The sequence below is a fragment of the Amblyomma maculatum genome, chromosome 10 (genome assembly GCF_055883805.1).
Source record: "Amblyomma maculatum isolate TAMU_Amacu chromosome 10, ASM5588380v1, whole genome shotgun sequence".
In the NCBI taxonomy this organism is placed as follows: Eukaryota; Metazoa; Arthropoda; class Arachnida; order Ixodida; family Ixodidae; genus Amblyomma; species Amblyomma maculatum.
In genome coordinates this window covers 84,962,667-85,034,755 of record NC_139353.1, presented here as the reverse complement: position 1 = coordinate 85,034,755, position 72,089 = coordinate 84,962,667, and the positions used below count along the sequence as shown (strand labels likewise).

General features: G+C 45.1%; 2 protein-coding genes across 2 annotated transcripts; one reads left to right on the top strand and one right to left on the bottom strand.

Moving 5' to 3' along the window:
- The first annotated feature begins 27,471 nt into the window (after positions 1-27,471).
- LOC146176932 (uncharacterized) lies at positions 27,472-31,484 on the top strand. The gene is made up of 3 exons (XM_084581426.1): positions 27,472-27,541; positions 30,233-30,859; positions 31,270-31,484. Exons 1-3 carry the CDS (start codon positions 27,472-27,474, stop codon positions 31,482-31,484), a joined length of 912 nt encoding a protein of 303 aa, XP_084437552.1.
- Positions 31,485-32,257: 773 nt separating this feature from the next.
- Positions 32,258-41,631, bottom strand: LOC146176931 (uncharacterized). The gene is made up of 9 exons (XM_084581425.1): positions 41,314-41,631; positions 41,181-41,245; positions 39,837-39,893; positions 38,666-38,725; positions 38,092-38,151; positions 37,775-37,834; positions 37,468-37,527; positions 32,641-33,017; positions 32,258-32,484 (listed from the first exon to the last, which is right to left on the bottom strand). The coding sequence occupies exons 1-9, from the start codon at positions 41,629-41,631 to the stop codon at positions 32,258-32,260; spliced, it is 1,284 nt and encodes a 427-aa protein (XP_084437551.1).
- Positions 41,632-72,089: the final 30,458 nt, after the last annotated feature.

Genomic DNA, 72,089 nt, shown 5'->3' with positions numbered 1-72,089 from the left:
TCAGAGAAAAGAGCTTCGATCTCACAGGTTTGACCGGCGCCCAATAATAATGATGTGCACTGAGTGTTCGGCTGTACGCTTCATATTGACGATTTCTCACGAAATTTTCGCAAATCGCCGAACAGTTGACGCATCTTACAAAGAATGACGTATATTTTAAATGGAAAGCGCATCAAGCGGAAGCCTTCGCCGAATTTAAGCGCCGCCTACAGTCCCCTCCTGTTCTGGGCCATTTTGAAGAAAACGACCAGACCGAAATTTACACCGACACAAGCACGATGGGCCTAGGCGCTGTTCTCGGACATAAGAGTACCCGAAACGAGAAAGATATCGTCAACGCTGTCAGGTCGCTCTCAAAAGGTTGAAGCCAATTACGCAATGATAGAGGAGTGCCTGGCTATAATCTGGGCCACTTCAACGGTCCGACCTAACCTATACGTTTGACCATTCAAGATAATAAGTGGACACCACGCGCTTTGCTGGCAGGTATACTTAAAGACCTCTCCGGCAGCCTTGTCCGATGGAGCCTCCATCTTCAATAATATAGTGTGACTGTCGCCTACAAGTCTGGCTGCAAATTTCTGACGCAGGCTGCTTATCCTGAGTTCTCGTCCACACTCTCCAGAAATAAGTAGACAGTCACGCCTTTTTAGACTGGCAACCGCCAGCAGTTTCGCGAACATTAGTGATCAGATTCTGAGTTGAATGACCTAGCCGATTATCTAGAAGAAAAGGCAAGAAGTTCGCGCCGAACAGGACCGCGCAGCTTGGTGTGTGTCGAAGTCGCGGGCTATAAAGTCTTCATTCGTTGCACGATGAGCCTACAGAAGGGCATCTGGGCTTTTTATACGCGTTCGAGTGAATCCAGCAGAAGTATTACGGGCCGCTATTGCCTGCCTGCGTTGCCATGAAGTGAAAATGTTGTCGTCAGTGTCATCTAAGCAAAACACCACCGATCAGAGCAGACAGGATACTGAACGCGAAAGCTACTATTTACCATGCACTTTCAGCAGATTGGTATAAATCTACTTTCCAAACTTATCTGTGGGTTACAATTGGATCATCATGGACACTGACTACCTTACCCGCTACTGACTGGTGGTACCGCGGCAGAAGACGCAATGTTTTTGTCAAACACATTAACCTGTGACACGGCCTCCGCGAAGTGCTTATCACGGACAAGGGAACATTATTTACGGTGGAGGTCACGTCGGCCATCTTCACCTATAGCCATAATAGCCGCCAATGGGCCTCAGCGTACCATCAGCAGACCAATGAATTTACGGAACACTTTAATCAAGCTATTGCGGGCATGATTTCTGTGCACGTCAACACCGAACACGCGACCTTGGACGGCATCCTGCCATGCGTGATCGCGTATAACCCAACCGTCCAGGAGACAACGATAGCAACCCCCTTCAAGCTTGTGTAAGGCACGGAGCCCATGACAGCGCTCGACGCAATGTTTGCCACGTAACCGATGAGGAGAACCTGGACATCGCCGCCTATCCACGTGGATACGACGACCAACAACTCAGGCTGCGCATTAAATAGCAGCACACCGATGTCCGAAGATACAACTTCCTATGACGCGACTGAGTACAGGCCTGGATAAAATGTGTGGGTTTGGAAACCAATACGCCTCCGCCGACTTAGTGAAATTCTCTTGCAACTGTACCTCGGCCCTTGCAGCCTCCTTGGATACATCGGACATCTTGACTACTAGGTCATCCCCGACGGCACGACCACATCTCAGCTGTGTCGGGCATGGCCAGAAATCGTGCGTGTTACGTTTGAAACAATATTACACGTGTTAAATATACGTGGTATATAAACGAATCTAATGATTATGTTTACCTTTCTGTGTTTATTTTAGAACATCAAGGTGATGTTTCTTAAAGTGGGAGTAATGCCGCGAACCATTCACATCCCTATTTGGCGTTTTTTAATCGCTTTCCGGTATGCGGCCTTAGTGGTGTGATTGTAGCGCACGGATCGATTATATGCTTTCAGTTGTTCATGGTCGGTGTCGCTACACGCGCTTTTATCATATCGTTTGTTGCAGAAAATGCTTTGATATAAATATCCAAAGCTTCCACCAGTGCACGTGCGCTTTTACAGCGGTGAGCAGCTTTGTCTAGAGCGCTCCGACGGCGCTGGATGGATGGATGTAATATAGGAGCGTCCCCTTTGAACCGAGCTGGTAGCAGTTGCTATCATGCTCATTTTCCCCCGATATCTTAATTATTGTTTTAGATTGGTCAACTATACCATCATTTTGTTATTGAGCTGTGCGGAGTAAGTCAGCGACATCTAACGTTAGGCTCTGGGTTTGAATTATGCGTCCAGTGCTCATCCGCAGCAAATCAAAAGGATGCCTGCTAACAGCTTCCTTCTCCGGCCACTCTCTTGCGATTACCTTTTGTGCCGCTAGGGTCGCACTGCCTGCCTTTGTGAGGCTGTAACGGTCGCCAGCGCGTCGCGATGCCGCAGTGTTCCTCGAGTGTACAAAAAGGGCCAGATAAGCAAGCGCCAACCATAACCGATTGACGCACGTTTCTGCATATGCAGCGCTTGCCGCCCCGGTGATTTCCCCTTGTAGGATGTAAAGTTCCTAGATGGGTACGGATGTCAAATGCGGTGTCCCATGTAGCTGATAGACCAACGCAAAAAGGGGATAAAACATTACACCTGCAACGCATTAAACAACCAACTAGGGTAAATTCTTGAACTCTAAGTCTGGTGCGTGTCTGAAACGCACGATCATGCGTTATCAGTTGCACTTACTTACCCAGCCGCTTCATCATTGGCGCGGAACGCCTTGGTTTTCCCACCACTGTTACATATCAAGCGCGTGTTGACGGCATGATGCAATAGCACTGAGCGGAAATGAGGCCGTTAACACGCAAGCAGGCACCGTTTTATTTTGGCCATGCATGCGCACAGGACACATAAATCAAATCCAGGGCCTAACGTTACATGTTGCTGACCTGCTCCGCGGAGCACCGTCTGCGCGCTCTAGACAAGGCTGCTCACCACAGTACAATGTTCCAGGGTATGCTAGTCACCTTCGCGGTTTTATGTAGATCTTACTTCGCCGCCTCTAAACTGAGAACTGCCGAGTGAAACTGGCAGTCGTAGACCGAAGACAGCCATGTGTGCATGTTGCTATCGCCGCCGTCAGTGGCCTAGTTTTTTTGCTGGCACAAATTAGGCCAATAAAGAGTTATTTCTAGCGAATTTCCACCCTCCTCATTTGTTGCCAGCGGCTTCGTCACCAATACGTGGCAATTGCTTCCCTTGGTTCTACAAACTTCTATAGTACTCTGGCTCATAGCGCAGTATTTGCTATTCTCTTCCGTCAATATTTAGTTCAGTTTATTGTGTTAACGTCAGAAAGTGAATATGGCTATAAGAAACGCTGTTGTGGAGGGCTCCGGAAAGTTTGACAACTTAGGGTTCTTTGACGAGCGCTGACATCGCACAGCACATGGCGACTTGTTTTTCACCTTCATCTAAAAGTGGCCGCTGAGGCCTGCATTTGATGCCGCACTCTTGCGCACAGAAGTCGAGCACCCTAACAACTTGGCCCCCACTCAGAGATGACTTTCATCTATATTTGTTTATTTGTTTAGCTACATATACAGCAGCTTCGTCAGGGCCTATTTTAGAAGGAGGGAAAGAGCGCAGCATAATTAACTCTCAACGGCAATCGCTGCCGTGTAATTATTCAGCAGAAGAGTTTAGGATGAGCAGCAATGAAAGGATCAACATCTAAAATAGCTAAGATCGCGTAGTATTACAAATAAACAACGAAATCAGGAATAGCCAACGTTAAAAAGCGCCACACTGGCAACAAGCGTATATCATCGGCAGAGAATTCGAGCGCTCAATGATACTAGGCAAGATTAAGGTAAATTTAAAACCGTCTGTGTATGCTCAAATGGGCGACACAATCAAATAATGATAGCTTTTTGTGGACGAAGATTTTGAAAGTTGCAGGTTTTTATTCAATAGGGTAAATGCGATGACTGAACTTTATCAATAGATAATTTTAGGCACTCATTGTCGCGACGAGGCGGAAGTTTGGTAGAGCAGATGATGAAAGTGCTATCAAACTTTGACATATAAGTAGAAAAGATTTCCGTTGACCCAACTAGAGTTTACTGACATCACTGTGCTTGTGGGGGTTCCAAATAATAATGCATAGGCTCAAAATGAATAGATGAGTTCTTAAGTGTCCAATTTAGTTTCCTGGAAGCAACAGAAAAAGACCGTTTCAGATACGCTGGTCTCTGCAACGGAATGTTCAATATGTTGTTATTGTGTTTGATCACAAGAAATTGGTAGAAACCAGAGCACTTAATATTTGCATTCAGAGATCTGTTTTAAATATTCATTATTAAATCAATAACAGCAAAAATATTGGTGTGCGCGGTCACGGAATAGCATGAAAACCTAAATAAAAAATGTTTTTGCATTCGCGTCGTTTCATACCATGAGCACAAGGATAAAAGTAAGCAGTCGTCGCAATTCAAGAGTATTTGAGAACAAAATACCTTGAGGGTAATTATTGATGTATAATAGGAATAGCAGTGGCCCCAACATGAACCCTTGGGGAACACTGGATCGGAGATGACCAGAAGTTGAAAAAAAAACAGTGTTCGAGATACACTTGATATGGAATTCACTACGGACGTGATTGAGTATTGCATTTAGCTTACAAAGTAATTTAGTGTGACGAACTGTCTCGGAAGCCTTAGACCGATCAATAAAAATTATGTACTCAAAGGCAGATTAACTAAGGAAATAGCAAAATAATGTGTGAAATGAGCGAGCTGGAAATGGCATTAAATCCTCGCCGAGTGTTACGCTAACATCTTGCCAGATTCAAAACATTCTGCAATGTGCTTGCGAAAAATATGTTCTCGCAATTTCAATAACTTGAACGAAAATAAGTTGGGCTATATTTGCAGACAGCTGGAACCTTCAGAATTAAAGAAGGTAAAACGTTTTGCAAGTTTCCAGAATGCGTATGGTGAATGGTACGAATTTCTGAAAGATGATAGCCAGATAGCGACAAGACCAAATCGAGTAAGGATGTAAAACTTCTTAGGATGTAATCCGGGCCGCTGTACATTTCCTTATTTAGGTTCAGTATGAAGTTCACCCGTCATCTATGAAACATTGTGTTGCGTGCGAAATTATTCACTCCTAAATAATCATTTGAATATGCACACTGAAATCATGTTTAGGATTCTGTTGCTACGACTAATGGATCAAAAACAGGCTAAACCTCCTCAATGAATTCATTGTCACGAGGCAGTCACAAAGGTATAGACAACGATTGAATAGGCCTCAAGTTTACCGAATATACACTCCTGATTGGGATGCCTCGTGCCCTAAAAATACGTAAGCTACTTGGTGACTTCAATAGACGATATTGTGTTCTGTGGGCGTCGGTTTAGGAATGCTCATCGCTCCCCTAAAAGCTCAACTTGAAGGCGGCAAAGAAAGCGCTCGCTAAAGGAGGAAACGAGCACTAGAATAACCTGGAACACTATTGAAACACGCATGAGCGTCTGTAATCATTCGAGATAGATCTCAGCGCATCTTACGACCAAAATATTAACGCTGTGTCTAGCGACAGCGATTATGAACAAGCAGAGAGTACAGTTTTTATCCGTACGCTACAATCCTAATAAAAACGGCCACCTGCCGGTGGCTGTTGAAAAGAAAAATGAAGATTTGAATGTTTCTCAGCATTACTTCACACTTAATAAGGCATCGCCTCGATTCTTGCAAAGTAAACTCTCCTGGTTTGCACTCTGCGTCGCGTTGTCGCAAGTTGTATCGTCGGGAGTCGGGCGCTGCTGGTCTTTAAAGCAAAGCCGGGTGAGTCGTCACGCTTCCGCTGCACACTGCAGGTATGCGGCGAGGTTGATGTTGTCTTCTTCTGTCAGGTGCAGCAGCTTTGCCTCAAGCGCTGTCGTTGGCTATCGGCCTACACAAGCTCTAATGGGGTTCCTCTGCTTGACCCCTGGAAGACCGTATTATACGAGACCACGTACGGCGGGATGGCGTCCCAGGTCTTATGTTCGGCATCAACGTACACGGCGAGGATGCCTGCGATATCTGAAATCAAATGCTCTGTAATCTATTTGACAGCGAATGGTAGTCGGTCGTCATCCGGTGGCTTGTCTAGCTGTGGTTCAAAATGGCTTGAATGAGCTCCACTGCGAACATTGTTTCCCTGTCTGTGAGGATCACTTCGAGGCCCCGTACCGCAAGGGATTGCGCTCAGCGAAACACTTGGCTACTTCTTTTGTCTTGCCAATAGCAGTGGTTGTGTTTCGGCGTAACGTGTAAGTTAATCGGTGGCCACGAAGACCCACTCGTAAGTCGTTGATGAAGTGGGTTTATCGGACAGAGACCAAGGAGGTCTATTCCAAATTGGTGAAACGGCTTGCCTGGGTGGTATGGTGTTCACTAGCACCGCAGCTCTGAAGGGATATCTCGTGCGTCGCAGGTCTTCACACCACATTATCACGTAATGTGTATTGTCGGAAGGTAGATAACTACTGCCAATATAACTTCTCATTGACTCGGTGCATCGTATATGTCACCCCGAGAAATCCTGCTAGTGGCTCGTCATGTGAAGTGCGCTAACCGTTCCTTTCGTAGTTGCTTTTGCACGACAAAAACGTATGTGGTTCCGTTGGATGCGAAGTTCTTTGTCCACGAGGACCTCATGTGCAGTGAAAAGGACAGCAATCGATGCCTGAACGCGAAAGGAAGAGAAAGGGTCTTGCCTTCTATAAGCTCCTTATGTCTCAACGCAGCATCGAAGCGCTGCTATTGCGCAAGACTGCTGGCGCCTGCCGGTCCCAAGAAGGCGCCGTCGTCGTCTCCTTTCAGATCAGCTTCAATACGGGCTTTAAATAAGCAGTTTGCATTGGAATGCTTGCAGCCAGACTTGTAGACTACAAAAACGTCAAATTGTTTTAGTCGTAAGCTATATTGCGCAAGGCGGCCGAAGGGGTCTTTCAAAGCGGCCACCCAGCAGACCGCGTAGCGATCACATACCACTGAATGGTCGACCGAACCGGTATTGATGGAGCATCTAAATGGCTCAAACGATCATGAGGCACTCCTTCTCGGTCACCAAATAATTGGCTTCGGCTAATAAAGGGCTCCTGCTAGCACATGCAAAAGCTTTCTCCTGTACTGGACTCTTCTGAACCAGGACGGTGCCTAGGTCCACACAGTTTGCGGTTGTGTGAATTTCTCTTTGTGTTTTCATCAAAGTGGTCTGTGGCAGGAGGCGACTGTAGGCGGCGCTTAAGCTCGTGGAAGGATTCTTCCGGAAGCACCCTTCATTTAAAAAGTACGTTAGCCGTTTTGAGCTAAGTCAAAAGTCCGGCAATGCGCTACAAGTTCCCCACAAATACCGGTAGTACTAGCACAGCCCAAACAATCTGCACAGCTTTCTTGTCCCCTGGCCGCGGAGACTGCGCTGTTTATACGGGCCCGCGTAAGCTTCGTCCTAGCGTACGACGTGGCCAGGGAACAACAGATACTCATAAACGAAGTAGCACTTATCTGCATCGAACGTTAGCTCTAATTACTTGATTGCCTACAGCACTATGCGAAGCGTTTTCAATTGGTCTGTAATCTTCTCCCAGAAGACAACGATGTCGTCGAAATAGCCAGACAGGTCTGCTACTACAGGCCTTCCAGTACTTTATCTATTACTCACTGTAGAGGCAGCCTGATAGGATGAAGGGGGTCTTCTCGCAATCGCTATCTTTGTCTAAAAATGAACGCGGTAATCTCACGATTTTTATTGTCGACTTCAATGAACCAATACCGCTCTCCAAGTCCAGTACCTTGCATTGCATAGCCAGTGCATTGTGTCGTCGACGCGAAAGAAAGGGCAAACATCCTTTTGCATTTTGCTGTTGAATCAGCGGTAAACGAAGAATATTCGAAGTATACCAGCTTTCTTCACTAGAACGACTGGTGCAATCGAGGAAGTATAAAATAGCTGGATGATGCCATCACTAAGCAATTCCTCCAATGAGTCCGTGATGCCGTCGTTTTCTCGTGGCTATACACGGTATAGTCACAAAGAGATCGAGCATGCTCGTCAGTAATAATGCGATGCTTGTCCAACCGAGTTTGACTCCCCTTCAATGCCGAAAAAACGCGCTGTAGTGTCTAGGAAGTGGGGGTATCTGGTATGGTCTGCTTCGGGAAAGTGCTGGTTTGATGTTGAACGTGGGACGCTGTCCTTGGTCAGGCCGGACATATGCGGATTCGTATGTCTACTTGCGTGTCGAGCAAAGGAAATGTCGGGCATTTGTTAGGATTCCGGAATTCTTCAGTGATGTTCATCACCAGCACCTCAGCTTATCCTGCTCGGATATGCTCGATACGTCCTATGATGCTGAGCACTCGTTTCAAGAGCAACTGCGTGTTTCCTTGGAGGACGCCTTCTGTGGTTTCAATGCCTGAGTTTCCCGTTCAAGCGACGCTGCTTGGTCGTGTTGGTGCAGGTAAATCTCCGTCAAGAAAGCTTAGAGCGATGTGGTGTGCCTTATGGTCGTCACAGAAGGTATGGCGTGGTCCATCTAGAGCTTGATAAGTTTGGACGAAGGTCTATGATCTCTCAATATTCACTGAGAAAATACGTACCCAGAATTACATCTCCCGAGCAGTTCTGTAGGATTACGGAGCTTGTAGGATTAATCCGCTCGAACACTGACACTATTGCGATGCATCACATGGACTGCATAATAAGGTTACCACCAGTGTTGTGAATTAGTCGGCCATCCCATGTGATTACCACTTTCTTGACGTGGGAGGCGAACGTCCCAATGATGACAGAAAATTCGGTTTTGATGTCTAGCGGAGTCCACAGAGGTGATAACCAAGCGCCCATCGACAGCAGCTTTGATGTATCTTATTCGTGCCATCGTATTGCATGCTGACGTAAGTGTTCGATCTCAGCTTTATTGAGCTTTATTGTGTACTAATGGGCGGCGGGCTGTGGCAAGCCGCTGTAATGTTTCTCGGCGGAGTGTCTCTTTGAAGTCTGTGTTCGTCATATACGAGGTTGTCATCAGAAGGAGCATCGGTTTAATAGAGCAGTCGTCGGCACTCGTCTTGAGCGGCGGAGCATCCATGCTTTCTCGCTTTGTAGCAACATAACCTCCAAATATTTCTCTTTAGTTTCCCCTTCGGGCACTAGGATACTTAGTTTGTCGTAGTGGCGGCACAGCGACGCAAATTGGCAGCGGTATGGCAATGGAGAGAGGTATAGGCGGCTTGACTACGCGCACTCTGCGCTGCGCAGTTCGTTGTCGATATCCCGTGATCATTTCCCAGGAGGAGTTCGTCGGCCGTCGATTGCGAAGCCGCGCAGGACAATGCTTCTGTTTTGGCAGTAGTCTATAAAGTCTGGGCTCGAGAAAAGGGGCGCCATTTCCTAGTATAATGAAGGACTGAATCATTTGTACGCAGGATTCTTGACTGAACGACTGACTGGTCTCGCTGTCCTGATGGTTTCCTAGTCCTCAATTTAGCCCAATCCTTCAAAAAAGCCTCGCAATTCTCAAACCAGGTTTGGGCAGATCCCTGAAACGCAGAATACACTTGCTTTTGGTTCGCTTCATCTTCCCACGTGTTCTACTTTGACACCGGTTCGAACAGGTCGAGCCTTTCCTCCGCATCTTCATCCCTTATCAGATAGTCCTTGAAAGCAGGGACGCAGACTTGGCTTTCAGAAACCCAAATCAGGATTCTATTTGTAGGTACCATCACAGGAGTAGGCCATGGTGTCAGGGTTCAGCGGCTAGCCCGGATGTCATGTGGTACTGACGAAGCCATAGAAAACAATCTAACATGCTTTGATTTCCCTGAATATGAACTGTTTATTGTTGAACTGTTTATTGTTCTGCCTTGCACCCTCAAAATAAATCGACAACTTCTCGATGTCCATAGCAGCATTCGTGCTGAGCATGCTGGCTGGGTGCCACAACGCTCGCCGTCGAAACGAGGCCGAGACACCTGACACCACCTACCTTACTGACGACCACGCATGCTGCGTGGTTGTAGCGAGACAAAGTGAAAATCTTTATGTCGCATGCGTAACCACGCCACATTGCACACTTGTTACTGCGGTCATGTGTAGCGCTCTCTCTCCCACTGCGGCGTAGCAAACTGCGACAGTGTTGGCCATCGCAGACCCGCGTGCGCACACAGCCCTTAGTGACTCTAAACGTGCGATTCAAAATTATTCGAACGGCCTTATCTGCCCAACCCGAGCGCGCATACTCCGCGGCCCGCACTCTCGATCACAAAATACACTTAGTTTGGGTACCCGCCCACGCGGGTAACTCTGGAAACGAAGGGATCGACCGACTAGCCTGAAGTCTAACAAACCGAGCGGGCGGCTCCGCGGATCCAGAGGTGTTCGCCGAGGCAACCTTTACTCTTGCCGAAATCACTAACCTACACAGAGGAAAGAGACTATGCTTCCCGCATCCCCATCCTGACCTTGATAGAGCGCAGGTCACCATGCTGCGTAAACTTCAAAGACAAACCATTATAAGCTATTCAAGATTGGCACTGATTAAGGACGGGGATTACGACCCTTTCGACTATGCAGTAACGGCCACATTGGCACACAGTTTCGGGATGTAGGGGCAGACCCCCCCTCGTACCTTACTGCCAGCTGCCTCCAAAGACAGCTGGGACAAACTTCGTACCTGCTTAGACAAGAAGACGCAGCTGGTACTTGTCTCGTGTTCCCAGAGCGTCGCCCCCACCTGAGGGCCACGCCAGACCGACATGCATTAACAATCACACTCTTTTGGCAATAAAAGTTGTTTCTCTCTCTCTCTCTTCGAATCACAATTGTCCGTAGTAGCCGTCAGTGCTCAATTTAAAGACGGCCAAGAAATGTCTACATAAACCCTCAAACATTACTAACATGACTTGGAACATTCTAGAAACGCACGCGAGTTGCTAGAATCCTTCGAGATAGATCTGCGCGCTTTTTACGCGACAGAGGAAATGATAAAGCTGTGTCCCGCTACAACCAGTACAGAATAGATCAGTGCGCTACAGTCACAGTGATAAGGCCGCACGCCGACGCCTGTTGAAAAAGAATATATGAAATTTGAATCGTTCGCGATGATATTAGGAACTAGTGAGACGGGATATTATGGCTGACTAATTTTTTCTGATTGCTTTTCATTATTGCTGCAATGTACTTCTATTGTAAAAATGTTTTTGCACAACTATTTTTCGTGCCGGAATAGTCAACAACAAATCTGAGGAATCCGCTTCAAAAGAAGTCAAAGAACCAATATACATATTGATTACTTTGGCACATAAAATCTAAACAACTATGCAATAATTTACCGGCACTGCCTTTATACATCAAATATGGTGAGGCGACCCAAAGCAGAGTAGAATAATATGCTCTGTCCATGCACTTGGTATCACAGGCTCATCAGGTGAAGTTTTACAAAAAAAATTGAGATATATCGCAACCGGTGCAGTGTGAGATGCTTTTCTTGTTTTTTCACTACACTGCCCATCACTTTTTATTTATTTTTTGACTTTGCAAATACTTCATGCGGCCAATTTAATATTTGAATGAACAAAACTCTGCCCCATCATTGTGAGCAAGATCAAACAACCCGTGCGGGTGGAAAGCCCCGCCTAAACAAGCATGACGTTTAAAAAATATTCCCTCAGGAAGCTCCAAAATACTACCATAACACATTCAAATCTTTGTTCGTTTTCGATGGCCGTCAGCATGCGGCATTATCACCGTGATGGTAGCAGACGAATCAATTACGTACCCTTTGTTCATGCACCTTATCGCGAGAGGCAGAATTTTCGTTTGCTTTGTTGCAGAAGATGCTTCGAGATTCATATCGAGATGCATTTCATGGGTTTCTGCAGTGTTCCAAGAGTGCAAGTAACCGTGTGCTGTTTTTAACATGATCTGTCTTCGACGCCTTTAAATCGAGAACTGACGTATGAAACGGTCATTCTCGGTTCGATGTCCAGAGAGCACAATTGTTGCTATCGCCGCCGCTTGCAGACGTACAGTCGAGCGCGACTTTAAGGTTATCGCGCGAGCGTCGACCTGCCTTGCACTCCAGGCACCTGGCGGCCAGGTTTGGAACAGGAAAAATCATGATTTCGCACTCTTCTCTCCCTCGTCCGCTGTTCTATGCAACAACCATCACCCCCGCGACATACTCACCGCCCTTTCTCTCTATTCTAAGCTTTCCATTTGTTGCGATAAAGTGTCCAATTTCAGATAATACCGAAGAATACGTCGTGCTCACAACGATAACTGCCTGTTCGCAGAACCAAACGAAAAAAAAAATGAAAGTGATGTCCCATCAGGGAGTAACGGCTACTAAAGGAACAGCAAAAAGAGTGAGGGAAGCTGGCTTGATACCTCCCTCGCCTCGGCAGAGAGTTCTGGGCCATAGCGCTGTTCATGTACCCGGTCGACGCTCGCGCGATAACCTTTAAATCGCGCTCGACTGTACGTCAGCCCAATAACGACTTGATTTCAGTCCGATTACGCCTGTATTCTTTTCTGGTGCTTACGACCTTGTAGCCACCACGTGAAAATAACTTACAAATGAAAGCGAACATGCTTATAGGCAATCGCGTCGCTTTTCTAATTTGTGCACCTAATAACCTTACTCAGGCAATGCTGTTCGCTTCAGCGTAGTGTGTAGATCGGTCCTGACTATACATATATTCATTATATACACGATAAATTGAAATAGTGGGGTCAATCTCGAACGTTTGTCGCCCGTGTATAGGGGGCCGTGATAAATATTATTGTGGTAAACAGCCAAATTTACAATCAGTGTGGCAACGGGACCTGCTGGATTCTGGCAATGAAATAGAGTGGTTGAATGTTTAGCCGGAATTATTCTGAAATTAGATGTGAGTAAAAATGTGTGTTGACTTCAAGAAAACTCAGTGTTCACCATCAGCAAAAGCATTATGTGGACTTGAAATTTTGTTCAACCAATTAGGCACCATGAAGTGCCTCAATATGGTATCTTTGACACGAATGCCATAAACTTCTGTCTTCCGTTTTAACATTTCCGCCTCTGAATTAAACCTCTGGTAGGAACGAAACTAAAGGTGTGGTATTAGAGGTGCGCGTTCTATATACTAAAAGTAACACGCAACTAAGGATTCAATTCTGCAGGTTTTTATTTATTTCTTAGTTTGTTTCTTCGTAAACCAGTTTCTTTTTAAATAATAATACTTTCTTAATACTAACACTGTATTTCGGGTTGCTGTTGAACAGGCCGATGACGCCATGACTAAGCGACAGTCTTAGCTTCGCTGTCGGTGCTTGGATCCGAATATGTGATTGACCGGAAAGTTCTCAAAAGAACTGACAATGCCAGTGATATTTGCGTACAAATTTTCAAAACGAGGCACGGTGTGCTTCTTGGCAAGCAAAACAGGAGTAGACAGCCGGACAGCCGGAGTTGATAGCGGTCAGGAATATGGTTGACATCGAATTGAGGTTTTTGACATCACTGCTCGCCGAAAGACCGAGGGAGCCCGCTTCAATGTTTAGCGTGCTATGAAATACCTGCGGCAATTGCGCCTAGGACACGTCATGACAGAAAGGAATGTTGTAGCCCGACGAGGAGAAAAAACGGAAAAATACGACTACTAATTGGCATGGCGGGTTTTTAACTATATGCAACAAACAGTAGGATCAGGTCCGAGTTTGAATGATGGGACTTCGCGTACTGCATACATTGCAAGCTCGTCGTCCGAGGCACTGGTAAATCTTTCCGTCTAATTCTTCGTCCGCAGATGGTAAGCAACAGTTGTCCGGCTAGTCAAATAACTTGTTAGTGAGTGTCGGCAAACTAATAGTTGGCTATAATCACATAGCGCTTGTTGGAAGCAGTGTATAAGAGCATAACTACGAGTCGAGTCCAATTACTCCAAAATCAAAATCACTGCGGAAAGACCGTGAGAGGCAGAAAAGACAGAGTCGGGCTGGCTGAGTGGCTAAGGCCAGGCTTGCGACGTTGGCAAGTTGGAAGCCGACGAACCAGTGCGCATACTTTCGCATGTAAGGAAACATACTGAAGCCATCGTTATGTATATATATTGGGAGCGCCCTGCCAGAACTTTCACCTCTTTAACCTCTCACCTGTACATACGCAGCATCCTCATCATACCCCGGTGTTCGCAAGATCACGCGCAGCGTTCCAGATTGTGGCTGGAATAAAGACGTTTGTTCGAGCAGTGTGGCTAACAAGTGGCGGAGGTTCCTTTAGTATCCCAAGCTTCTCGCTTTCGACCTGTCTACTGTTTCCCCTGAGCTCAGTTCTGGCCTTCGTTTGCCCTCACACCCGTTCGGTATGAACGAGGGCAACAGAACCAGACCGCTCCCGGCATCTTCCCCTGCTGTTGCGGCTACTCCTACCTGGACCATCACTAGCCACCAGCGCGATTGCCAGCTCTTTGTCGGCCTTCGCGGCGACGATGTCAAAGACAGGCTTGATAATTACAACAGAGTGATTTCCTTCAACCACCTAGATGACTCCCACAAGCTACTGAACGTTGCCGTCTACTTGACTGACGTTGCAAAAACGTGGTTTCTCAATCCCGGGGACCACATCCCTGATTAATCAACATTCACTCAGCAGCTGCGGAAAATGTTTGGCACACCATCTGGTCGTTCTGAGCTGGCTAAGAGGGAGCTCGAAGCCCGTCTTTAGCAACCTAGTGAGTCTTACACATCATTTATCGAGAAATATTTAGCGCTTTGCCACCTAGTCGATGCTATTACGGAACCTGAACGCTTTCGGCATATTGTTACGGGCATCGGAATCGTCGCTTTCAACGCCTTGTTGGTTCAGAACCCCTCCGCTGTGTCGGACATAACCACCACCTGCCAATGACTGGACGAACTCCAGTCGTTCCGCCCGCAGCACGATAAAATCAATGACGGCGTTCTTGTTGATGACAACCTGCGCATATACGTGCCGTTATATGAGAACAGCTCGCAAATCAAGCAAGCGTAGCTCTTGGAAGCTCGAACCTCCCACCAGAACCTTCAGGTTTGCGCAGCGTCGTCAAGGAGGACCTGGCCGCCTTCACCTGCGCCGTGGCACTAGCCACGCCGACTACCGCCTGCCGCTTTCCCGCATACGCTGAAATGGCTTTTAAGCCACTTGCCCCAGTCCATTCTCCTTGTCCTGCTCCTAGGTGTGGTCATGTAGCTCCTGTAGCCTCATGCTCTCAACCGCCCCGTTATCGACAATCCTGCGTCCTTCCCGCCCAGTCTGCTATTACTGCAGAATCCGCGGTCACATCTTCCGCGTCAGTCACCGGCGCCAGCAAGCGAACAGCGTGGTTATGCTCCATTCGAGAATCCCCGCCTGCGCCAGCCTGAAGCTTCCACGGTCCCAAACTCCGATTCCTTCTACCATTCTCCATCACCGCAGGATTCCCAGGATAATTCCCGACCCTCTCGTTCTACGCAACGCCGCTCCCCATTGCCTTTACGCTACTCGTCCCCACTTCGACCGCTTTCCCAATCGTTTCTTTCTAGCGCGGACAACTAACAGAAGCAGTGTTTGAAGGGAAAGCTGCTTCACAAACGAACTCTGGAATTCTTCCCGGACACCCGTCTAACATACTGAAAGTACTCATCGAAGGAGTATACGTTTAAGCCCTCATCGATACGGGTTCCGCTTATACCGTCATTAATAGCAACTTGTGTTATCGTCTCCGCCAAGTAATAACTCCGTACAGCGGTCCCCCTCTCCATGGAGCGAATAGTACCACCATCACACCCATAGAGCAATGCACAGCGCACATTCTCGTTGATGTCCAGTGCCATCATATTGAGTTTGTAGTGATTCCGTGATGCGTTTATGAAATAATTTTAGGCTGGGACTTTTTATCGTCGGCGTCTGCCCTTATCTCCTGCCGTGACCGCCTCATTCACATTGCGGACACTGAGTTCGAATCAAAATCTGCCTCCTCCCCACTCCGTCTGCTCGCTGCCCTTGACTACGTTTTGAGCCATGGCCGTGAGCACCTTATCACTGCTAACCTCGATTATGCACTTGACCGCGATGCTTTGTTTATTGCAGTTTGTAGCAAAAATACAATTCTTGCCGTGGGACCGAGGCTAAAGGTGACGTACAAGTCACCTGACTGGGCCTTCGGCACCACAATTGACATGTGCAACACAACGCAGCAGGCACAGAGCAGCACAAAATAGTCAGTCATATGTGAGAATGTAATACAAACACAAACCAGGGGCAAAACACATAAAATTCATTCCTTAACATAGATCAAGGCAACAGTGTCAACAGTAATTGGTATTACACAACGAAAATAGGAAACAAATAATCACGTATGTTCCAAAAAGTGCATCTTAATTTTTTTTTAATTTTAACAAGGAGGATGATTCTTCAAGTAGATAAAATATGTCAGGATAGCAGTTCAAGAGATTAGGGATTTGCCAGTGAATTAACTGCATACCATACCCGGTCCTTATGCGAGGTTTTATAAAGTTCACATTTCTAAGGACGTAATGTGGATCCGTGTTATAAACGTAGTTAAAAACGCATTACTGTCAGTTTTGTATTGTCGGTATATAAATTCGGATAGTCGTTGTTTATAGAGGGCTGTAATACTTAATATATTATTTAGTTTAAAGTATGCAGACGCAGAATCATATCTAGACAGGTTGTGTATAAACCGAAGGCCTTTCTTTTGCAAAATATAAATCTTTTCCATGTTGGTTTTTGTACCCACTCCCCATACCAACAGGCAGTACTGAACACAAGACTTGACAGAGAAAAAATATAGTTGCTTCCTCAAGTACATTGGCAGAAGCGGGCGAAATTTATTCAGTATGCCTATGTATCGGGCTGTTTTGCTGGATACAAAATCTACATGATAAGACCAGCGGAGGTTTTCGTGAAATAGAACACTTAAATACTTATGCACTGAAACACGTTCTAAGGAGACAGATTGGAACGAAAATGTGATATTTTTATTTATTGGTTTATTGACAGCGGAAAAATTATATATTTTGTTTTATTAACATTTAACATCAGCTGGTTTGCACAAAGCCAACTCGACAGATCTTCAAGCCATTTGTCAGCTGCAGACACTGGAGAGGGTAAGCTTGGCGAGGAAAAAAAGGCGCTCGTGTCATCGGAATAGAGCAAGATATTGGAAGTTTCAGGGATAGCAATTATATCATTTATATATTAAAGAAATAATAGAGGGCCTAGGATGGAACCTTGAGGAACACCGTATTTAATGAATTCAGGATCCGAGGCAAAATTATTTATAACGACAAACTGAGAACGGTTTGACAAGTAGCTTTGGAGCAGTTGAAGTGCGACGCCTCTTATTCCGTAGTGTGGCAGTTTTTCAAAAAGTATTTCATGCTTAATTGAGTCAAAAGCTTTGTTGAAGTCCAAAAAAATTCCTATAGTACACAACTGCATGTCTATATTATGTGCTATCTTATCTTTAATGAATAATAGAGCAGATTCAGTTGACTTACCTCTCTGGAAACCATACTGGGCTGCAGAGAGCAAGGAATTTTCAGTCAAGTGCTTAGTTAGCCTTAGATTAATTACTTTTTCTACTATCTTGGAAAACAGTGGGAGGACTGATATTGGGGCGATAGTTACTGATACAATCGACGGCACCCCCTTTGGGTAGAACTATGACTTTACCAATTTTCATTTTATCTGGAAATATTCCTGTAGATAACACCTGATTAGTTAAGTGGCATAACACTTCAGATAGAATATCAGAAACCGCTTTGATTGGTGCTGCCATAATGCCATCGAAACCACATGAACTGTTATTTTTAAGGTCATTAACTAGGTCGACAATTTCGGCTTCTGTGACTGGATAAAGAAACATGGACTTAGTCAGGTTGCACTGAATATACTTATCGAAATCGTAAGAACCAGAAGTAGTAAAAGATCCAAAGGTAAAAAATGTCTATTGAACACATTACTGAGAGCCACACCACCGTAGATTTGGTTATCAATCTTTAAATCATCAGGTAAAACTGTATGGTGTTTGCCAAGTAAGCTTTTTACAATGCGCCATGTCTTTTGAGGATCATAATAAATGTCAGCAAATTTATTGGCATAGTAGTGGATACGTGCTTTCTTTATATCGTTACCTAACTTGTTACGGATCTTTTTGCATTCCTGAAATAATAATTTCTCTCTGCATGATAGGAACTTATGGAAGAGAGAATTTCGCGCTTTTATTCTTATCACTAAGTCGCGGATAATGATAATGAGTTAATGATACCAGCGCCACGGTGGACCTCCGACGGCGTAGCGCTTGCCTCCATCCTCACCTGTTTCAAAAGCGATTGCGCGGTTGTCGTGGCGATGAACACTCGTTCCCAGCCTTTATTTTTACCGAATGGAGGAACTGCTGGCTTTCTTTTTGAAGGAGATCCTGTTCCCCTCGCCATGCTTTCCTGTGCTTCTGCACCATCTGATGCTCTACCTCAGCGACCTTCCTCGGCGCTCGCGGAAACCATCAGCACTGACCTAACTTCTGAACAGTCGGCGGCATTGCTCGCAGTCCTTTTGAAAAAACACTCTTTTGATGTGTGTACGTCAAATGTAGGCCAAACATGTGTCACCGCCCACCGCATAGAGACTGAGGGATCAACCATTGTTCGTCGCCGCCCATATCGCGTTTCCTCATCAGAGCGCAAAATCACTAAGGACCAAGTTGCCGACATGCTCGCGCGAATTATCATCCGGCCATCGAGCACCTCCTGGTCCTCTCATGTTCTCAGAGTATTTCTCAAGTCTCGACTTGCGCTCGGGAAATTGGCAAATTCCCATGCATGAATCCGACAACGACAAGACTGCATTTGCTACTCCCGATGGTCTTTATGAATTCAATGTGATGCCTTTCGGTTTATGTAATGCTCCAGCCACCATCGAGCGCATGATCTACACAGTGCTTCGAGGAATGAAATGGAAGACGTGCTTGTGTTATCTAGACGATATTATCATCTTTTCGTCGGAGTTCTCCCAGCACTTGCACCGTCTCACAGATGTTCTCACATGTCTGGCACGAGCCGGTCTCCAGCGCAACAACAAAAAATGCAACTCCGCCAGCAAAACCATCAAAGTCCTCGGCCGTGTCGTTAGCAAGGCGGGCATACAGCCCGATCCTGACTAAATTGCAGATGTAAATAATTTTCCTCAGCCCAAACGCCAAAAAGAACTGCGCAGCTTTCTCTGGTTGGCGTCGTACTTCTGACTTTTTATTCGAAACTTTGCTTCTGTTGCGGCCCTTTACACAACCTTCTGAAGTCTGACGCGCGTTTCTTATGGTGCAATAAATGTGAACAGGCCTTCCAATACCTCAAGCAAGCACTCACTTCAAGTCCTGTGCTTTCACATTTTGATGAGACAGCTCCCACCATTCTTCATACTGACGCCAGTGGACAATGCATCGGTGCCGTTCTTTTGCAAAGCAACGCTGTGTCCGAAGAGCAGGTTGTAGCATACGCTAGCCGTTCTGTCACAGCATCTGAGCGTAACTGCGGCATTACGGAACAAGAATGCCTCGCCATTGTTTGATCTATCCAAAGATATAGACCCTATTTGTATGCTCGCCACTTCACAATCGTCACCACTCATCATGCGCTCTGTTGGCTGCCGTCGTTAAAGAACCTATCCGGTCAGGTCGGCACTGGGTGTTACGTTTACAAGAGTATACCTTCACCATCACGTACAAATCCGGCAGAAAACGCTTCGATGCTGACGCCCTCTCTCGATGCTCGCTGTCTTCTAGCCCAACCAACTTCCCTGCGGCCACTACACGACTACACTCTGCCCCTCACGTCAGACTTCGGGTGATCGTCTGGATGTTGCGCCCATCGAGGCCTCTCCACTGGAACTAAGCAGCAACTTCTCGGCATTGTAGCAGACTGATTCTTACTGCAGCACAATTATCGCTCGCCTCCGCGGTCAATCACCTGCACCCAATAGTCGCCTGCGTCATCAGCTTCGCCTTTTCCGGATTCAACACTGAACACTTTACCGCTCTGTATACCACACGACTGGTCACCGGTGGGTTCTCATTGTTCCTCGCTCTCTCCATCTTGTGTTGGAGGCTTACCATGACGATGCCACTGCCGGTCATTAAGGACACCACAAGACGTACGACCGTATAAAAAGCCTCTACTTTTGGCCCGGACTTTCTACCAGCGTCGCCAAATGCACATCATCATGTGCTTCTTGCCAACATCGTAAGCGGTCAACATATCTTTCTGCCGGCACTTTGAAACCTTTTCGTTGCCCATCCGTGCCTTTCGATTCTGTCGCCATTGACTTATTCGACCCCCTACCTCTCACGGCCGCCGGTCATAGTGGGCTGTAACCGCCATTGTCCATCTGACGCGCTACGCTGAAACAGCCCCCCTTTGCTCCGGTGCCGCTTCTGAAGTTTCCGAGTTTTTCCTGCGAGCGATGGCCTTGCGTCATGGTGCTCCTCGTATCTTGGTTAGCGACAGTGGGAAGACATTTCTTTCCCAAGTCTTGGCGGAAGTAATCCACGCTGCCAACACCGTCCACAAAACATCTTCTAGTTATAATCCTCAGATCAATGGCCTCATCGAACGCGTTCACCGCACCTTTTCCGACATGATATTCATGTACGTCAGTCCTGGCCATAAAAACTGAAACACCATTTCCACTTTCCTTACCTATGCCTATAATTCCGCCGTTCAACACACCACAGGCTACAGCCCATTCTTCTTAGTTTATGGCCGTCAACCAAAAACCCTATTCGACACCACCTTCTTCTCTGCACCTGCCTCCTCATCTGCATCGTTGAGCGACAAGTTTTCTACACGTATGGTCCATTACCGGCAAATTGCTCGCTGCAACACTGAAGCCGCCCAACAAGAACGGAAGCACCGCTATGAGCACCATCACCGCACTGCCTCCTTCAAAGCCCTCTTGTTAGCTGGAACGGGAAACCGCGCGACGGCAGCAGTGTTATCGAGATCCGGGCGGACCCCATCAGCGCTCACATGGCCAAGGAACGTGAGTTCTGCATACCCGAAGTGGCATTTCTCGGGCTTCAGCGTGAGATCAGGAGAACGGAGCGCTTTCAGTACAGCTCGAAGGCGTTCAAGGTGTTGGTCAAATGTTTCCGAAAAAACAACTACGTCGTCCAAGTACACAAGACAGATCTGCCACTTGAGGCCAGTCAGGACGGTGTCCATCATCCTTTGGAATGTATCTGGGACAGAGCACAATCCAAATGGGAGTACTTGGAATTAATATAGGCCATCTGGAGTGACTAATGCGGTTTTTTCTCGGTCTCCTTCGCCTACTTCGATTTGCCAATAGCCGCTCTTCAAATCAATAGATGAAAAATACTTCGCACGTTGCAAACTGTCCAGTGAGTCATCGATGCGCGGCAACGGGTATACATCTTTCTTTGTCACATTATTGAATTTCCGATAGTCGAGGCAAAATCAAAGAGTGCCGTCTTTCTTCTTGACCAGGACTACTGGTGAAGACCACGGACTTTGTGAAGGCTGCACAACACCATCATCCAGCATCTCCTGAACCTGCGTCTGGACCACTTCTCGTTCTTTGGCAGACCCACGATAAGGCTGCTATCGTATAGGGCGAGCGTCTTTCATAAGTAATGATGCGATGTTGTGTGATGGGCGCTTGACGAACCTTCGAGGAAGAAGCATAACAGTGCTTGAAGTCCAGCAACAGTAGCTCTAAGGCCTGCCGTTTCTCCTTCGACAAGTGGCAGTTAATGTCGATGTTGTCAAGAGATGGCTCATTAGTTTCGACTGCCGTGGATGCAAACCAGACCCGATCGTGCTTAAGAGGGTCAGCGAAAGCGATAGCAGTTCCCGGAAACAAGTGCTGGAGCTCATTAGAAAAATTTGTGACAAGGAGTGCAGCCCGGCCATTGTGAAGTGACAATAAATTTCGAGCAGCGCAGATGCCTTGAGCAAGCAGGAGTGAATGGTTCGTTTCCGCTACAGCATCGCCGGCACGGAAATCGTCACAGGTAACTTCCACAAGAACACTGCTTCGCGGCGGCAGCGAAACGCTCTCGGCGGAAACGTGAAGTGCGGCATTGCAAGGACTGCTACTATCTCGTTCGGCAGATTGTCGAAAATGTGACGCGTCTATTTCGCAGGTCGATAACTGCTCCGTACTCTCGCCGAAAGTCAATGCCGAGGATAAGGTCACGGGAACAGTCACTCAAAACGACGCAACTAACGACGAACGTATATCTGTTAACTTGAATGCTGCCGTGCACATCCCATTTGGGGTAACTATATGACCGCCGGCGGTTTGAAGGTACACACCTGGCCAAGCAGTGAGCACCTTCCTCAAAACAGTCGCCATGCGACCACTCAAAACTGAATAATCCGGACCGGTATCCACTAATGCATTGGCTGTAGTACGACCGTCTAAAATAACAGAAATGCCCAGAGAAACGCTTTTGGCTTCCCTATGGGATGGTACCAGCAGCTCGCGGTTGTATCGAAGCGGCGACGACGGGAGGTCTCCAACGCAGCGACTACCAGCGGCCTCGCCCCGAAGGTCGCTGTTTTCAGTTTGTCTGACCAGGGCTAGACGAACGGCCTTGCCTGGCAACTTTAGGTGGCAATATATATATATATATATATATATATATATATATATATATATATATATATATATTGACACGTAGCCGTTTAGGCCCGTAACCAGAATGTTGGATTTTAATGGGGGTTGATCTAGCAGGCGCAGGACAGCAGGTCTGTAGCACCGAAAGACAGCAGCTAACTTCAGCTTCTTCTCATGGAACGCCACGGGGCTACTTCTTCGAGTCCGCGCACGAGACTCTCGATTAACAGCCGCCTAGCGGCTGCTTTTGCACACGCTACATTACCCCCCTCTCTAAAAAAAATAAATGTGAACTTGATGGATTCGAAAGCACAGAGAAAAAAAATAAAGCTAGAAACATGTGGTAAGCGGTGCGTTAATTTTCTCGCGAAAAGTACGGCTTCATGCGCACGACATGGACGACCTCGGATTTCTGCTGGTGACGAGTAGAAGAAAAGCCTTCCGAAAGCACTCTGTACGTGACGTCGCTCAGCTGACGGAGCACTTTGCATGGGCCAAAGTACTGCTTCAGAAGTTTTTCGGATAGTTCCCGACGTCGAATCGGAGTCCAGAGCCACACTCTGTCGCCCGGTTCGAAAGTCACTACATGGTGGCCGCGATCGTAACGGTGGGCTTCTCGACCTTGCTGATTCCGGATGCGTGCTCTCGCCTGCTCTCGCGCTTCTGCGCGTTAAGTGAACTCCTCGGCGGCAACTTCGAGGTCACAGCCGTCGTAGGGCCAGATGGCTTCGAGAATTGTCGAAACTTCGCGGCCAAGCAATAACGAGAACGGTGTCATTTGCGTTGTTTCCTGCTGCGCCGTGTTGTACGCGAATGTGACGTACGGGAGGACGTCATCACAAGACCGATGTCCCACATCCACGTACATGGACATCATGTCGGCGAGAGATTTGTTCAGACGTTCTGTCAAGCCATTAGTTTGTGAATGGTAGGCGGTTGACCTGCGATGGGTAGTACCGCTTAGCTGCATGACAGATTCCAGTAGCTTGGCAGTGAATGTAGTGCCTCGGTCCGTTATTATAACTGTCGGGGCGCCGTACCTCAGGAGAATGCGTTCGATGAAAAATTTCGCTGCCTCGATTGCCGTTCGTTTCAGCGTAACGCGTGAGGTAATCTGTAGCGACAATTATCCACCTGTTGCCCGAATCAGAAATTGGAAAAGGACCCACCAGATCCACGCCAACTTGTTCGAATGGGTATCTTGGCATTTGAACAGGATGCAGTAAACCGGCCGGTTTCACAGACGGTGTATTGCGTCGCTGGCAATCATGGCATGTTCTCACGTGATGTCGTACTGCGGTCGCAAGGTTTGGCCAGTAATAGCTCTTCTGAATTCGGGCCAGAATTAGAGCATATCCCAGGTGACCCGCGTTGGACTCGTCATGACATGCCTGTAAGATTTCTTCGCGAAGAGAGTCCGGTACGACGAGGAGATAATCTCTTACCGTCGGAGTGAAGTTGAACTTGGATAAAACATTGTTTCGCATGCAAAACTATGAATGCATTCTGGCAAAGAGACGGGCAACGTCTGTAGTGCGCGCTTCCAGAAAATTGATCAGTGGTTCGAGAGCCGGGTCGTTACGTTGCTGCTGCGAAACAGTAAGCGCGTCGACGGCAGCAATAAGGGGGAAGTCTGGTTCTTCGTATTCTCGCGCAGCCTCGACAGGTGAATGGGACAAGCCGTCAGCGTCGTTGTGCTGACGTCCAGACGTATACACGATGGTCATGTCGAACTCCTGTAGCCGTTACCTCCATCGTTCAAGGCGTCCGGAGGGGTCTCGCAAGTGCGTTAATCAGCACAGAGAGTGGTGGTCACTCACAACCCGAAAGTGCCGGCCATAAAGATAGGGTCGAAATTTTATCACCGCTCATACAACAGCCAGACATTCTTTTTGGTGGTGAAATAGTTCGATTTGGCACGGGACAAATTCCGGTTGGCGTATGCAATAAATCGCTCGGCACCGTCTTGTCTCTCGACGAGTACAGCGCCTAGACCCACGTTGCTGGCATCTGTGTGGACCAGAGTCTCGGCATTCGCATCAAAATGGGCAAGCACAGGTGTTGTCTGCAGGCGGTGCCGTAACTCGTCGAATGCCTTTTGCTGTTTGTCCATCCAGGTGAAGTTGAGATCATCCCGTGTGAGACGTGTCAACGGAGCGGCAATGCGCGAAACGTCTTCAATCAACCTACGGTAATAGGCGCAGAGGCCCAAGAAACCGCGAACTGTCTTCTTGTTACATGGAGTAGAGACTTTGGTGAAGGCTGATGTTTTAGCGGGATCGGGACGAACTCCTCGATGGCTGACGACGTGGCCCAGGAACAGGAGCTCTTCATAGCCAAAGTGGCACTTTTGGGGCTTTGATGTGAGGCCGGCAGATCTGATAGCCCGTAGCACAGCGGAGTGATGTTGGAGGTGTGCCTCGAACGTTGGCGAAAACACAACGTCGTCCAGGTAGACTAGACACATCTGCCATTTACGACCAGATAGAACTGCGTCCATCATTCGCTGAAATGTCGCTGGAGCGGAGCATAATCCGAAAGGTCGGACTTTGAATTCATAAAGTCCATCGGGGGTGACAAACGCTGTCTTTTTGCGATCACGTTCATCGACTCCGATCTGCCAGTAACCGCTCTTAAGATTAAGCGATGAAAAGTACCGCGCGTGGCTCAGCCAGTCCAATGAGTCATCAATGCGTGGCAGCGGGTAGACGTCTTTTTGTGACCTGATTGAGCTTACAGTGGTCCACACAGAACCTTAAACTTCCGTCTTTCTTCTTAACGAGGACAACAGGCGAAGCCCAGGGACTCCTCGATGGTTGTATGACACCGTCATTTAACATCTCGTCAACCTGTTGAGAAATGACCGCGTTTCCGCGGTGACACTCGCTAGGGGTTCTGTCGGACTGGTCGGGTGCGGTCGTCGGTTATTATGCGGTGCTTGGTCAGGGGCGTCTGTTTAACGCGGAGGCGGATTAGACGCAGTCTTAAAACTTAAATAGTAGCCCGACGAGTTTATCCTTCTCTGCCCTCTGCCGGTGATAGAGCGGGATTCACATCAGGGTCGAAGTTGGGCGTTTGGCTGGCAGAAGTGTTGGTCTCAAGAACAAAACAGTCGTGGGCTGCTTCTGCGACACCTTCAAAGTAATCTACCTTGGTGCCTTTAGCGATGCGTTGCCGTTTGTTCCCGACTTTCGTAATCAGCACATGAGCTAGACCATTAGTCAGATGAACTATACCGCGTGCAACACAGACTCCATGATGTAACAGAAGCTCTGTGTTCTGTTCGGCAATACCGGCAGCATAGGAGTGGTCGTCGCACCTGACTGTGACGAGAGCAGACGAACGTGGCAGCATGGATACATCCGCGTCAACAATGCGTAAAGGTGCGTGGCGTCGTTCAGAGTCAGCGGTCATCGTTGCAGGCGTCGAAAACGTGACCGTACGGCGAGGAACAATAATAATGGCCCCAGGCTCACGTAAAAAGTCCATGCCAAGTATGAGGTCCTTGCAGCAGTGCGGCAGGATAACAAAAACGACTACAAAGGCTGAATTGGCGATGGTTACTCGGGCAGTGCCTCGCCCGATCGGTGGCATAAGGTGACCGCCAGCAGTGCGAATTTGCGGCCCCAGCCATTCAATTTTCACCTTGGTGAGCCGATCTGCGAAATTCTTGCCTATTATTGAGAAGTCTGCTCCGGTGTCTAACAAAGCGGTTACTGGGTGTCCGTCGACGAGAACGGAAAGGTCGGCGATAACAACGTGATCGGCTTGAGGTTGATTGGGAGTTTCGGGTTCATGTGGCGGTGGCGGCATCGTAGTCACAGCATCGGGCTGAGTCTTCATGGGGGTCTTCGGGACACCGATTCCATTCGTCAGCAACCTGCCTTATTGAAGTCGCCGTCTTCAGTTTTCCCTGTGTGGGCTTGGCGACCGGCGTCTCGGCGCATCATTAAAATCACGGCGGCTAGGTGACGAGTAGCGCATGGGAGAAGACTGTGTACGGTCGCTCGAAGAGATTGCACGGGTTGCGAGGTATTCCTCGATTTCTGGAGGGCGTTCGCCGACCCGGGGAAGCGGGGAATCATGAGAAAAACCCCGAAAACCGAGCTCGCGGTATGGACAACGACGGTACAAGTGGCCGGGTTCTCCGCAGTGGTAGCACAGCGGCCGTTGGCGAGAAGTGCGCAAGACGTCTGCCTTCCGAACCGGTGGCTGCATTACGGGGATATTCTGGGATGGCGGCTGCTAGGAAGGCTGGTAGAATAGTGGCTGAGGAGCGGACGGCAGCATGACGATGCTCTTGTGGAATGGTGGCTGGTAGGAAACTTGTTGGAATGGTGGCTGCAGAGGAGGCGGCGGCTGTGATTCGAAACGAAGCTCTTGCGCTGGAGGTACGGCAGGGTGACCGAGAGCCGCTGCGTAGTTTATAGAACGTAGCTCCGACAGCGACTCAGGCGGTGAAAATTTTTGACGAATTTCTTCACGTACGGCTTCGGTGATCGCAGCGGCCGTTGGGTTAGGCGATCCAAGATTAAGCTTAAGGAGCTCCTCGCGAGCTACCTCGCAGATCAGCTCACGCAGAGAGTGATTTTCAGCGGACCCGTACAATTTCGCCACACTGCTGAAGGGCTGACCACAGGCAGACTCTGTGCGCCGGCATGGTTGCTGCAGAGCTCGCTCAAAGACGGTAGCTTCATTGATGAAGTCCGCGATGGTTGAGGTGGACTGCGACTACATCAGGTTGCGCAACGTCGCTGATTCTGTTATGTCGGGATCAGCCCGTCGGCAGAGATGGGTGACGTCCTCAGCGAAAATGACCACCAGGTAGTTGCACACGGGCTTCTAGGAGGCGGCGTGCGCGATCACGGCGGTCGTGGCTGGCAAAAGTGTCCCGCAGCTGCTGGCGAAAGGGATCCCAACTTTGAAGATTGGCTTCCCTATTCTCATACCACGTTTTTGCGCAGTCCTCAAGGGCGAAATATACATTGCGCAGCTTCTGAGCAGGGCTCCACTGATTGAATTGCGCCACTCGCTCGAACTGGTCGATCCAGTCGTCGACATCTTCCCCAGTAGCACCATGGAAACTGGGGGGCCTACGAGGCTGCTGAAGCAGCAAATGTTGACTTGCCTGGTGCCACCCGTAATAATTATGAGGGATTATTATTAACGATGCGCCCTTAACGGAGCGCACACTCCCAGACACCCTTAGAATAAGTGGGGGTAGCTGTTCCGGTCGCAAAGGAGGTGCCCTCGACCTGCGTGGCAAGCTCAGCCGGAATTCAACTCCCTTGTAGTGACAGAAGGGGGTGGCCGTTTGGTTCCAAGCTGTCGCCAGTTCAAACCAGAGTAAGGATCGGAGTCAGAAGTAACAAACAAAACACAATTTATGTACAGCAAGAGACGATACAAAGGAATACACAAGATCACTTGAAATGCAGGGACGAGAGGTTCACAGAATACAAACGCTAAGCATGCAACTACAGAATGATTCAATAACACAGAGGCTTTACAACAGATCAAACACGAGAGAGTTACATAAACAAACACCAAATTGTTCACCGGGCACTGTTGCAGTCCGACGCCTCAAGAGTCACGATGTGGCCGCCATACGAGACGAGCGCCGCTTCCTTGCAGGTCCGTGGGCTTGCCAGCAGCAGGTGATCCCCGAGAGTCCAGTCGGAGCACTGGCGAACACGCCGCAACCACTGACTGACTGACTGGCTGACTGACTACTCAACAAGCGGCGCGGTCTCCTTAAATAGGGCGCGCCGCATCTGTCTGTTAGCACGCGTCAAAGCTAGCACGCACACACACTTAGCTTCGCTGGTTATAGACCTTTTCACAAATCGTCGTTTGAGTAGCGCCATATTGCCCGATATGGGCGACGTCTAGCGTCGAAACAGGTTATGCCGCCATTTTGGACTGTGCTTGTGAAACCTGAACCTGAGGCGGACGGCCGTGCACCTGTTTTATGCCCTTCAAGGCGCCGTGTTTCGTACTGCTTCTTCCTTTCATTTCGCCTCTGTTGTGCCGCATGACCTAATACGCCATTCATATGCTCACACGAACGACCAGTGTGAAGTAATGGCCAACGCAAACCCAGCCAGCGGATCCGGCGCTTCGTCGTCGGCATTGGTGTCAAACGCGTCGGGTTCGAGGCCCGGCGTGCTAGTCAGTGGTAAGTATTTTTATTTATTACTGCTGCACACAGTGACTGTAGTCGTGGATTAAATCTGATCTTTACGTTCCGCGGTTGAGGGTAACCCGATCTAGCGAAAGCAAACGCGTACGTAGTTCTCGGCAAGGAGGCGCCGGCGGACAGCCGACGCATGACAGCGGTCGGTAAACATGTGGTGGTTGTCCCACACAATGCAACGCAGAAGCAGAAGCTCAATCGTCCTGTTTATCGCACCTTGTGCAACGCATGTTGCTCTTAACAATTTTAGCAAAAGAAGGAAGCGTGACGCTCGAGTAGTGTGGTACATTCTGCGAACCGGCGCGAGACAGCGGTCGCAGATCTGAGCGTTACTGATGCAGCCAGGTACTATGTTTCGAAATGAGCTTTATGTGCAGGGCCGCGTAGGGCACAGGTGAAAGCCGAGACAATATTTTGGCGGGCAAAAGTGCTGCATACATCCCTTATAAGCCATGCATTTCTCAGATTGTTGTGAAGTGTTATATACAAATTGACTAGTTCCTCTCTCAGCATTGTTTATTTTTTTTTATCGACGAGTTCCTCTCTTGGCATTGTTTAATTTTTTTTATCGACGAGTTCCTCTCTCGGCATTATTTTTTTTTATCGACGAGTTCCTCTCTCAGCATTGTTTAATTTTTTTTTATCGACGAGTTTCTCTCACAGCATTGTTTAATTTTTTTTTTATCGACGACTTTCTCTCTCAGAATTGTTTAATTTTTTTTTTATCGACGAGTTCCTCTCTCAGCATTGTTTTTTTATCGACGGGTTCCACTCTCAGCATTGTTTATTTTTTTTTAGACACTGAAAAAAGTTGTGCTTGGAAGAATAACAAACGTAGCCGCTTCATCTACATACATGAAAGTATTGGGTCGAAGAGCTTGCTTCTCGCAAGTTGTTTGCAAATTTGGTATGTGGGGTTCAACACCTCAAAGCGACTCGGGCTATGAGGGCCGCCGCAGTAAAGAGCTACGGATAGTTAAGACCACCTGGGGATCTTTAAAGTGCACTGGCATCGCAAGCAAACAGGCGCCCTCCCAGCCGTGCCGCAAAATGGCTCAGCAAAATCCCATTATTGAGCCAGTGTTTATATTGTTAGACTGAAATGTTAAATGTTTCTTAACCGGCGCATTATTTCTGATGTTCGTTCGTACTCAGCAAATTATTTCCAGGGAAGTTTTCAGAAGCATAAATGGGCATGTGAAAAAGAAAGTGGAGTTTTGCTCCCACCTTAATTAATAGAAACATGGAGATGACTGACTTCACTTTTTCTTTGCAGAAAACCTTGTCTACGACCACCCAGACAACATCAAAGATTGGACAGAAGATATGAAGGATTGGCCCGAAATTAGAGGACCAGATATCATATATTATTTGCTACATTCGAAAGCCTGTGACCTGCGAGAAGTACGGTCATACAAGTCCCTGCAATCATATAATTATTTACAGTCGAACTGGGTGGGAAAAGTCCTCCTACATAAAGTCAACAATTACACTATGATCTTGAAGGCAGACGTCAGGCCATCACAAGCTGTTCACAACAAGCCTCACCATGTGTGGGTGTCAGCAACGAAGGAAGGCGAAGTGCTACGTGTAGGCTGCACCTCCATGGCTGGCCAAGCTAGAGTCTGTAGCCATGTTGATGCTGTGCTATGGAAAGTAGACTGCGCAGTCGCCCGGGGCCTTACCGGAAGGACATGTACTGATGAAGCGGCGAAGTGGAACAAGGGCACTACACGAAACGTCCAGCCCTCTGAAATTGAAGGAATTAGCTTCCACCTTCAGAAAGAGACTGTTGATCCCACTGTGCAACGTCCAGCACGAAATTCACAAGTGCTGCTTTCTGAAGCCGAAATCAGGAAGTCTCATGAAGACTCCGGTTACCCGGAGCTGTTCAACATACCAGGTATGCTTTATAGCATCTCCGAAATTTCACTACTCATTACGGAATCATAACAGTTCAGAAAATTGCTGTGCTGTATGAAAGAATATCTTGTTATTGACAAGTGGCTTAACTGGCTGCAACCATAACAGCTTAAAAAACACCGTTCTGTGTGAAAGGATAGCTTTTTTATTGATGAAAGTAGCTTAACTGGCTAATACCAACACTATTCTTTCATAAAGCACGTTTTACTGTGGACAATGAACGGTAGTTGCAATTAGTAGCTTTACATTTTGTACGCCGCAGAATACCGATGTTGGTTTCTTATCCTAAAGATCAGAAATGTTTTGAAACTGAGCTCTTGTGAAGCCGTGTTTGCTTGCTAATTGAACTCCATTCACTCCACTGACATGCTCGTCTACGTTAACTTTCAGGAACACTGCTTCACGCAACCTCCACAGCACCTCACCAGCCCACACCAACAGCCGACGAAAGTGTTTGCTTGCAACACATCGTCCACGATGACGTCAGTGCACTGCCCGAGAGCTGTGACCGGTGCAACAGCTTCTATGCAAAGTTCATAGTTCTTTCACCAAGAGTTGCTGCATGCCTAGAAGAAAATACGAGAGAACAGGACAGCCCACTTTAGAAAGTTGCTCGCTGCTTGAGGCTGACGGCATCAAATGTGAAAAGAGTACCAAAAAAGAGCACAACGTCATGTAAAGCTGCAGTAATGACCATGTTGTCACCAAACTTTTCTGGAAATGCTGCAACTAAGCACGGCCATAAATATGAGGCTGTTGCCCGTGAGCAGTTTTCGAAAAAAAAACCGGGCTAAATGTGACACTCAGTGGCACAGTTGTGCATGCAACAATGCCTTGGCTGTCTGCCTCACCTGACGGTGTTTTGCAGGCAGCTGATGCACTTTTAGAAGTGAAATGCCCATATGTAATGGATGCGGTAGGTCTAATAAAATCAGGTAAATATGATGTCAAGGAAGTTGACGATAAGTACATATTAGCAGAGAATAGCCCAAATGGGTATTTTATACAAGTGCAGTTCCAGATGTATTGTACTGGGCGCAAACTCTGCTACTTTTATGTCTGGACAGTAAAAAGTGATGCAATCATAGCAGTGCCTTTTGAAAGCACTTTTGTACGTGCTCAAGTGCCAAGACTACAAAGGTTCTACTTTTGTGAGCTGTTGCCAGAAATCGAAAAGCAGCATGAAAATGGCAAGCTCTCATTGTGTAAGGAGTACATGAAATTATGTGAACTGTGATCCCAGCAGTGTTGAACTTTTCAGAGCTGGACAAGTGCATGTGCCATTTAATTTCGTGTGAAGAATTTCTCGCCACGTAACACACAATGCAATAAAGTTTATTGCCAAAAAGACACTATGATGAAGTACAATGTTGATCATTTACTCATCCTTTTCTTCAACATGTCTTGCAATTAAGGGGCCCTTTAAATTGCACAGGCCAGCACAAACAAATATCATGTTACTTATGGTTTTCTTTGATCGTATTGGCAGGGCTTGCTTGAATATTCTAAATGTCTTGATTCTGTTTATGGCCCTTTCGACGTGTATGCGCACCGACGCAATTCTCCTGGTTTGAGTTACTTCACTTTCGCTGAGCTGAGACTTTCCTGTAAAGAAGCAGTAGGTAAACCAAACAGGTTAGTGTAGTCTGAGAAAGAAAAAGGCTAAAGCTGCTCAAATACAAGGACCAGGGGCCGGAAAATGCGACACCATGGGTACACTGCATCCATGGTCTCCTGTCCTCGTCCTATTCGTCCTATCACCTGGGACTAGAAAATCTTCAACACCACTTTCACTCATTATAAATTTGTCCGAAGCTCTTCTACCGTACGCAGGTGACACAAACATCACATAGCCATTCGGTGCAATGGCGGTCAGGAATTTGACCGTATTATGCGCTTTGTAACTGCTGAAGGTTTGAGCCCTAGCAAGGAGCTTCGTTGGCCTCTGAAGGAAGACCTCGGAGCAGTCTATGATGCAGGTTGTTTTCTCGTAGCCATTCTCGGTGAAAGATTTTGGCATGCTGTTTCTGATCAGCGACCGTGGCAGCCACACTACAATTTTCTTCATGATCTTGTGCAGCACAGATAAGGTGTGCATGAACAGTTTGTACACGTATGAAACTGATATGCCAAATATCCTTGACAAGTGCCCATAAAGTAGACCAAGCCGCAATCTCATTAGCGTCAGCAGCAGCTGGTCCTCTACTGATGGTTTGGTTTGTGGGGTTTAACGTCCCAAAGCAACTCAGGCTATGAGAGACGCCGTAGTGGAGGACTCCGGAAATTTCGACCACCTGGGGTTCTTTAACGTGCGCTGACATCGCACAGCACACGGGCGCCTTGCTTTTCGCCTCCATCGAAAAGCTGCCGCCGAGGCCGGGATTCGATCCCGCGTCCTTGGGAACAGTAGTCGAGCGCCGTAACCACTGCGCCACCCCGGCGGGGTTGGTCCTCTACTGAGAAAGTTGAAAGCAGCAAGACGTTCTTAAGGCTCTCAGTAGAGGACCATTAAGGCTCTCAGTGGTCCTCTACTGAGAGCCTTACGAACGTCTTGCTGCTTTCAACTTTTACAGCATTGACTAAGCTGTCAAATGCGGGCTTTGACAATCCTGTATAAAATTGGCAGTCCTCTTCTGTCAGGGTAGATGACAAGACTTGCCCCTTTCCAAAGGCATACTGCAGACCAGATTTACAATAGGTGTGGTCATTGTGACCAAGATCTTCCCACTGTGTAGACATCTCTTTTCTTGAGACCTGTTGAAAGAATACAGCTGTATTTAGAGGCCACAAAAATAATATTGTGGCATAACAAGTGTCCAAACAATGAAACAATTTTTTTTTATTGAGGATGCTTTGTGCTTTTATTCGATATTTTACACTTCATCATCATCATCATCATCAGCCTGATTATACCCACTGCAGGGCGAAGGCCTCTCCCATAACTCTCCACTTAACCCGGTTCTGTGCTAGCTGCATCCACTTGACCCCTGCGAACTTCTTAATCTCATCCGCCCACCTAACTTTCTGCCGCCCCCTGCTACGCTTTCCTTCCCTTGGAATCCAGTTTGTTACCATCAGCGACCATCGGTTATCCTCTCTTCGCACTACATGTCCTGCCCATGTCCATTTCTTCTTCTTAATTTCCACTAGAATGTCGTTAACTTGAGTTATTTCTCTGACCCACTCTGCACGCTTTCTATCTCTTAATGTTACCCCTACCATTTTTCGTTCCATAGCCCTCTGGGTTGTCCTCAACTTAAGTAGAACTCTCTTGGTTAGCCTCCACGTTTCAGCCCCATAGGTGAGTACAGGCAAGATGCAACTGTTGTATACTTTCCTCTTGAGCGATACCGGTAAGCTGCTAGTCATAATCTGCGAGTGCTTGCCAAATGCGCTCCATCCCAATCTTATTCTTCTTGTTATTTCCTTTTCATGGTCCGGATCTGCGGTTACTACCTGTCCTAAGTAGATATATTCGCCTACTACTTCCAGTATTTCGCTACCTAATGTAAACTCCTGTTCCTTCCCGAGGCTGTTGAACATTACCTTAGTCTTCTGCATATTGATTTTCAAGCCTACCTTTCTACTTTTCCTGTCTAGGTCATCAATCATTATTTGCAGTTCATCTCCCGAGTTGCTTAGCAAGGCAATGTCATCAGCAAATCGCAGATTACTCAGGTATTCTCCATCTACCCTTATCCCTAACTGCTCCCATTCTAATACTCTGAATACTTACTCAAAACAAGCTGTGAATAGTACTGGGGAGATTGTGTCTCCTTGCCTAACACCTTTCTTTATGGGAATTTTGTTACTTTTTTTATGCAGAAGTATGGTTGCTGTCCTTTATCGCCTTGTCCTTTATCGCATACATCTGGTTTTTGCCTATGCCGAATTTCTTCTTTACCGCTTTAAGGCTTCCCCCCTTCTTTACAGCATGCTCAATTTTCTCCATGTTATACTTCCTTATATCGGCCACCTTGCGCTTATTGATTAGCTTTGATATCTCGGCCAATTCGATCTGGTCTGTTGGATTGGAAGCTTTCATACTCTGCCGTTTCTTAATCAAATCTTTCGTCTCCTTAGACAGCTTACCGGTATCCTCTCTAACTATCCTACCGCCTACTTCTACCGTGTGTTATCCTTAATACTAAAATTGCTGCGTGCACCCACCTAGTTTTGAAACAGGTGTTCTGAGACCACAAGCAATTAAAAAAGTTCAAAACGGTAATTGGTTCAAAAACATCACTTGCCGCAGCACTGAGCAATGTAACTTTTCTTAGTGTCCTAGTGCCATGAAACCAGTGCGCACATAGGTAATTCTTTGCATATCGTTAGTGCACACAACACTTAACCTACTTAAACATTGCAGCGTAGATTCAATAAGCGATAAATGCATGCATGATAGACTCCATTAGTACAGCCAGTGTTCCTTGCAGTCTCTTAGGAACTTCCTGCATATTGACATTTGACTGTGATATTGAAAAATATAAAAAGCGCCATGCTTTTACTTTTCTTAACATTTAGGATATCACCTATATTACTGATACTGATCATCACAGTTAATAGATGAATATCTAGTGGGCCCTCAGCATCTCTCAAGAGAAAAGTATTTAATAATTGCATCTCACCAATACTCACCAATGAGGCAAAAGCTTGAAGGTTAACAAATAGGCTTGAAATTGAACTGAAGACAGAGCAGCAAGCTATGGAATGGAAAGTGACAGGCATAGGATTAAGGGACAGGAAGGCAGGTTGAGCGGAGAACTAACATGAGAGAGACATCCTAGCTGCAATCAGAATAAGAAATGAGCATTGACAGTGCAAGTAATAGGATGCAAAGGTATCCACTGTTTTTTTTTTAGTGCAAAAAAAATGTGTTCCTAGAGAAGGCAAATATAATACGGGGTAGCAGAGTGGTAGGTGAATGAGGCGAGGAAATTTGTGGGAATAAGGGTGCTGCAGATAGCACACGATAGGACAATTGGAGGTCAGTGGGAAAGGTCGTCTTGCAGTAGCTGTAGTTATGTAGCCACTAATCAGGTTTATTAGAAATTATGGCAATAGGAGGCCAGCACTTCCCACACCTATAGCACTGCATAAAATTGTCGGATTTTTCCTATCCAAGAGTCCCCTGAGCAGGTCAGAGCAGCCTAGCTGTACGCATCACTCATATTTATGCTTCTTCCAGCTGAGGGCAGGCTATTCGGAAAAAATGAAGAGACAGCTACTCTGTTAAAAATTCTAGTCATGAGTACTTTCTTGAGATAAACACTGGGCACCTAGCCCACTTAAAAATGTAACACGAGACCTCTTGCACAAGCCGCTTACCTGATCTTAGTCAAATGAACATGGGAGAGACCTTTTTATTGCCATGTAAGGCGAGGTGGCACTTTGTCCAGATTACAGCATGACCAGTTAAGCTGCAGCATCATAGCAGTAAGCCGGTGCAGCATCGTGCACTCTGCAGTGGCCGTTCAACTTCAAAAATTATTTTCTTCCTTTAAGCAAGATTTGTTTTCAGAAAATAGCACGAGCTAGAAGACAATATACTTTACTACATATAGTCATTTTTTATTTTTTATGTGGGCCGCCAGGCATGCAATCTGTTCCCAAAGTTGAGGAAGATTGTATTTTTTGCGTATTTTCTACTTTAGATAGATAGATCTGTTTACTGAGTGGAAAGGAGAGAGGTCGACCAGAATATGAATATCTGGCATGCTACTCTGCATTGGGGAAGGACAATGTGGTGAGAAGAGGTATGAAAAAAAAAAACACACACACACGGCGGCTTTTTTTTACATATTTGCTACTTTTTCTAAAAACAGAAGTACAGCTCATGATTCAAATTTATTTTTTTCCGTCTGCTATACCTTACCAATTAAATATTGAGCTTTAAAAGCAATACTGATTTTGAAATAAATTCACAAATAGCAGAATTTTGTAAATTTAAAATATATACAAAATTTGTTGAATACATATTTTTCATCTGTGGATTACACTGGAGTGCAAAGGAACATATGAAGATGTAGGAAAAAATGTGAATCAAGTTTTGTGCTATATAAATATATATATATTTTTTCCAATGACTGTATTTGCATCTATTTCAAGATGTGCGTAGACAATGAAAAAATATTTTTTCAAGAACTTACCTGGCAAATTACTATTCTTTATATGTACCCACAGCTACCATGATTTTTTTAGAGAAATTGTTGATAGTCGAGAGCCACATGTGGAGCGTTTGAGATGGAATGACTAAAATGTTTTGTAGGCAGTTACTGTTAAAGTATCCAGTCTCGAAATGGTTTACTGTCTGCTCACATTCCTTTATTCAATACATACATGAAAAACACCACATTGTCAACTAACTCGGGGTACCAGGGCATCATGGTTGAGTAAAGTGTTATCCAAGGACGCTTTATGCTGTACAGTACACACCAATATTGTGAGTGGTAAAAGCGTTGTTATGAGGATAAAGCCACAGTATGCCCTCATGTAGGCTATTGCAACTGCTACCCGTCAGTGTAGGTGTCTACCAGTGGTAAACTAACTCCCACAAAAATGCAAGGCAAATACTTCATGGATACTTACTGTGAAGGCGTGTGCGGCTCGAAACTGCTGACAGTCTTCATGTGTTCCCTCAGGCAGTACCTGCATAATAAACACTGCACCGTCAATCGCCTCATTAAGCAAGCCTTCATTTATCAGAACAAGATGTGTTCACAAAATGCTTTACATTCCATGGTGGGCAACATTGTTGTCAGAAAAAAGCTTCAGTCACTGAATAAAAAGCCAGAGCGTGCTTTTTGTCTTTTGTACAGTAGCAGCTAGTAAATATTGCGGTGTCCACCATTGGTAGGAGCATTAAAAGACAAGACAATGCTTTGTGGTTACTCACCACAGCAGCGTTTGTATCTTCCAAATGTTGACTGCCTGTTTGTCCTGCTTCAGGTGTCTCCTGCATGAAAAATGTCATCACCAATCAGCATGTTGTACTGCACCTTCATTAATTGTAAGGTGTTTTCAAAATGTTCTTAACTCTATGCCAGGCATTCCCTTTTATTTCAGAGACAGTACTACTTTCACTGTGAATTAAAAACGCCATACCAAGCTTTTGCCTTTCTTGCATTGTCAGCTAACAGATATTATGGTGTCTACCAATGATACGAACACATCTAGCCTTGGCGGATGATAAAAATCGTCATGGTTACTCACCGTGGAAGTGCCTGCATTTTCAAAATATTGACAGCTTGCGTCTCCTGCCTCAGGCATTCCCTGCACAAATATAACCCATAGTCAAGGTTCTTTAAAAATATGTTGTGTTTTCAAAATGTTTTATACTCTATTGTAGGCGTCCCTTATCAGCGGCAAAACTGCTGTCAATGACAATTTAAACGCAATGCATGCACTTGTCAGGTAACAGATATTATGGCGTCTATTAATGGCACAGACCACTGTATCCTTGAAAGACAATAAAAAGCTCTTTGGTCACTTACAGTGCAAGTGTCTGCATCATCAAAATGTTGACAGCCTACTTTTCCTGCCTCAGGCATTTTATGCACAAAAATATTCCATAGTCAATCAGCTTGTTGTACAAATGCTTCTTGTTGTATTTTCAAAACGCTATATAATCTTGTGTAGGCGTCTCTTTTATTAGAGCAAAAACTGCTGTCACTGAGAATATAAAAGCAATAGCATGCACGCGTCAGCTGCCAGATATTATGCTGTCTATCAATTGTACAGGCTCCTGTAACCTTCAAAGACAATACAGAGCTATTTGGTCACTTACAGTGTAAGTATCTGCACCATCAACATGTTGACAGCCTGCTTCTCCTGCCTCAGGCGTTTCCTGCACAAAAATATTCCATAGTCAATCAACTCTGTGTACAAAAGCTTCTTGAACTCTTTCATGGGCAGTGGGAGCTATGCTGCTTGTTGGTAGCAAGGGGGTGATAAACACTTTTCCAGCAACAGGAGCATGTCACTGTCTGGTGTCATCTCTGCGAGAATTGAAAAAAAAAATATGCAGTTATGCCCTGTGGCACGAAAGGAATCGATTTACAAGTCCATTTTCTCCTAGGCTTTGATAGGCTAATATCAAGACTGGCCAGCTGAGGTTTTCTTTTATTTGTGGCCTGAAAGGGCACGTAAATTCTTGTCAATTGTGTAGTAAGCAATCTGAAAGCATTATTTTAATGTAAATTTATTACTATAATATAAAGTCATCTTCATATAACTTGAACGGAAAGAAAATATTCGGTGAATTTGTGCTCTTACTGGGCGGTGGGAAGAAAGACTATAAAAAGCCCTTTAGTAACTTACAGTGTGTCTGTTTCGTGAACTTGCTTACCATCCGCTTGTGCTCCTTAACAGAAGGGTGTATGGGAATTTCTGGAATACTTTCATAACCTGGCTTGTATATTTTGCAAAAGCTTCATTTAAGTCATTGTTCTGAACACAGTTTACTGTTTACCATAAACACTACCTTAACCACTGGTGAAGCTGGCATCATTGTAGATATGGAAGCAATATCATGATCTTGTTTTGGTTACACTAGCTGTTAATGAGGATTTCAGAACTCTAAATATGGAACTGATCGCTGCTGTCTTGAAAGGGAATAGACAAATGATTTGCTGGTAGTTATCGTAGAAGCACTCACGTCTTGAAGAATTTCTGCTTCCTAGCTACGCACTGCAATATAAACACCATCCAGTAGGCTGCTGTGTGGTGCACTTGGCAAAACAATATGAGTGTTTATTTTATAGTGTGTATTACTTGCAATAATGATAAAAGCCAAGCGTGCTAAAAGGAGATGTTATGCCTTCATGGGACTTCATATGTTGGATTCTATTTACTTTTCTCGTATGACACTGGAATATCTTTTTAGAAATGATCCCCCTTAAAAAAAGGCGTACTACCAAGAGCATATTGCTATCAGAAAATTCTGTGGTATTACTCACGGCATCAGGTTTTGGATGCTGCATTGTACCATCTGCTTCAGCTGTGTTCGGTACTTCCTGCCAAAGAAAACAGTGCCTGATAAGGAAATACCCTTTTTTTGGCAGTGACTTCAGGAGTATCACTGCCACCTACATCCACGACAATCTGTGGAAATCAATGGGAAGCACAGATCAGTGATGTAAACAGTCGATCATGGGGATCTACGGTCTCAAATGTACTTTGAATGGTAACATCGTCGGAGTCAGATATGAGCGCCTTCTGTATTATAAACAACCCGAAGGTTTTTGCACCAAGCATGCAGTGCAGCAGCACATAACAGTGACCCCCCCCCTACACACACACACAAAATAAATATTGCCCCTCCGCACTCTGCAGTGACAGACTTTATGCATTTTCGCGACCGCTTTATTTCATCACGCAAAACCAACAAGCCCACCTGTACCACATGACAAATTCGGATCCAGAAAACTGCACTGTATGTTTGTTATTTTCTTAGTATCCTTGTGTTCTTACACCGATTGTTCCCATGCATACGCAGCTAATGGTCAAAACTTATATCCTCGCCCTTAATTGAAAATCAAAACTAAGCTCTCTGTTACCATATCGGAACTTATTTTGAAAAAGTAAACTCATGCACAGCAATATTTCTCTAGATTAATGCTGGTATATAAATAATAGTAATGACAAATCTTTCAAGCGCAATACATTTAAGAGCTTCATCATAGTCTCAGTGAATCGAACTTGCTCCAGGAGTCAGATTATCTCTCAGTGCACACTTTGATGAGGTTCTGGAGGGGTGCGTGCATGTCCCACAAAGTGGCTGGAAGTATTTTGAAATTCCCGTATGAAATTGTCCATTCAGGATATGGCCTTCCTGGAGTATAAAATAAATATTTTACTTGCCGTTTCCTCTAAGACTAGATACTTATTTGCTAATCTCCCTGTGCACTGCAGGCTTCTAACACTGTCATGTATTTATTGCCTGAGGTGCTCCCACTGCACAAAAATCAGTTGCTGAAATACTAAATCAAAAGCCACTGAGTAGCACTTGCCAGAGTGTCTTCACTGCTCCCTGTGTTTTTCGTTATTCGGCTCAATTTCATCACGTAGTTAATTAACTATATCGCAGTCTGTCGCTAACGCAGCAACTTTTCCACGTCCGACATTTTTTTTTTGTTCAAGCGTTGTTAACATCGGCCCCAAACTGATCTCGTGGTCTGGAGCTTCGTGTCCAGAATCTAAGAGCCCACCGTTAGATGTTCTTGCAGTCTCTTCGTGGAGTTCACGTTTTGTCTGCAAAACAAGCCGCAGAAGTCATTATAAGGACCATTGGAATGGCTCACTTGAGTACCTTTTTAGCTGGCGGTATGTGTTCTTGCCTCACCAGGCGACGCCGTCCCGTAATCACCTACAGAGAATCAGAACGCTAATTAAAATCAGAACGTTCGCGTTTCAAAGCAAAAACGAGGAACTCACCTTTCTCTGGTAGCCCAAGTGCAGCGCGGGCACAGCGTTCACGTCGGTCTTTATTCCTCCGACGAAGTGTCGCGAGCAGACCCGCGACCACGAACTCACTGCAAAATCTTTCCGGTTGATTGCAGCTATCCACTGCTTTCGCAGATCGGGTGATGCAGGAAACCGGTGCAACGTAAACATGTCACATCGGCAGTGCTCCCGCGGAGTGCTGTGTTGTGGGCACACTTCAGTCCCCAAAATCGTTCTCTTCCGCTGGTTTTTGGTACACCCATACACAGCACAGTGCTGCCCTGTAGACTTGCGATTGGCGTATGCCATAATTTGCGAGGGTAAGTCATTCGCGAAGAAAATAAATGCAAACGTCGACGGATACCCACCGCTTCACATTGCAAGCGCGAGGCAAGTCACAGTCCAGCCCAAACAGGCAACATTGATGCGTACTCTCGACGCCAGAACGTCAGAAGCGCCCCCGTGAAAAGATCTATAGCGCTCTCTCCTCCTCCCGTCGAGCTGCGAGTCGTCATTGGCCAGGTCCCATAGAAAATTCTCAATGTTTCTGGCGTATTCCAGACTGATGAGTCCGCGTCATCGCCGGGTGATGAGAAAGAGGGCGACGGCGACGCGTACAAGGCTACGCACTCTCTCGCGCGGGGAAGGAGGTTTTTCTTGAAGCTTTTTTTCACAGCAGCTGACTTCAGCTTCTTCTCATCGAACGCCACGGGGCCACATCTTCGAGTCCGCGCACGAGACTCTCGATGAGCAGCCGCCTAGCGGCTGCAGTTGCACACGCTGCAGTATATATATATATATATATATATATATATATATAAAGAGAGAGAGAGAGAACGATATCAGCATCGAAGTACCGCGTGCTATCGTGAAATAATTTGAATTTTCTACCAGAAATATGTTGCAGGAGACGCAACCGCGCCCAGTCTAGGAGTTGTTTTGATGGTATAGGACGTTGCTCGAATTTTGGATTTAGGAGCCAGACTTCGAATAGCATGGACAACAATGCAATTGTGGTGTCAGATTGAAACTTAGAGCCCTCTTTCCAGGCATGCTGGTATTGCTCGCTGGCCAAGAGCTCACAGAAAATATTAGGAAGAGCAGTCGTACGTGATAATCTGGCGCTATGATGTGGCAGCGTGAGTGTGATATGGCGGCGCAGTCATGCTTCCAGCCAGAGGGAAAGGAGACACGTATATACTCCCGAATGCGACCGGCTCCGAGCTTACCAGATCGTCAGCTCTCACGTGACAGTGTGTGGTGGTCCATGCGGATGTCGAATACTTGGCCGTAGACGTGAGAGGAACTTGTAGACGACCAATAAATGACTACAAATTCCTTTTCTAAGATGGAGTAGTTAGGGTCTGCTCTGGGTGAGGGACAGATTGTGTGAGAACGAATCTGTCAAAGTGAGGTCTGCTTTGCGTACATAAAGACGCGAGGACAATGCAATCGGCCTCAGTAGGATATTACTGGGAGCAATCAGACTGAGCTGACGTAAATTGGTAGTGATATGGGGACTCCGCGCAAAATGAGGAAAGTGTCTTAACCATTTTCCAAACTGAACAAATTTAATGCAGAACGCAGGAAATATAAATATAGACAGAGAAAGCTGCGAAGTTCCTTTCTACTTGAAGACTGAATTCAGTGACGGTACGAAATTTCTCTGGATAAGGAAGAATGTAATCCTTTATAAAAATCACGGACAGAAATCTTCAATAGGGTAAACTGACGGGATAGCTGGGTTTCTATAGTGTATTTCAACAGCGTATGCCACTCAGGGACAGAAGACAAGAAAATAGGCACACGAGCACTGACCTGTGTCAGCGCTCGGGAGCAAGCTTTTTTTCCCTCTGTCCGTATGTAGCATACGCAATTGAAATACAGCATAAAATCGTCAGCTTTGCGGAACGCCAAAGCGGCAGCTCATCGCATTCATTTGAATCCCGGTTTTTTTTTATATTTAATATGTCCTGCAAACGGCGAAGGTGGGTTCCGGAATAAAACAAAATGTGAAGAAAATATAATCTGATTAGAACAGACAAGCTTCCCTTCAGGCTATGACAAAATGTTATCAGTCATGTGCTGAAAATTTGCCGGTGCATTAAGAATAACAAAAGGCATGACACTGAATATGTACGGGTCGTCAGGTGCCGCAAATATCTGACTTGGCGTGGACAGCAACTGGCACAGAGACTTGACCGTATGTTGAGCACAGATCTGAAGGCGATAAGCATTGCATTTTTTGTAATTACCCGAGGTCATTATTGATGCAATATGTAGTAGATAACAGCCAATGCGAGTGGTGTTTGTAAGGCGCAGATAATCTTTTAAGAAACGCCATTTTGTGTTTTATTTTTCATTATGAGCAAGTGCAGCTGAATTCTAATATTATTTATTCCAGTTTGTTAATACCAGCGAACAGATTTGGACTGTCATGACCTCCAACGTTCACTCTAACGTGACTTGTCTGCATGATAATATGACTGCAATTAATACCGAGATGATTTATTTTAACAGATCTTTTAATATATATCACAAAAGGTAAGTTTCCTCGCACAATTTTTTTTTTCATTTCCTGACACACTTTCCTTTTTATTAGGATACAGATGCAAATGTTTGGTGAATTCGATTGGTGGTCGGACGGTCGTCCTGTCCGGAGCAGCATTAGGGATTCGACATCTACGAGCATTAGCATTGACACAATGGATATAGGCAAAAAAGGTACAGTGTTTATTAATTGGAGATTTCAGCTTCGCATTATTTTGTCATCAATCTAACTGGCAATAATGCTTCCGGCTCACAAATAGATGTTATAGATTTTGATATTTTTCAGCAATGAACACTGCCTCACTTCGAACAGCAGTAGCAAAGAATGTTTTTTATTTGCCTGCACGCTTTTCTAGTTCTGCAGCTCACTTAACCAGCACATAAGTTCCTATCTGGGAGCATCCAGGGCGGAGACAAATTTCTGGCAACCGACTACGCAGTGACTGTGACTTCAGCAGGAATGGGGGAAAAAATTCACATATATGTTATCTAACTGATTATTATGCCTATAAAATCCTCTGACGTTGACATATTGGCAACTTTGAAAGCATCTACTTTCAAATATAGAAGCAATGCTGCGTGAATCGAAAACAAGATAGTGAAAGTAATTACATGATTTGCAGTGATTGCTGCTGCCGTGATGTTATTTCTTATAATTGGACTTGAAATAATGATCAGGAATTAAGTTTCAGTATCGCAATGACCGCAATAAATCTAGCAAGAATTTCTTGCGCATGAGCATTGATGGGGTACGTTAAGCGTTAGTCTGCTATTATAGTGCCAGCGCGATCACTGAACAGATATCGCACCCTGCCAGTGCTTGCTGGAACGTCATCGTACGAAGCCAATTCCCACGAACCAGAGCAGTCATGCAGAGTTTCCAAGCTGACGTCTTCTATGTTTCTGCTGGATTTCGGGCAGCAGAAGAAGTGGTATAGTTAATTGATGTTTATTCTATATATTAGGTTATTCATACTACGTAAAAAGCTTAAAAATAATTTTCACACAAAGAAGTTTCCTCCGTGATTCTCAGTGCATCAATATTAAAACTTACTTGCTGTTGTGAAATTACAATCAAACTATTCCATGTTTCTGATAGTTTCACAAACTTTTCCCAGCAAGCATGTTTAAATTGAAATGATTCCGTGCCTTTCTATCAGTACTTAGTTTTCTTGTTGCTAAGAAATGCCGCCCTTGTTGTCACCTTAGCCATTATAGAAAAATTAGAACATAGGAATGAACATGCAGGTGCTAACCCGAACCTATTGTCCTTCCCGACGCTACATTGCAGCGTAATTTTAATGCGAAGTTTCGAAAGCAAATCAAAGTATTATCAGGGATCCGAGTACACTATCGCAATGCGAATCCGTCTTCGTTATATGAAATCAAATAAATGGGTCGGAAAAGGCAGCTGGTCTCCAAAATTGAAGACTAGCCCAAGACGAGAAGCAAAAGTGTCAAATAAAATTGTGACGACAGAATTGCTCATCGTTAAGAGTGACATGACAGAAATAACTGTTAACATCAGTTGTTGTACTTTGTCACAATAAACGACACTTCCAGTCTTATAAAATCACAGTCTCATTGTGAACTGGCCAATTCATCTCCTCGTTACCTCGTAAACTCAAAATATGGGAGGCTTTGGTAGCATCTTCGTTTGCGGCAGGCTTACCAAGGCGGTATTGATAATCCTAGAGGAAGCAACGTTCATATTGAGGCTGCGAACATTAATGCTACCTGTATACGCATAGCGTATTAGCCCAGACATATGGAAATCTGGCTTACCATCACATCTGTTAGTTACCTGCCTTATTTTAGCACCGATATTTCATTTTCCTTGTAGAAGATACACAAAAGCGCGTCGCCACATTAACCTCAACATATTTCGTTTTGCTTCTCCCTATTTTCACACCTATTGAGAAGCTTACAAAGCCACTCACTCAGGCAGCGCAAATCTTGCTTTTAGGCTTGATGATGTGTTGATATTGTCGGGGTCAACATAGGACCGGACATAGCCAAAGCAGTACCAATACTGCGCCCAAGGTTTGTGCTGCCTGGGTATGGACCTCGCTTGAGCAGATGTTCACAACCCCTCATTTACGTCTTGCTGCGAACTGCAACACCTCCCACCTTCTATCGGTAGCGCATATATCATATACTCAAATTTAATTTAATGTAGCCTGCTAATTCCGTTGCTCATAATTAGGCCACGCTTTAAGTGCAGTGTAATGCGTTTTACTGCAGTTATTTCGGAGTCTCCGCTTCTAAAGCAACTTGGGACTGTCTCGATTGTGTGGATTAATATAGACACGCAACCTTTATTATGTTCTTCAACTGTTTCGACATAGAATCGTAAGTTAACCCCTGCCAGCACTCGATATCACCAATTATAATTGCTTGTTATATTCATATTGAATTTATTGTGCTTAATAGGTAAGATTTCTATATCTAATATTCGTCTTCCCACTAAGCCACGAAAGTACATATGCTGCCGTTTAGAGACGTATTCGCCACCAGATATACCTGGAGGTGGCGCCACCGTCACCGCGATAGCGTGTTTCGGCAGCCGGCGGCGCTCGCAGAATTGCAGGCGGCGTAGGCCTGCTTCCATGTCTACGGCGGGTTTGTTGCGAAGAAAACGTTCCTTCTTCAATGGATTAGCAATTTACTGTTTAGGGTGTTCCAATATTGCAGCAAAAAAATCGTGGATTTGGCGAGTGCAGCGGAAAAGAAGCGCCGTTTTAGGAAAGCAAGGCAGGTACCCATCGGTCATTTAGATTTACATGCGTCGGTTTGTTCGAATTTTTTGCGTTGTGCAGCGCTCATGGGCCTGTTATTTTTGTTGTGTGCCACTTGCCTAACGACCGTTATTTTTCTTATCTCATTTCCATTCATGTGCGGGTGTCTTGCATGAGTGTGAGTAAGCTAAATTTATTGTCTAGCCCCGCAGATGCAAGGTACAGGCTATGACGTGCAGTACTTTGAAATGAGTCGAGACACAGCCTGGTTCATTATATCGTCCTTGACTCGAACATTAAGCTGGCTAAATTCAGCACTTGCAGCGTACTGCCCGGCGGGTTGCGTAGTCTCTAGCTAGACAACTCGGAACAAGTATCCCAAAAAAATAAGATTAAGCGGATAATGCACAGATAATCTCACCGCACAGTAAAGCTGACTGTTCATGAGTAGAGCGCTGAGTAGGTTGAGTTTGCCGAGCTCGCAACGAGGCGGATGCAGCTTGAAGGTGAATGTGAGAGAATCTCATAATATGGCCCTGCGCCAATGACTAAAAAATTTCATGAAATTAAGATAAGTTTAAAGTATTTCTTATGTGTTTGATATTGATAAATTGTAGCTTTGTATTGTAATGATTTTCACAATGTCAAATAATTTCACTCTTTGATACAAGTTTTACACATAAGAAAAACTTTAGGACTATTCAAGAATCATTTGCCATGAACCTAAAAGTTCAAGGTACGAATCATTCGCTGCAATGACATCATAAAGCACTGCGCTCGGGCGCTGTCATGTTCTGGCGAGCAATTTAAGGAGGCTGAATATTTCTTTATCAGTGCAGAATTAATGAGCAGTGACTCAACCTTATGACAAGCAAAATGTTAGGGTCGCTTCCAAAACAAGTGCCGGATATAAACCTGTGCTCAAACATATAGAGTTCGTCTTATCATACGACCATAAGGGCATCTTATTTTTCGAACTAAACACCGACCGTTAACCCCCTTATGAACCTATTTTACTCCCTTGTAAGAAACAGCGGTTTCAGTCGGGAGACAGCAGTAGCGCGTAGAAGAAAAAAGATTTTAACGGGCTGCCATTGAAGTACATTTATTTAAGGGTATTATGTAATATTGCCCCCTCCTTCGTGTTGCAATATTCAGTTTAACAATTACGTGCCGGCAAAATAGGTTTTTCAAACGGTCGAGCATTTCATTGAAGAAACATTTGCTTACTGCACATGCCTTCAGAAGATTACAAAGAAAGCGTATGGGTTTAACGTGTCAAAGCGACATCGGCTGCGGCAGATAAGATAGCGATGGGCTTTGGTGTCGTTGATCACATAGGGTTGCTTAGTTCAGTCGTTCAGTCGTGTCCGACTCTTTGTGACCCTATGGACCATGTCACGCCATGATTTCAAGTCTCTATCTTCTTAACATCACATAACTTGATCTGCAGTGCCTCGAAGATGCCATCTAACCATCGAGTTCGCTGCCTACCCCTTCTCCGGCGACCCTCAACCTTTACTAACATCAAATCTTTCTCCAGCGACTCCTCTCGTCTCATCAGATGACCAAAGTAGCTAAGCTTTAACTTTAGAATTTGACCCTCCAATGAGCAGTCAGGGTTTATGGTCGACAATATTGACTGATTTGATCTTCTGGCAGTCCAAGGAACTCTCAAGAGTCTCCGCTAGCACCACAATTCAAACGCGTCAATTCTTCGGCGGTCAGCCTTCACAGTCCAACTCTCGCATCCATACATCACAACTGAAAAGACCATAGCCCGAGTTATACGGATCTTGGTTGGTAGACTAATGTCTCTGCTCTCTACTAGGCGGTCAAGGCTAACCATGGCTCTCTTTCCCAGATGCAGGCGTCCCTAATTTCATGGCTGCAGTCTCCTTCCGAGGTAATCTTGGAGCCCAAGAAGAGAAAATCTGTCACAGTTTCCACTTCTTGTTCATTGATGCTCCAGGACTTAATAGGGCAAGACGAAATGATCTTTGTCTTTTTAATGTTCAGTTTAAGCCCAAACTTCTCACTCTCTTCTTGTACGCGCATCAGAAGTCACTTGAGTTCCACTTCACTTTCTGCCATTACAGTGGTATCATCCGCATATCTAAGGTTGTTGATACGTTTTCCAGCAATCTTCACTCCAGCTGAAGACTCTTCCAGACCGGCCTTCCTCATGATGCACTCTGCATATAGGTTAAATAGGCAGGGCGACAGTATGCAGCCTTGCCTCACTCCTTTCTCAATCGGAAACCAATCACTAAGACCATGCCCAGTTCTGACTTTGGCCTGTTGCCCTTCATACAGGTTCCTGAGAAGACAGATAAGGTGAATTGAAACTCCCATCTCTTGGAGAGCTTGCCACAATCTGCTGTGATCTACGCAGTCAAACGCTTTCGCATAATCAATAAAGCAGAAGTAGATGAGTTTCTGGAACTCTCTGGCTTTTTCCATGATCCAGCGAAGGTTGGCATTTTGGTCTCTAGTGAATCTGCCCTTGCAAAACCCAGCTTGCACGTCCGGAAGCTCTCGATCCACATACTGCTGCAGCCTACCCTGGAGGATTTTCAACATCACCTTGCTAGCAGGCGAAATAAGCGCGATCGTGCGGCAGTTGAAACAATCTTTGTCACTGCCTTTCTTTGGAATGGCGATGTAAACGGACCTCCTCCAGTCCTGTGGCCACTGCAGGGTTGTCAAAATCTTCTGACATAATGTGTGCAGAATGTTAATAGCGTCATGGTTGAGGTTTTGAAGCAACTCAGCTGGAATGCCATCAATTCCGCTAGCTTTGTTCTTAGCAAGGCTGGCTAAGGCCCATTTATTTCACTCTTAAGGATGCCCGGCGCGAGATCAGTAGTTACAACCGTCTTATGTTGGGTTTGCACATTGGGGTCATTCTTGTACAGTACTTCTGTGTATTCCTGCCACCTCTTCTTTATCTCTGAGGCTTCAGTGAGGTCCTTGCCTCGTTTGTCCTTTATCACGCCCGGCTTAGCACAGAAGCTTCCTTTGATATCTTTGATTGTCTTATACAGAGCTCTTGTGTTCCTTAATTGGCTGTTGTCCTGAACGGCTTGAATGTTCAGGAAGGCACTCTTATCTCTCCTTGCTATTTTCTGAAAATCCGCATTGAGAACCTTGTATCTTTCTCTTTCCCCCAAAACTTTGCCATCCTCCTTACCTCAGCTATTTGCAAAGCCTCTTCAGATAATCAGTTTGCTTTCTTGTATTTCTTTTGCTTTGGAACTACCTTAGTAGCAACTTCTTGTATTATATCACGAACATCAGTCCACATCTCTTCGGGCTCTGTCTTCTAGATCTAATTCTTGAAATCGATTCCTCACTTCCGCAGCATATTCTAATGGAATTTGATCCAGATCATACCTGGAAGGCCTTCTACTTTTCTGCGTTTTCCTCAATCGAAGCTTAATTTTGGCAACAAGAAACTGATGATCGGTGCCACAATCGGCCCCAGGCCTTGTTTTTAATGCTTTTATAGCGCTTCTCCATCTCTGCCGGCAAAGATTATAATCGATCTGATTCCTGTACAGACCGTTCGATGAAGTCCATGTGTACAGGCGCGTCTTGTGCTGTTGAAAATGAGTATTCGCTATGGCCAGGTTGTTTTCTTGACAAAACTCTACTAGCCTCTGCCCAGCTTCATTTGGCTCGCCAAGACCGAACTTGCCTATAATTCCGGATATTTCTACACTCCCGACCTTAGCATTCCAGTCTACTATGAGAAAAACGACGTCTGATGATGGGGTGTGGTCTAAAAGGCATTGTAGGTCCGCATAAAAGCTCTCAACGTCAGCTTCTTCAGCAGTAGTGGTCGGTGCATAGACTTGGGTAACTGTTATGTTGAAAGGGTGACCTTGGATCCGAAGTGAAATCATTCGGTCGTTTTTGGAGTTGCGCTCTAGCACTGCTTCGCCCATTTTTCTGTTTACTATGAGAGCGACCCCATTCCTTCTCTTTGATTCGTGCCCACAATAAAAGACATAATGGTCGCCTGAGTTAAATTCTCCCATTCCGGTCCACTTGAGCTCGCTGATACCCAAGATATCAATGTTCAATCTGTCCATTTCTCGCTTGACGACATCAAGTTTACCTTGCGTCATAGATCGTACATTCCATGTTACTATGTGATATATCTCCTTGCAACATCGGACTTCCCGGTCGCTTCCCGACACATCCACAACTGAGCGTCCTGTTGGCTTTAGCCCAGCCGCTTCATTCATCCTGGAGCTACTAGGAATCGCCCTTTGTTCATCCCCAGTAACATGTGGGACGCCTTCCAACCTGGGGGGCTCATCTGCCGGCGCCATATCATTAATGGTATTGTGACTGGCCATAGGGTTTTCTTGGCAGGAAATACTGGAGTGGGTTGCCATTACCTTCTCCAGTGAATCACATTTTGTCAGAACTCTCTGCCGTGACCTGTCTATCTTGAGTGGCCCTACACAGCAGAGCTCACGACTTCATCGAGTTTCGCAAGCCCCTCCGCCAAAACAAGGAATTGATCCATGAAGGGGAGGGTTGTTTAACGTGTAGTCAAATCTAACAGCAGAAAAGCGCTTTTCGAAACGGCCCAGTTGAACCCCCGTTCTCTAACTAAACTGTCGAGTACCCTATCACTAAAAGAACGAGAAAGTCGTGTATCAGCAAAAAAGAGAGGTGGTACTCAAACAACTATATGGTCTATAGAGAAGCTACTGATTGGCCTGTTCTAACTATATTCTCAAGAGACTTCTGATGCGCGTACAAGAAGAGAGTGAGAAGTTTGGGCTTAAACTGAACATTAAAAAGACGAAGATCATGGCGTCTTGCCCTATCAAGTCCTGGAGCATCAATGGACAAGAAGTGGAAGCTGTGACAGATTTTCTGTTCTTGGGCGCCAAGATTACCTCGGAAGGAGACTGCAGCCATGAAATTAGGAGACGCCTGCTTCTGGGAAAGAGAGCAATGGTTAGCCTTGACCGCCTAGTAAAGAGCAGAGACATTAGTCTGCCAACCAAGATCCGTATAACCCGTGCTATGGTCTTTCCAGTTGTGATGTATGGATGCGAGAGTTAGACTGTGAAAAAGGCTGACCGCCGAAGAATTGACGCGTTTGAATTGTGGTGCTGGCGAAGACTCTTAAGAGTTCCTTGGACTGCCAGAAGATCAAATCAGTCGATATTGTCGACCATAAACCCTGACTGCTCATTGGAGGGTCAAATTCTAAAGTTAAAGCTCAGCTACTTTGGTCATCTGATGAGAAGAGAGGAGTCGCTGGAGAAAGATTTGATGTTGGGAAAGGTTGAGGGTCGCCGGAGAAGGGGTAGGCAGCGAACGCGATGGTTAGATGGCATTCTCGAGGCATTGCAGATGAAGCTATGTGATGTTAAGAAGATAGTGAGAGACCGGAAAGCGTGGCGTGACATGGTCCATAGGGTCACGAAGAGTCGGACACGACTGAACGCCTGAACTGAACTGAACTATATTCTGCCACTTAGCAGTCTGCTGTCACATGTTTCACTAGCTATGGTATTCCAAACAGACACCGGAATATACGAATTCTGAGCGCTTGCATTAAATTGTATTGACAGCAGTGAAATGTTTTGCTTTGACAGGGCTCTTAATGACATCACTTCGTTTGAGATGACGCTAGTAAAAGAATATCAAGCGCGGAAGGCCAATGATACCGGTACCCAGCCCGACATACTCGATATGGACAAGTTTATATTATTTAATGGAGCGTGAGATGATAGCCTGTTTCAATTCTTGCAAAGAGACAGAATGGTAAGCAAACGCGCACCAAAACCGCGAAACAAACACAAAACCACTTTTACACGCCGCACGCACGCACGTAATCAACTGCTGGCTGCCACAGGACGCGAAAAGGCATTCACACTGAGTATGGTTGCCGCTGCCCCGCAAGGTGGCGACTCTGCTAGATCTCGAGGTCCAATACATTTTACTCACATGACGTCATTGTGGCTCTGCTAGGAGCTATGTCGCCAGTGGCGCCCAATGTCATTGCCGCGAAAGACGCGCCGGTCGAGCCATTATGTTTTTGCGAGGCTTTAACAGCTGCAGTCAATTATGGGGAATCTCTCAATGCATCATTAGTGTTAAGCGCTGTCAGATGAACTTTCGTGGGAGGATTTCCGCTCGCGGGTATATGAACAGGGACTGGGGTGATGTCATGCCGGTACTGTCAAGTCCGTCTGTAACATTTGCTGCTGAGTTTATTTTGTATTTGTGAACATGCAACATTGTACTTATAGCTGACTGCAGCCAAATGTATTTTTGTGCAATCGTTTAACTGTAAAATGAATGAAGAACTGGTGCTGTCTTTTGTGAATAACTGCCATTTTGTCATAGGTTGCACTGCTGCGAACATAAAGGAAAGCTTTTTCATAGAGTGTGTAAAGTGCCGTCCAGTGTTTTAGTCGGTCTATGCCACGATCGCGCTTTGCTGCAATCTGTGCAGTGATCAGAGTCCGCGTATATAATCACAGTAGCGAGTCGTTGCTGGTTTCAACACAGAGATAGGGTAGTGGCGAATGACCCGGTATTTTCCCAGTGCATCGCTTTCAAAAATTGATGTGTACACTTTTTTAACGCTTACCGATAGATCTGAGTGCCCTCGAAACAAGTAACTGGATGCATGCAAGCCATCATGGCATCCTATAATATCTAACGTCGGTAAATTGTGCACAAATGATTGCAGCCACAGCTTATCAGATATCTGCGCTTGCTCAGTTTTCATGCGCCGCTACAGCGCCAAGGCTTTGCCTGCGAAGGCGATTAGCCAGTAAAAATTACATGCCACACTTCATGTTTGTTTCATAAGTCAAAAACGTACTGCACTAGCAGCCTCCTGCAAGTGTTTTGCAGTGTTTTATCTGCACCCTTTCTTAGTAATTTAGGTTAACGCACCATGTAGGAACCGTCACCCGCAAGGCTTGGGTATCTTAGGATAGCTACGATAATTCGCAGGCATGTGTGGGCTTCGCTTTTGTGTTCTCATAAAATAAAAACTGTTACTTAACTTTTGTGTGCTTGTTAAACCAGAATTCTTGTTACTATATATCTGGAGCATGTGTTGTTGCCAAGAAATTTTTAAGAACGATCGGCCTTCCACAGCTAATGCTTTCGCTCCATATTCGGTTCAGCATCGTTGAACCATTCTCATTGTTTCTACAATTTCGTCATCATTGACCTTTATGCATTCTTACCCCCCTTGTGACAAAAGCCGCTGCGGCGTCAGCGTAATTGCCCATCTTGAGACTTGGAGCCCAGTATCGGCTTGCTTCGTCCATTAAATAGGATGGCATTCCTGAAGTTTGTGGGACACTCAGTTTTAAACTTCACAGTAGCAGGAACACGTTTAACCAAAAATGCAGTGCAATTAAGATGTGCAAAATATGACGAACGTTTGAAATATCAAGATTTACTAAATGGCATAGGTGTGGTCTAGGTAATGAAGCACAGGACGAAGACATGGAAGAGTGTTAGAAGAGGAACTAGCTGTCAGCTGGTCGTTTATACCATCAGCAAAAAGAGCTACATAAGGAGGAATATGTAACGAAAATGAAGCCCCGGGCAGATAAGAATTATTTAGCGAAAGCAGACAAAACACATTTGGTGACAAGAAGCATTCGACATAGCAGCAGTGAGCACTGCCTGAAGGAAATAATCGGGGGTTGTGTAAAATACTCATAACAAGATCATTTGTGGTTCTAGTGATTGATGACCGATTGCTCTGTGATAAGCAACGAGGAGTTGATGAAATCATTGTAATTAGTTATTTTTTATAGAAATGAAAATATAAATAAAGGGAGTTCAAAGGTGTCAAGATGTCAGCATAAAGTGACATTTTGTGATGCTAACTAATAAATTTTAGTGTGTTATTGATAAATCTATCGTGTGCAATAATTAAAAAAAGGAAAAATTCTTGCAGTGCTGTCAAACTGCTCAGAATGAAAATTCAATATTATGGTACTGAGATAGATGTATAGAAATTTTGAAAATGAAACAGAAATTTAGAACTTCAAAAAATATTGTCCATGTGTGTGAAACACTTGCTTTTAATACTACTAAGCGCGAAGCTAAATTCTCCCCCTAAATTTTCGTCTTGTCTTCCAGTCCTTCGATTCGTTATTTCGCTGGTTGGTACTGCTCATGCATTTCTCTTTGCTTTTCCTGCTCCCAAGCTGTGCTTCGTCATTAAGATACAAATGCTCGGTTGATAGACCCCTCTCACTGCTTGATTCATCCTTTTCTTGCCTGGGATGAAATCGTCGCTGTACGCTTTCCAATCAGTGCAGTTCCTTTTTAGGTCTGCGCGGTGAAGTAGGCGGAATCATTCGTCAGGGAGCTTCGCGGATATCTTGCGAATCTTGTGGCACAGGTTGGTGACACCGATAGGCACGGTGAAAAAAAAATAACTTTTCTTTGTGCTCACTCTTCTCCGGTTCTCACCGTGACATGTTCTTATATCCAAGAGGACAAGCTCTCGGGCTAGTTGGTTTTCCATAGTTTTTGCAGCGCGTAGCCGGACAAGTTCCTCCGTCTTTTTCCTTGCCCGGCTACGTGATGCAAAAATATATCCAGGAACTGTACATCTAATCATGATGCCACAGCTCAGCAGAACACAGAGCGATTTGTTTCCCAGCGTGCTGCAGCCGAACACTCGTGCAAATAGTTAAGGATATTGTTGCCAGGCTACATTGACGCTGTCGGAGCACTGCTCACGCAAATAGCGACAGCCATAATGTAGTCTAAAAACGAGGCCAGCTGCTTTCATGCGAACGTTCGCTTTCCGAATGCGCTGCAGCGCGCAAAAACATGTACCTAGGAACACCAGTTTGTACAGCCGTCCTGATAATTAACAGTATAGGGCGACTGTTGATGTAACTGCAGGTCAGAGCGATAAGCGTGAAAAAGGGGCGAGAGTTCGCACACGTGCATGAAGCACCGTCTGCTACGTTTATCCGCTCACGAGAACTCATGTTGTCTGCTACGCTGTTCCGGTCATACGGACGCATGCCCTAGCACAATATCTGTTCCCGAAAGCCCGAAGGACATCCGAATGAACAACATGTGACACTAAGACGTGATTTCTCTTCTTCTTTTCCCTTTACGGGAGGTCGCGCAGCCGAAGGAGAGTTAAAAAAAAGAAAACAGATACAGCTGCACGTGAAAGGTATTGCCCAAAAATGCTGCCATTCTTATTTCAGCAGCCCTCAGTGAAGGGGGAACACATTAAAGAGGCAAAAGCAACGCACTTGTGGTCTAGTGCCGAACGTTTTTTTTTGAACAGATATTGTGGTAGGAGATGCGTCCTCGTGATCGCAACAGTGTAGAAGACGATGCTATGCCTCACGAGTGTGAAATTTCGCTGTGGTGCACGCTTACTAGCTGGTTTATAGACTCCCGCGTAATACTGATAAAAATAAGGAAGGCTGTACGCACAGCGCCGCTGTTCAGAACGGGCGACATGGCACCGGTGCGCTCGAATAGTATGCACGGACCCTTGATCAAGAGGCCGGTCGGCGGTACGAGAAAACGTTTACCGAGTGCAACGGTACCGACCCTTTGCTGTTAACGAACTCCGTGATCTCAGTAATTTCACTCTCCAAGAGTGCTGTGCCAAATGTTGAGAGTTCTGACGTTAAAAACTACTTCGCGCACATAACAGGCTATTACACGTGGTATCAACTTACAGCCGTTAAGGCGCTCAATTACCTCACCAGTGGATTTGTGCAGGAAGCAAAACTTAATAAGTTTGGTGATCACGTCGTCGTGGTTGCAAAGTTGATTAACCGCGACACAATTTTATACTTGCATGTGATAATTTATACGGGTTCAATTTTTTTGTAGCCGGTAATGCCTGTGTACTCAAGCGAGGAAAAAGAAAACGATATTACAGGGGCTTTTGCTTACGTGAAGAAATTCGAAAACATTGCGACTTTTGTGCCTAATTTATGATTTCTGCGTTTCGCTTTGTACCGTCGCTTAGTTGCTATTTCTATTGATGACATCCGGATGAGGTGAAATGTCGAAAATGATGCCATCAAATTTACGAAGTAATACCAAATTTGATTAACGTAATCCAGACTAAAGTAATCAATTTCTGTTTAAATTATATTTTAAATTATAAAATTTGAATTACAAATCACAAAATAATTTCTGTTTAAGATTGATTTTGGTTCAAATCAGGAGACGTTAAATCTATGGTGTCGAGAGAGCCAAGGTTTGGAGGTAACTGACACACATTTAGTGTTCACCACTGAATGGGACATACTTGGCTCATGTTCGACATCGAGTTTGGTGGATGTTTGACAAGTTCTAAGTTTTGGGGATCGAGGCGACCAAATAATTGGGGTGGCCCATCTTATGTTAGTGATCTTCACTGAATTTGCCATTCTCGAGTTTGGGCGGAATGAAGTTGTTGTTGTTGTTGTTGTGTTGTGTTTTATGGCGGAATGAAGTGTTGGTGCATGTCAAATGAGACGAGATTTTGGGTGTACTCCATCCATCCATATTGATTTGGCAGTTATCTGAGGCTTGCAATGGCCACACCACAAAGCATTTACCTTGTAAAGAAGACAAAGAAATAATTGAGTCTTCCGAACATACCAAAACACATACAGCATACAGTTAATAAGCGGACGATTTACAAAACCTAGAAACATAGACCTGTATTGGGAGCAGCTTTGCTCGGACACCTGCGTGGTTCTCACGCTGGCGAACCTTACCCATTCACAACCTGATTAGCGTCAAAACTCGCCACGTGGTCACATAAATGCTCATAATCATCATCAGCCGGACTACACCCACTTCAGGATGAAGGCCTTTCCCATTTCATTCCAACTAACACGGTCTTGGGCTGGCTGCATACACTTTCTGCCCCCCCCCCCCCCCCCTGCTACGCTTAATTTCCCTTGGAATACAACTGGTCACTCGTAGAGACCATCGGTTGTCTTTTCTCGAACTACATATCCAGCCTATGCACGATTGTTATTAGTTTCGACTAGAATGTCAGTTATCACCATCAGCCTGACTATACCCACTGCAGGGCGAAGACCTCTCCCATATTTCTCCACTTAACCCGGTTCTGTGCTAGCTGCATCCACTTGACCCCTGCGAACTTCTTAACCTCATCCGCCCACCTAACTTTCTGCCGCCCCCTGCTACGCTTTCCTTTCCTTGGAATCCAGTTTGTTAACCTAAGCGACCATCGGTTATCCTCTCTTCGCACTACATGTCCTGCCCATGCCCATTTCTTCTTCTTAATTTCCACTAGAATGTCGGTAACCTGAGTTATTTCTCTGACCCACTCTGCACGCTTCCTATCTCTTAATGTTACCCCTACCATGTTTCTTTCCATAGCCCTCTGGGTTGTCCACAACTGAAGTAGAACTCTCTTGGTTAGCCTCCACGTTTCTAGAATGTCAGTAACTTGTGGTATTTCTCTGACACACTCTGCACGCTTCCTAACTCCTAACTTTGCACCAAAAATTTTCGTTCTATCCCCCTGCGCTGTCTTCAACTTAAGTAGAACCCTTTTCCCTAACCTCCAGGTTTCAGCCCCATATGTCAGTACCGCTTGGATGCAACTGTTATACATTTGCGTCCTTAATGATGCCGGAAAGCTGCTGGTCATAATGTTTGAGTACCTTCCGAATGCGCTCCGTCCCAATCTTTTTCTCCTAATCAATTGTCTTTCGTGGTCCAGATCTGCGGTCAATAACTGTCTTAAGTGGACATATTACTCTACTACTTCCAGTGCATCGCTACCTAAAGAAAACTGCTGTACATTCTCTGAGGTTCGTTCTTCGTAAAATACGTGAAGACAAAACAGCCGACCACGAGCGGTGAATGACAGATTCACGCGGCCTACTTAGTGCTCCGGCTTAGCTGCAGGGTTGCGCCGGATGCCTTCTCCTGTGGCAATTTGCAGAAAGAAATATAGGTAAGACATGCATAAAATCAAAATCAGAGTTAAAGATGACAAACTAGCCAATGAAGCCGAAGCCCCAGGTGCAAATATATTCCCGCGTGAGAACTACTAGTTGACATAAGCACTGTGCTGTAACTGCTAGAAGAGCGCGGAGTGCTCGTTGTCAAATTACAAGATAAGCAAACAGCTCATTTTTGGGTCTTTTTCCAACTTCTGCGATTAAATTATTATCTCTCGAGTACTCTGCGTCTGGTACTGGCTTTCCGCTGACCTCATATCATTATCCCAGCGAGAAATAACTACCATGGCACTTAAGTCCCCTTACGTGACGATAATGACCATTATTAAGCTCTGCTGTTTTGCTTCCGTTCGTCTTTTTTTAACCAACGTATATAATCGTTAGCTAGGTTAGTACGCGGTTTTATCAGTTTGACATGATTTCGCGTGATTTCAATTTTGGTTTTGGACTCTACTTGCGGAGGCCTTTATTAAGATATCGGCGTTACAAAAAAGTGATTCACAATTTTTAAAAATAGGCTTTTTGAGCTATCAAGATAGGAACGGCGAAATTGTAATGTTAGCGTCGACGAGCATCAAAAAACAAGTTCATTCACATCATGCAGCATATTTGAAGCTAGCAAAACAACTGATCAGTATTAATGTAAACTTGTGGTTATTTGTGCTGAAGCCACACTGTGCTTCCTGGGTGTATAACAAGAATTTGCTCTGAATATAAAATTTTCTTTGCACTGCAACGCGTGCAGATCTCAATAAACAGCAGCCATTTAAAAACACTGTGCCAATTGGCAGTTGGTTTCTAAGGTAGTTATATATGTTTAGTTTTGTGGTGTACAAATGTGCAATATTAAAAAAAACAGAGTAATAGTATGAGTGAATAATCAATAATCAGCATTTATTGCAGATCAATTTCAACAGTGCCTGTTTAATTCAAGCCATTCAACGTGTAAAGCGAAGTATTAGTCTGAAGTAGGTACATCATGTAAACGCGAAAATGAACACGAGCTCCCACTGTATGCTGAAGGTTGGAACGAATTTGCTGCCTTAATATTGTCGCTACAAGCTAGACTCAGCAAAAAAGTGTTGTTAGGGTAGGATTTACGACTCAGTGCGGTGCAACATTGTGTACAAAGAGAAAGGCTGCTTTCTGCGTCACCTAAACTACACATGTCCGCTATGTGACTGATTGCGCGACAAATATCGAGAAAAACCTGCCGTATCCTGTCTGTGTCGGTGGAATGCGTGGTCCAGTTGAGGAGACCTGGGCGCCACTGGCACGTTCTACAGTTACACAAAAAAGCGAGGTGAAAACGCATGAATGCATCTGGTGATTTGCGCCTTGAGTGCATGCGAGAAATATCGATTGTCTGTGAGGTTGGTATCGTGTGTAACCGCACAGCCCTCAGGATTTTCTTCTAGAATCAGTCGTACTCCGTCACCCGTCATATATCGCTTACCTGATATATAACTCTAGATATAGCATAGGCTTTCAGAGCCGTCAGTACTCCATGCCCCACTGCACTGCCATTTGAAGCGCGGAACTATCGATGCACCCTACCTTTTCCCTTTGCGCTGTGTATAATCATGCGAGAGTTGTTCTCGTGCACTCTGATGCGCCGGAAACACACTATGACACACGATTGCCCGCGCAGCCGGCCCGCTAATAAAAATGTGTGAAATTCAAGTCATCAAATTTCTGTGATGGCTGGGATGCGATTAACGTGAACGTCATACGCACAGAAAAAACCGACCGGACGCGGCCAATCATGGCCGATCTGACATGACTTAACGTAATTAAGGTTAATGCCTTTATAGGTAGCGTGATATATAGTCTTAAAGACTAGTAGCGAAATCAGAGAGATAGCAAGCCATCCTGGACATTTTTCTTGTGATTTTAGAGTCAATGACCATGCATGAATACACGTAGTTTCGATTCACTCAACGTAATGGCGGATGAAGCAATAAGGGTTGCCACATCTGATAACCACGAAATTTATAGTGAATAGCCTCTCTACGTGTCGTCAGTATTCCTCTTCTCATTAAGCCTTACAGGTGCACAATTCTTGTATGTTAGCTCCTCGAGCAGCGCCTGTAAACTAGCGCCTGTTTATAATGGTATAGTATTAACAACTGCAGACTTCACAGTTCAATTTTCAATGCTAGACTACATGGAGCAAGAGAGTGAGAGTGGCCACCGCAGCGTCACATATGCGACAACCATCTTGGTCTGTTCTTTGCTCCTGCACTGGACTCAGGCCGATTAATATTTTATGCATTCATACAGCAGCCTGTGAAATAATAGTAAGCACGAAAGCCCACTCCTTTCTCTTCATTAGGAGAGGGTGTCACCAGGGGGTATCGAGAAAAACACTACATTTGCGCCTCGGTTTCGCAATGCCATTTAAATGCGCAGTTTACCTCATATGCCGGTGTAAAGTTACTCGGCGCCGGAAAGTGAATCATTGTCTTCATGCGTACCAGGCTTATGATTTATACTTTTACCATTGTCGCATAAACTATCATCATCAGGAGCGTAGTGTAAATTTTATGTTGGAGCTAGGTGCTTGATGTACCCTTCTTGCTGCCAATGAAAAGCATGCTCCAGTGAAAAGTTTGGAATTCAATCAGAAAACTGCTAATAAAGCTTTCACGAAACGCACACACGAAAATGGAACCCGCACATATTGAGATACAACCATTCTTTTCCTCTTCCCTTTGTGAAGGTGGAGATGTGACCCACTTTGAAAGACTTGTCTACGAAGGATCCAACAGCAGCTGCGGCGTTTTCCAGGTGTGGGCAAATCCGGCAGGTAAGTTAGTAAGCATTTCCCAGCTAAATGTAGCCAAGCGATAAAAATAAAGCATTCGAGGGAGTCCAAGGAAGCCATGTTGATCATGAAAGCGCAAAAAACACAAGGACACAAAGAAATTAGAAACACAAGCGCTTACTTCCAGCTCGTACTAGAGAATGAGTTCGAAATAGGCGCCCGTGTGTGTACATGTATTGTTGTCTCTGCGTTCTTTTTGCGGTTTCACGATCAACATGGCGAACCAACTCGCCGAAACGCAGCTATAATACAATAAGAGAAACCACTTACAGAAACGTTCCTGCTGTATTGTGCAATAGAAACAATATTTGTTGCCCAAATATTTATATTTATATACATATAATAAATATTATTGTTAAGCAATGAATGTGATTTGAGTATTTGTAGACTACCTTCTGAAACACCGTTGCATTAATACGCGATAAGGAAAGCTTGAGGATTATCTATTTATCGATCGCCAAAGAAAGCAAAGAAAGCGTGCAGAGTGGGTCAGAGAAATAACGCAAGTTAACGACATTCTAGTGGAAATTAAGAAGAAGAAATGGACATGGGCAGGACATGTAGTGCGAAGAGAGGATAACCGATGGTCGCTGAGGGTAACAAACTGGATTCCAAGGGAAGGAAAGCGTAGCAGGGGGCGGCAGAAAGTTAGGTGGGCGGATGAGATTAAGAAGTTCGCAGGGGTCAAGTGGATGCAGCTAGCACAGAACCGGGTTAAGTGGAGAGATATGGGAGAGGCCTTCGCCCTGCAGTGGGTATAATCAGGCTGATGATGATGATGATGATGATGATGATGATGATGAAAGAAAGCCCGAGACACAAACACTAGCACATCACCAGTGCATTTACGCGTCACAGTTGTGGTGCTCCCATTCGCAGTTTCCGTAAACTTAATGAACTGATTCCATGAGTCGAAAAACTTTTATTGCACCGTTGCGTTTCTTGGAACCAAGCGTATGAGGATACCTATTGCCCATCACATCAGGTTGCGTGAACCTTGAACCATAGGTCTCAGAGCATCTTGCGTGACAGAGAAAATAATACAGCGGCGTCTCGCTACAACGAGTATAGAACCGCTCCGTGCGGTACATTCGCAGTGACAAGACGGAACGCGCTGGCTATTGAAGCAAACAAATCAAGATTTCAATGTTTTGCGGTAATATTTAAATTAGCGGTCTTTGCTGTAATGGCTGCCAATAGTTTTTGTGATTGCTTTTTATTGTGCAATGTACTTCAATAGTAACAATCTTTCCACACATCGTTCTTTGTGCCTGGTTAATAGCAATTAAGGTCTGCGTAATCTGCTGCAAAAGAAGCCAAACAACCAATATACCTTTTTTTATTATGTCGGCCATATGCTCTAAACGAATGTACAATAAAAATAGTTTAGCGACACTGCTGCCCTACAGGATGCGTTTTCCCAAAACAAGCGAGACAGATCGCAAGCAGTGCAGAGTTAGCTGCTTGCGATTTGTTTTTCCGCTACAATGGACGCTAATATTTATTTATTTCTCTGATTGAAGCAAATATTTTATGTCGGCAATTTATTACGTCAGTGGACAAAACGTTACTACATTATTGCTAGCAAGACCACGGCAATGTGTGGGTATGAAGCTTATTACATGTCTCACTTACATATATAAACCGCTGTATTACAAACATTAAGAACCGTGGAGAGAGACACCACACATCAGCCTATATTTTGTGCAGTGATGGTAGCGTTTCATTAAGCAGACAAGCGTATTCATCAAGGAAAATGCTATCATTTGATTAGCGCATTTGCTTGTACCTATTGTGGTGCTTCTACTCGTAGTTTGAGTGAATTGACGTCCACGAATTGACGAAGGATCATCGTACGGTTGCGTTTCTTGGAATCAAACATATTGAGAGACCTATTGCCAATGACAAAATTCGCTTCTGAGGACTTCGCTCTGATTTCTAAATATTAGAGCTACAGGAAAAAACTAAAACTAAATAACAATTCCAAAGGTTACGTTTAGGAGATCAAGCTTTTTATTCATTAAAAAGAACGCGGTATACTTATTATGCAGTAATTATAGTGCACCGTATTTTTAGCAGAATCTTTTACCAGCCGTTAATTCTGGGTGGAAACATCTTGTAATTCCGTTGAAAATTTCCAGAACACTCTTGCTTGCGTGAAGAAGGATGACGGTTCAGCGATGACTTCGTTGTACCGTCATTTCTTGGTCTTGCATTTTCAAGCGCCCGCACACGCATGAACATATTTTGCAATATGTCAAACGTGGTAAAGTTTCTATCATGTAGTTTTTTTGGGCAGCGCTGCGCTCCGATCAGGAAAGTGGCGCCAGGCACTGTAAGAACGATGTCTGAATGAGTAAAGCTGGATATTTCAACTTGGAAGGTATGAAAGCGAGCTTTTAGTGCTCTGAGGGGGCTCGAGGAATTCTGCACAACGTTCTTCCTGTTACATTTGCTGCTCGTCTTGAGCACTGTGCCACATTAACCTGCATTAGCTGCATGACTTCGCCCGAGCAGTGTTACCTGGCGAGTTCGCACGCGAACAGTAGCTTTGCGTGATTTACACGGTTGTAATAAACGAACCTTGTCAAAAGAAGTGTTGGTGTTAAATATGACACTGCCTGAGCCGGCGGGATATATCGCACCTCGGCGATCTACTGCAACATGCGGCGAATCCCTTCTTGGCGTTCCTCAATACTCTTTATTTCTGGACATTTTCTAATACAATGCGAGCCTACACTGGTTTGTATAGCATATCATCATCATCATCATCATCATCATCAATCATCAGCCTGATTATACCCACTGCAGGGCGAAGGCCTCTCCCATATTTCTCCACTTAACCCGGTTCTGTGCTAGCTGCATCCACTTGACCCCTGCGAACTGCTTAACCTCATCCGCCCACCTAATTTTCTGCCGCCCCCTGCTACGCTTTCCTTCCCTTGGAATCCAGTTTGTTACCCTCAGCGACCATCGGTTATCCTCTCTTCGCACTACATGTCCTGCCCATGTCCATTTCTTCTTCTTAATTTCCACTAGAATGTCGGTAACTTGAGTTTTTTCTCTGACCCACTCTGCACGCTTCCTATCTCTTAATGTTACCCCTACCATTTTTCGTTCCATAGCCCTCTGGGTTGTCCTCAACTTAAGTAGAACTCTCTTGGTTAGCCTCCACGTTTCAGCCCCATAGGTGAGTACAGGCAAGACGCAACTGTTGTATACTTTCCTCTTGAGCGATACCGGTAAGCTGCTAGTCATAATCTGCGAGTGCTTGCCAAATGCGCTCCATCCCAATCTTATTCTTCTTGTTATTTCCTTTTCATGGTCCGGATCTGCGGTTACTACCTGTCCTAAGTAGACATATTCGCCTACTACTTCCAGTATTTCGCTACCTAATGTAAACTGCTGTTCCTTCCCGAGGCTGTTGAACATTACCTTAGTCGTCTGCATATTGATTTTCAAGCCTATCTTTCTACTTTTTTCGTCTAGGTCATCAATCATTATTTGCAGTTCATCCCCCGAGTTGCTTAGCAAGGCAATGTCATCAGCAAATCGCAGATTACTGAGGTATTCTCCATCTACCCTTATCCCTAACTGCTCCCATTCCAAGTCTCTGAATACTTCCTCTAAACAAGCTGTGAATAGTACTGCGGAGATTGTGTCTCCTTGCCTAACACCTTTCTTTATGGGAATTTTGTTACTTTCTTTATGCAGAACTATGGTTGCTGTGCAGCCACTATATATATCTTCCAGCACTTTCACGTACGGCTCGTCTACCCCCTGATTTCGCAATGCCTGCATCACCGCCGAGGTTTCAACTGAGTCAAATGCTTTTTCGTAATCAATGAATGCTATGTATAAGGGCTGGTTATATTCCGAGCATTTTTCTATCACCTGATTGATGGTATGGATATGATCGATAGTAGAGTACCGTTTCCGAAACCCTGCTTGATCCTTTACTTGATTGCAGTCTAAGGTTGTCCTGATTCTATTAGCGATTACCTTAGTAAATACCTTATACGTAACAGACAGTAAGCTGATTGGTCTGTAGTTTTTAAGGTCCTTAGAGTCCCCTTTCTTGTGAATGAGGATAATGTTTGCATTCTTCCATGGTTCCGGTACCGTCGATGACACCAGGCACTGCGTATACAGGGTGGCCAGTTTTTCTAGCACGATATCCCCCCCGTCCTTCAGCAAGTCTTTAGTTATCTGATCCTCTCCAGCTGATTTCCCCCTTTTCATAGTTTCTAGTGCATTCTTGACCTCGTCCTTCGTCACTGGTGGAACGTCTGACTGTTTTTCCCTACCGCCAATCTCATTACGGTCCTGACTACTTTGGCTACTGTAGAGATCTGTATAGAACTCCTCGGCTACTTTGACTATCTTGTCCATATTAGTGATGACGTTGCCCGCCTTGTCCCTTATCGCACACATCTGGTTTTTGCCTATGCCCAATTTCTTCTTTACCGCTTTAAGGCTTCCCCCGTTCTTTACAGCATGCTCAATTTTCTCCATGTTATACTTCCTTATATCGGCCACTTTGCGCTTATTGATTAGCTTTGATATCTCGGCCAATTCGATCTGGTCTGTTGGATTGGAAGCTTTCATACTCTGGCGTTTATTAATCAAATCTTTCGTCTCCTTAGACAGCTTACCGGTATCCTCTCTAACTATCCTACCGCCTACTTCTACAGCGCACTCAGTAATGATATCTCTGAAATTATTGTTCCTTGTCTCTAGGGTAATGTCGCCATCCTCAGTTAGAGCTGAATACCTATTCTGTAGCGAGATCCTGAACTCTTCTGCCCTCCCCTTCACCGCTAATTCGTTGATGGGTTTCTTTCTTACTAATCTGTTGCGTTCCTTCTTCAGATTTAGGCTAATTCGGGACCTCACCATCCTGTGGTCACTGCATCGCACTTTCCCGATTACCTCTACATCCTGCACAATGGCGGGGGTTGAACACATTATGAAGTCGATTTCATTTTTAGTCTCTCCGTTAGGACTTTTCCATGTCCATTTCCGGTTCTTCCGTTTGCTGAAGAAGGTATTCATGATTCGTAAGTTATTGCGCTCTGCAAACTCAACTAGTAACTCCCCCCTGCTATTCCTAGAACCAATGCCATAGTCACCTACTGCCTTGTCTCCTGCCTGTTTTTTCCCTACCTTGGCATTGAAGTCGCCCATTAGTACAGTATACTGCGTCTTTACTTTTCGGATTGCCGATTCTACATCTTCATAGAAGCTTTCAACTGCCTGGTCATCATAACTACATGTAGGTGCATAGGCCTGTACAACCTTCACTTTATACCGCTTATTAAGCCTAAATACGATGCCAGCAACCCTCTCATTAATACTATAGAATTCATCTATATTACCCGCTATATACTTATTGACAAGGAAACCTACTCCTAGTTGTCGCCTCTCTGGTAAACCTCGATAACACAGTACATGCCCATCCTTCAGTACAGTATATGCCTCATTCGGCCTCCTAACCTCACTAAGCCCTATGACATCCCATTTCATACCCTCTAGTTCCTCTAACAGCACTGCTAAACTAGCTTCACTAGCTAGGGTTCTAGCATTAAACGTTGCCAGGGTCAGTTTCCAATGGCGGCCTGTCCAGCATATTATGTCACTCAAAACAGTGCCCGAATAGAACTTCAAGAACAGCTTTTGAGATTAAGTGTATTGTCCACATCGAACCGTAGAAACTGCTCATTAATATTTCTCAAATCATTAACTTTTCTTCTATTTTGTATATTCCAGCTTATAGTGGCGACTATTAGCGGCCTGCCAGATTTATACTGCCCCCGATATATTAGTAGCAGCGGAGGCCCTGGTAATATATGTCTGGTTTTCACTTCAGATGTTCAGCAGCGTGCAGTGCAATTTTTCAAATGTTTCTACTTCATCTCCATTTCATGATAGTTTGATCTACGGGCCGCTGGTCGGCCGCTACAAACATTCTAATCCCCTAAGGTAAGTACCGGCCCCTTTGAGCGCACAACTAGAAATTTCAACTATCAGCACACCGAAGTCACCAGAGTACCATGGCCGGAAATAATAAATGATATAAGAACCCTTGTATCGTCTTCAGTTGCTGCACCTGTTGTAGGTCATCTCAGGCTGCGAAATGTTAAACGTTGTGGTTGCCTTTGCAGCCAATAAAATAAAGCATTTCATCTTAAGCTTCACTTCTAACGCCAAAATGGTAACAGCTACTGCAGACAGTTTCTAATGTAACATTCGTCAGGTAACTTCAGCTCTGCTTGTATCTCTGTTCCATTGAAAATAGGTTTGCCTTTAATGTTTAAACCACTAAAAAGCAAGGAGCTTTCTTTTCAACACCCGAGCGATTATGCCCTATATTGTTTCATGAGATGTACATCACCGAGCGTTGCTCTACAGGGAAATTTTCGATAGTTTTAAGACCTTACGGAATACTATTGCAGGAAGGTTGCGAACCTTTTCGATAAAGTACGGCTATATGTAAGTAACTGTAATGTAAGTAAGGTACTGGTATATGGTATTCAGGTACCCAATTAAATTGCCTTAACAGTTAGGGGTTATTGTTATGACCTGGCCGATCTCTGTTGTGTTCTCATCGTGGTTGGGTTGGTTTTCGTACTTCTACTCCTCTTCAGTTGCTGCCCTTGTTGTAGGTCGTCTCTGGCTGCGCAATGTTAAAAGCTGTGGTTGCCTTTACAGCCAATAAAAAAAAGCATTTGATCTGAGGCTTCACTTCTATCGCCAAAAGACAAACAGCTACTGCAGATAGTTTCTAATGTAACATGAGTCAGGTAACTTCAGCTCTGCTTGAATCTGTGTTCTGAAAATAGGTTTGCCTTTAATGTTTAAACCACTAAAAAGCAAGGAGCTTTCTTTTCAACACCCGAGCGATTATGCCCTATATTGTTTCATGAGATGTACATCACCGAGAGTTGCTCTACAGGGAAATTTTCGATAGTTTAAAGACCTTACGGAATACTATTCCAGGAAGGCTGCGAACCTTTTCGATAAAGTACGGCTATATGTAAGTAACTGTAATGTAAGTAAGGTACTGGTATATGGTATTCAGGTACCCAATTAAATTGCCTGAACAGTTAGGGGTTATTGTTATGACCTGGCCGATCTCTGTTGCGTTCTCATCGTGGTTGGGCTGGTTTTCGTACTTCTACTCCTCTTCAGTTGCTGCCCTTGTTGTAGGTCGTCTCTGGCTGCGAAATGTTAAACGCTGTGGTTGCCTTTGCAGCGATTAAAAAAAAAAGCATTTCATCTTAAGCTTCACTTCTAACGTCAAAAGGGTAACAGCTACTGCAGACAGTTTCTAATGTAACATTCGTCAGGTAACTTCAGCTCTGCTTGAATCTGTGTTCCATTGAAAATAGGTTTGCCTTTAATGTTTAAACCCCTAAAAAGCAAGGAGCTTTCTTTTCAACACCCGAGCGATTATGCCCTATATTGTTTCATGAGATGTACATCACCGAGAGTTGCTCTACAGGGAAATTTTCGATAGTTTTAAGACCTTACGGAATACTATTGCAGGAAGGTTGCGAACCTTTTCGATAAAGTACGGCTATATGTAAGTAACTGTAATGTAAGTAAGGTACTGGTATATGGTATTCAGGTACCCAATTAAATTGCCTTAACAGTTAGGGGTTATTGTTATGACCTGGCCGATCTCTGTTGCGTTCTCATCGTCGTTAGGCTGGTTTTCGTACTTCTACTCCTCTTCAGTTGCTGCCCTTGTTGTAGGTCGTCTCTGGCAGCGCAATGTTAAAAGCTGTGGTTGCCTTTACAGCCTACAAAAAAAGCATTTGATCTGAGGCTTCACTTCCATCGCCAAAAGACAAACAGCTACTGCAGATAGTTTCTAATGTAACATGAGTAAGGTAACTACAGCTCTGCTTAAATCGGTGTTCCCTTGAAAATAGGCTTGCCTTAAATGTTTCAACCACTAAAGAGCAAGGACCTTTCTTTTCAACACCCGAGCGATTATGCACCACAATGTTTCATGAGACGTATCTCTACAGCGAGTTGCTCTCTAACGAATCTTTCGATAGATTTAAAGGCCTTATGTAATACTATTGCAGGAAGGTTGCGAACCTTTTCGATAAGGTACGGGTATATGTAATTAACTGTAATGTAAGTAAGGTACTGGTATATGGTATTTTGGCACCCAATTAGGTTGCCCTAACAGTTAGGGGTTATTGTTGCTGACCTGGCCGGTCGCTGTTGCGTTCTCATCGTCGTTGGGCTGGTTTTCGTTGTCTACATTAAAATGACTCAAAATCTACGTAAGCATGTTATCATGATGTTGTAATGTGTGTTTGTTATTTGCCCTGAAACGTAGAACAGTTTTCAGGGTGGAGTGGTGGTGCCAAGGAACTCCTGCCTCGCTCAGTCATCACCATGGGGCGTTGTGCAAGTTTCACTACCATGTGATTCAGGATATGCGCCATGGTAGCGAAACTTGCATACAGCACCATGGGAATGCCTTAGGGAGGTTCGAATTTCTCTTGCCCGCCATGCTTCCCTGAGAACTGTTCTAAGTACTAGTCCTAATAAAAAAAGCTCGACGTCATAGTGATGTATACTCGGCGCTGATTTCGAATCTTTTATCTTGTATACTATGAACGACAACTCCAACGACGACGAAGAACCGAACGATGCTCGGTCAAGTCGGACTAAATTGACCGCGTAACGCTTGACGCATTTTAAGCCGACTAGAAATTTAAAATGCGAAATTAGGCCAAATCTTGATCTTGAATAACATAAATTGGTTCGGCGACTTGTCTAAGCATCGTGCCATTTCCGTCATGGTAGGCCTTGTCTTTCAGTGGCAGTCTTGTAAAAGCATGCATGGTTACGAAACTCGTGTAAGTCGTGGTGTAACAACACCACAACTTACACGAGTTTCTTAACCTCACCGCTCACCAAACATTGTGCCGCCCGCTGTTGCCCTTTTCTTTCTTTTTTTTTGAATACGACTTTCCACCCTAAACACCATCGGCTATACTCTCTTTCACTACATGAGCGGTCCATGTCTATTTCTTCTTGATTTCCACTTGAGTGTCATTAACTCAAGTTATTTATTTGACTCCCTCAGCAGGCTCTATCGCTTAACGTTACATCCAGCATTTTTTTCTTCCGTAGCTCTCCGCGTTTTCCTGAACTTGTCCTGCTGGTGTATTCATGTGTAAGTACGTGGTATAGCGGCTTGCAGTACACCAAATCTCCATCAGCTTTCTCTTAAAACATTCAATACACTGTAATCAGAGTTGGGAGCAGTTCTCCAAAGAAACAGTCATCTTTAGCTTGAAGTAGACGCAAAGCTCAGGTGATGGGCGGCATACTTTGCAGTACTTGAGAAGGCGAAGTAGCTTTGTTGGAGCACTTAAAGTTTGCGCGCAATGCATAGGTTACGCAGTTTGTCTTTAGAGGGAAGGTCTTGTATGCTATCATACAACGAATCGCAGCACATAACGCACGGTTTGTTCAGATGATATCCCATGATGTTCTGAATTGTTTCGGACGAGTCAGCAATAAAATGAAGTTCGAGAGGACTAAACATTCTTCACCACTGATGTGTGAACGGTTACAACGACGCTCTCAAAAAGGCTATCTCACATCATATTCTGCAACAAGATGTATTGTGCAGCAAGAACACCTTAAATAACGATGTAATGATATATCTGCATCTTCGAGAACAAGCATTTTTGCTGCAAGCTCTAACGACGGGTAGACTATGACTTCATCTGCCAAAAAAAGAGAGTGTTCATTTAAAATATTATTTCCGCTTTTATATGTATTGCACGCTATAGACCGAAAAAACAAGTGCGATCCAGATGACCGTTAGGATTTTCTTAGTCATCAGCTAAATCACTGCCCCCCTAGAAGCTGTGAAGTTGTTCCTCCTTGTTTTTTATTTTAGATTTTATAGTTCTCAGAAGCAGCCTGTTTGTGGCACCGTTTCAATGCATTTGTTTTGAAGCAAACGCTGTACAGTGCAAAAAGGGCTGTTAGCTCCGGTAATCTTGACCGCCTGAGGCTTTAGACGCTTGCGTTCTTTCTGCCAAGCAGACCCTATTCGCGGAACGATGGAGCTGGGAGAAGGACCGTGCGTAGTTATAACGTTTGACAGCATACAATGTGAGGAGAACCGGCTGCCTCGGAGAGGGAGAAAAGGGTGCTTGGGACCGAAAGTGAGGCGAGTGGCTAGGCCTGCAGGTGCGCTAGCTCCCGAGTGCGTCTTCGCCCCCCTTCCCCTTTCGTTTTTGTGTGTCTGCTTCTGAGCATCTGTGTGCCGTACGCACTCACTGGTGGAAGTTAACCTCGTGAGTCATGACCACCACTGTGCCATTAGCTCCATCACCTTTAAAAGGATCCGTAAGACTGAGGAGATGAGTTATTTGGAGGGAACTCAGAGCAGGAGTGCATGGAAGCGGTGGTACAAGATGAGCTGCTACATCGTTTGTACTAGCGCCTGAGTCAGCGCCTCGGGCCCAAAGTCCCGTTCACAGCGGCCTCGAAGTTTGAACATTAAGAATTCAGTATCGGTAATTTACACGATATACGAAAATGTACCTTTGTACTGATACACTGATACTCTCATTTTCAGCATCCTATACCTAATACCGATAAACAAAATATACCAAAAGA

Bases quoted from the DNA above. Each gene is read 5' to 3' on its own strand.
- LOC146176932 (XM_084581426.1), top strand. From the start codon at position 27,472: ATGGTTGAGGTGGACTGCGACTACATCAGGTTGCGCAACGTCGCTGAT. The intron at 27,542-30,232 runs GTCGGCAGAGAT...TTTTCTTTGCAG, and splicing joins TGTTATGTCGGGATCAGCCC to AAAACCTTGTCTACGACCAC. The intron at 30,860-31,269 runs GTATGCTTTATA...GTTAACTTTCAG, and splicing joins GGAGCTGTTCAACATACCAG to GAACACTGCTTCACGCAACC.
- LOC146176931 (XM_084581425.1), bottom strand. From the start codon at position 41,631: ATGGCATACGCCAATCGCAAGTCTACAGGGCAGCACTGTGCTGTGTAT. The intron at 39,894-41,180 runs GTGAGCCATTCC...TTTCTTTGGCAG, and splicing joins CCAGCTAAAAAGGTACTCAA to GAAGTACCGAACACAGCTGA. The intron at 37,528-37,774 runs GTGAGTAACCAC...TTTATTATGCAG, and splicing joins AAGATACAAACGCTGCTGTG to GTACTGCCTGAGGGAACACA.